This window comes from Lemur catta, chromosome 26 (assembly GCF_020740605.2).
Source record: "Lemur catta isolate mLemCat1 chromosome 26, mLemCat1.pri, whole genome shotgun sequence".
Lineage (NCBI taxonomy): Eukaryota > Metazoa > Chordata > Mammalia > Primates > Lemuridae > Lemur > Lemur catta.
In genome coordinates this window covers 5,001,924-5,074,012 of record NC_059153.1, presented here as the reverse complement: position 1 = coordinate 5,074,012, position 72,089 = coordinate 5,001,924, and the positions used below count along the sequence as shown (strand labels likewise).

The window sequence follows — 72,089 nt, the reverse complement described above, 5'->3', positions numbered from 1 at the left end:
TCTAGGAGGGCTGCTCCAGCTGGGCCCCAGCGCTGGGTGATGTGCACTGTCACTGGTGGAATCCCTGGATTCCCACCTCTGCTGCCAGGCTCTGCCTTGGTTCTTGAACTGGGGTTCAGGAACTTCGTCCCTAAGTCCTGGATTTGTCCCCCCTCCAACCTCTCCCTAACGCTATTTGACACGTGAGCCCCACTCTCTCCAGGATTCTGCCCCTCACTTTCATGCTTGCTCACATCAGTGCCTTCCCCATCACTCTGGTTGCTCAGCCTCTTCCTCATTCACCCTTTTCCTTTCTTCTTACGTTATTTCTTAACACTCAGCTTGTGAACTCTTTTCTCATCGGGCTTGACAAATCTTGTTCTCCTGGTTGAAGTTATTTAAACTGCATTATAACCTGTATTATTGATTAAAACATTTATTTTTCCCATCTGTATTAAGGTCTAATTGACAAGTAAGAATTGCATATATTTACAGTGTACAACCTGATGTTTTGATACATGTACACATAGACGATTAAATCAAGCTAATCGATCTTTAAAATAGTGGTTACCCTCTGAGTGACAATTTTTTAACAGGCATTTTACATGTGATTTACTCTTGCCTTGCAACACTCTACAAAACAGGTATCATTTCCCCCTGTTTAGTGATGAGAAACGTGAGACTCAGCAAACGTAGACATTGGTCTCTCTGATTTCAAGACTACTCTCTGGCCATTACAGTTAGTAGCTTCCATAGAGTAGAGAGATTCTGAAAATAGGATTCTCAGGACATATCCTAGAACTTCTGATTCTAGAGGTTGCAGGGGCCACCCCAAATGATTCCAACAGTGACCCAGGTTTGAGAACTAATGTGCTGCACATGTTGCCACTACCCTTCTGTAACCTCTACTCGGGTGCACGTCACCCTTGACTTGAAAGCGGAATCATTTTTAAAGCCACAATGTGTTCTTACAGATCCACAAGGTGTATTTGCTCAGGGATGTTCCACGTACTAGTCTGCTTATCTGAAAGCTATATTACCCATTCTAGATTCTGGGTTACGTGCTATCCTCATTCTTTCTCCTGCTCTGTCTTCTTGCCCAGACCTCAAATTTGAATAGCTGTTGGTTAACACCAGTAGTTCAGTTGAAATCTTGAAATGGGAATTTTTCTGTATAGGCCTAGCAGACCTACATAAGGACCAAAACCATGCCCATGAGATCATAATCACATGGTCTTCTGAGTTGCGATTGTATTGAGAAGAAATAAGAACAAGGTACCAGCCTGCTATTCTACAATAATTAGCACAAAAAATAAGTATATGTAATTGTGTTATTCACATGAAGAGATCAAATTTTAACCTAAGTATTCTAAATAAATCTTTCTGCTAGAAAATAACCATCAGTATTTTTCATGACTTGAGGATATACTTTATTGTATCACTGTCTTCCAACTAAAAGCAAGAGGGAAGAATCAATTCTTTTCTCTCAGAACTTCTAGGTGCTTTGCAGCTTAAAGTCCAGAATTTTTAAAAATGCAAACTGAGAAACATAGAATAGTTATATATTTTTTGCTACTTGTACTGTTTATATCAAATGTATGTCAAAACAGTCAGAAATTCCAAAGTTTTAGAGTAGTGAGTAAATCTTCAGACTGATGGATTAAAAATATAAGAAAAAAGCATCTAGATCACTATTTTACCAAATATGGTGGTGACCATAATTTTTTCCACATTTATACAAGGATGGAAATGAGTTATGGAGATTTCCAGTAATCTTCTGAATCAATTAAGGGTTTACCAGAAGATACGGGGAGAAAACTCAGGATGTATGACTGAAGTCTGTTTATTGGACTCAGCAATGCCTCATGATGCCCACATTAATGATCTTACAATGTTTTCCCATTGTTACAAAATCCTCTTGGTCAACACTATAAATTGTGTTTTTCCTGTAAGTCGATAAAATAATTTAAAAATTGATCTTTAACATCCAATGCAAAGCAGATCACAGGAGGCATGTTGCTTCTGCCTGGGTGTCTCATCTGTGGTCGAGATCAAAGAAAATGGATCTGGGCTTTGCTTGATCAAGACTTCACACTAAAGGTCTGAGTTGAATATGGTTGATTTTGGAATAAGTCCAAGGAAGGAAGAAGGGTCTACTTCTGAGGTGGCAGCACAAGCAGGCGTTGTGCCAAGGAAGAGTTTTAAAAGCCAGGAAATTAATCAGGATAGTTGTAAATGGAGAGAGTCCAACACATCACTAAATCAGAGGACCAGACAAATGGGAAAATTGTACCCAGCTTTAGAAACTGCCCATTACAGATGAGATCGAGACCGAAAGAGCTGGTGTTTTGCTGGTTTATTCATCCACTCCGTTTCCATAAATCAAGACATATCTATTCTCTTTAAGTTGTTGGGTTCCTTAAGTAGAGAAGCCATGTTTTCTAAATTCTGACCTATTGTCTGGTAGTATGCCTTTTGTGAGCTTCAAAAATAGGCTAAGAGGAAGATCTCAAGATTTAGTATAAATGCCACTTTTTTCAAGGGTAATTTGGCAGGTAAGCTAGTGTTGAATTTCTGATAGTTATTCATTCACATGTTCAACTAATGTATTTTCTAATCTAGACAAGGCAGGACAGTGCTAGGAGCTAGAGACTGAGCTTTCTATTTGCCTTTTCCATAGGGAACAGCAGAATTCCATGCATCTCGCTTCTAACTTTCAAGTTAAGTCTTCTCATTGTTTGTAAAAAGTTGTGATTTTTAAACAGTCTCTGCCAAGAGCTTTAGAATATTTACTTAGGGCTGAGTGTGAATCACAGGGAATCTTTTTGTGGCCAAAACCTCACAAACCTCACTCTAAAGATCTAACTAGGTTAGTAGGTCATCGAAAATTTTTTCCATACTTCAAGCTAAACATTTTGGGGGAAAAGAAATCCCACAACCAAATATCAGCAGGATTGGTTTTTCTGTAGTTTCTAAAGACTAGCTGGGAAAAAGTGACATGTCTGTGAGTTATATATTAGAACTTAAAAAGAAGCCACGGCCACCATTTTGCCCATCTCTCTGTAGGTGTGCTACCAATGGTAGTGTGAATACCCACACTATCTTTATAAATTGAAATAAAATTTCTGAAGAAGAGAAATGTGGGGTAGATGGAGGGCAAAACTGATGCATGATCAGATATGTGATTATTTTCAAACATAATTTCCAATTGTAGAAAATTTTTTGGAGGAAAGTCAAATAATTACAGTACTCCCGTAAGTAGTGAAATGTTCTGATGTCAATGTGCAAAAGGACTGACTTTGTACCTTAGTTTAATAAAAATACACATAGAAGAAACCTCATTTTATGTGTACTTGTCTGAAAATTTGTAAAGCAAACTTTGTAATCTATCTGGGAAAACATGCAAGCTGGGCTGTGTTCACATCTGTGTTTGTAGTGCTTTTGATGTGTTATTGTGTATTCTTTTCATGCATGTTTTAACTAGAGTAGAGTCTGAGTGGGTAGTAGGCAAATACCCTTTGTTAAGACTTGTTCTAATTATTTGCTTCAAAATACAGTTACCTGTGGGACTAGATTCAACTATTTGTTATTTCTGAATAGAAGTATTAGGTCAACAACAAGGATCCTTAAAAGAAATCACAAGACAAAATATACCCATTTATAATAGATTGTTCTGGTTATTTACAGAACATAACCTTGGCTTAAGAAATTCGACTAACAAATATGACCTAGAAATGTTAAAATTAGAATAGTATGGGAAAATATGCTTTTATTAAAAATGATTTAAATAAAATATATTTCAAAATGTATAATAAGACAAGTCTCCATTTTTATCTTTTCTTCTATAGTATCCTTTCAATGTTTCTCTCCTACCTCTTCCTATTTAACCCAGAATTATTTAAAACACTACAGTTTGCTTACCACTCCCTTTCCAGTCTTAAATTCAGAAAATTTCTAGCATTGTAAAGAATTTACTTCTTTTCCTTGTACTTTGGCCTTTTACTGCTTCACAGGATAAGTATGAGCAAGAAATCTTTTCATTTCAAATGTCACCAAAGTTTACAGCAGTGGGGGAAACATAACCAAAATCAAAATTTTCCACTTAATAATTTATGAATCTGAAAAGCTCCCATCCCAGTAGCTGTACACATATAATTATTGGTTATTTTATGTTGAATTCAAGTATATGTAAGTTAATTGGATGAGTCTACAAAGAGATACTATATATTTAAATGTATATTTACGTGTAATTTTTACTATTACCATATCATTGTAAAGGAAGTACAGGTTTCTTATTTTATACAAAAACAAATTTATACCTGTTACAAAACTAGTTTCCATTTGGCATTAAACTGAAAAAAATATGTTCACCTTATTTCCAAGGGTTTTTAAAGTGGATACTTTTATTAATAATTAAACTTAAGTCAGATTTATGGCTCAGAATACTCAATATGCTAATAGAACATCTGCAGAAAATCTGTCTTCTTATTTATTGTGCCAAGAAAACATAAGATAATCACAAGGGGAAACATTTCCTATAAATTTATTTTTATGAGCCAGATCTTTGATATTAAAAGGAAATTATATCAATTGCAGTAATGTTTGAATCAATGAACTGCCCAAAATATTTCTCATGAGATTATTTTAATATAAAAATCTGATAAATAATATTTTAAACTATCAAATGCAGTTTTATAAAGTATTTTTTAAACCTTATCGGCAAAATTAGCATGTTATTTTGGACAAGAAATATTCCAAAACATCTGCATTTGTTTTAGTGTTGCCAAATGACAGTTTTATTGGTTCAGTTGACCCAGTGACTTCAAATCAAATGCTTCCTAAGAGGCTGAGTAGGGGGTTGAGCAGGGAAGAAAAGGAAGGGTACTCCCCAACACTTTCATCGTAATACAAAAGCATATTCGTTGCCAATTCAGCTTACTTTTTGAAAATTAAATTCCTTCTGAATTAAGTGTAAGAACTGACCTCATTAATAATTTACATATAAAGTGCTATGTTTTACATTATTTTCTAAATTAAAATTTTCTGGTGTCTAATTTATAAACAAGAAGGAAGACGCATCCTTTTTCAAAAAAAAACAAACAAGAAAGAGTCATGACGTAATGAAAGAAAAAAGCATGGAAGTAGAGGCAAGAGGCCTGGGTTTCATTGCCATGTAGGCACTGATTTGCTTGAGGAAATGGAATAACAGCTCCTCGCTGGCCTTTACTTATCTGTGAAGCAGATACACAGTAATAGTTACCAGCTGTTTCTAGGTTTAATGAGTCTGGGTGGGGTATTTCCGTGTTACATAAACACACTCCTGTGAGGCCTGGCCAAGCCTGTATATTGCCAAAAGGGACTGGCTCCGTCACCCAAGAGCATCGGCCGAGCCAGACACCACGCAGCACGGTGCCGGGCAGCTCAGGTGAGAGTGTGCAGAGTGAGGCTGGGCACCTCGGGAGACAGGCCTCTTCCATTCCCTGCAGGCCCAGGGGCAGAGAGCGCAGAAATGGGCAAGACACAGAGAGAAAAGGGAGGGGCACACAACTAGCACATTTTGAGCACCTGCTATAAAATGCAGATAGCAATAGTACCTCAGAGAGAAATTATGAGAATTTAATGACTTGATTTTTACTTGTAAAAACCTTAGCAAAATTCCTGAAATGAGAAGTGCTAAAAAATTATTGGGTTTTGAGGGGTGTCTTGGGAGCAAGACCAACTGGGTTCAAAATTCCTGTTCCAACATATTAGCTATGTAACGAACTTCCCTCTGGCTCAGACTCCTTAATTATAAAACAGAGGTAAAGATCCTACCTGCCCAGAGAATGATGCAAGGATTAAAGGTGTCGATACCCACACAGTACAAAGAACAGCCCCTGGCACCAGCGAGCCATTCAGGAAGTGTCAGAAGTACAATGAGTGCATCACATTCTGCCACACACTGTGCACGGTGCTTTCACCTCGTCTCCTTCTCTGTGGCCCGTCAATGTTCTCTGGGGAAAAATGTGTATGTGTGTGTATATATATATATACATATATATATAATTAATTATGTATACAAAGGCTATATAGTAATTTGAATTCTCCTATACAGTAATTTGAATTCGCTTGGAGGCAAGCTATCACAAAGATGGCATAATGTTTTCAACCCAAATAATATGATGCAAAATAATTTTTAATGGACAGTATTAAATAATATGCTGTTACTGAGCTTGGAATATCCTAAAGGAGAAACGTCCAGTGAATTCACTTCTTTCCTGCACATATTTACTGACTATTCACACGTGCTAGGTATGGGTTGAAACTCTGTATGTATCATACTAAAGGAATCTCTTTCTAAAAGGACGTTTTTATTATTTTACAAAGGTTAAGATCAGACTAAAATTTCTCCCCAATTCACTATGTTCATAACTTCTATTCCCAGGAGGCTTTTCTCTGGGTATGATTTTTCATTTGTCTTAAAAGTCCTTTCTCATCGTCTCTCAAAGGAGTTCTGCATCTCCTTTCAAAGAAGCCATCCCGCTTCGTTCTCTCCTCACTTTGGTCCCTGAGTACTTAGTGTCCATGATTGGTACAGTTTTAGAAAAAGCAGTTTCAAAGGCAAACCTAAAACTTAACAGCTCATCCTAATCTTACAGGCTCAGTCAGCTGTCCCCAACCTTTTTGACACGGAGACCAGTTTCATGGAGGACAATTTTTTCAGGGACCAGGTTGGGGGCGGAAAGTGGGGTGGAGCTCAGTTTGTGATGCCAGCGATGGGGAGCCACGAAGCGGAAGCTTCCCTCGCCCACCGGCTCGCCTACCTGCCTACCACTCACCTTATGCTGTGCGGCTGCCCCCTGGGGTTGGGGTTGGAGACTGCAGGGGGCCAGTGATATTAACAGGGATTCAGGATACATTCTTAGCATTTTAGGGTCAGAAGTTCTAGCTCCATTGTATTTCATCCAAGCATGAGCAGGTAAGCAATTATGTCTAGCAATTTACACTACTAAAAGTATAAGAAAGTGATTTAAAAAACCAGAATTCCAATTTATTATTTTTAACTGGATGTATCTTTTCAGTAGACAGACAGATTTCATTTGCCACTGAAGGTAACTGCTTTCTATTTTCCTTGTAATATGAATACTAATAAAAGTTCCAGTGGTAAGAAAAGAATCAAGACCAATAGATATGTTGATTCTTGGGAGATATTTCACCAGACATTGATAGAAGCTGAGAGTTATCAAAGCTCCAGTATAAAGTGGAAAACTTAGGTCTGTCATGTTCACTGTATTAAATTTGGCCACTTCCTTCTGGCATGAGATTACCACATGTATGTGACAATTCATTACATCACAGCTTATTTTACACTGATTACATTTTAGCCTTCCTTTAGTCCCTCCAAAAACTATGAGAACCTTTAAAATCAATAAATAGCAAGGAAGACCCAGCTGTGATTGAATATCAAAAAATAAAACAATAGTCAACAGCCTGGAAACCCAAGCAAAATAAATAAATAAATAGAGCTGTTTACCTAGGGTGGGGATGGAGTTGCCCCCACAGTAGGTTATGACCTCATTTCAGACTCTAATAGAACTATACACATGACCTTCACAGCGCTCGTCCCAATTGTAACTAATCACCCAGTATCATTTCTCCTGGTAAACCGCGATCTCCATGAAGGCGTGGAGCACGTCTGTCGTACGCCCTGTTGTGTGTATCTCCAGTGACTGACCCATGATGGACCTTTAGACCTTAAATAGGAAATAGAGGAATGAACGGCAAGGCGGAAGGAAGAAAAGATCAAAGGCAAGACAAGAGGAAATCTTAGAAACTGATTGAGATGGTTTGGTGTGGGAGTGGCTGAGTTGGGCGAACCTGCCTGCACAAGTTCACGAAGGAAATGATCACCCACTACTAGTTTGATAGGAATGAAAGTAGAGGAAGGGCACGAGTTAAACATTTTCCATTTTGAGGGATTAGGAGGCCCAATGTCAAACTGAGCCTAAGGGTAGCTAAAAAGTGGAGCCATTAGGAGGTTGGGCAATTAAAAGGTTAATAAATCAAGGATCCAAAAACAATACTTTAAACCTGGGCGAGAGGGAAACTTGCCTCAAGTCCCGTCCTATTGAGGGGCTGCTCGCTGTCCCTTGCCCAGTCTTGTTGCTCCCCAGAGGGCAGGGAGCTGACTCAGAGTAGTAAATATGCCCCCTTCTAGATCACACTTTTTATCTCTAGGTCTCTAATATTCCAGGCACAGATCCCTTTCCAGGTCTGTCCTACTAAGGGGGACCACACCACCATAATATGCTCCCTGGATCGAAGGGCGACGAGAAGGGACTGTCTGAGGGGCGGTGGACAGTTTGGACATGCGGTCTGGAGTATCTGCACCCTTGTGTCCAGGGGTCTTTCTTGGGGTGCAGGAGCAGGGACAGAAACACAAGGAGTGACAATGGGCTGGGGACCCCCTGAAACACCAACTCGTGACATGCAACTCTGGCAAGTCCCGGAACTCTAATCTTAAACCAGGCTTCCAGGTCATTTTGAAGGTAAATATACCTTTATACACTTAAATTATATCTTTATTTCCCATGTATATTTCTTTTCTCTCCCATTAGTAAAAGAGGATGCAAGATTTCTAGGGTAGCTGGTGTCCAACTGGTTTCTGCCCTAAAAATCTTTCACTTTGTTTTATTAAAGAGAGAAAAGGAATACAAAAGGGAAACAAAGAATATTATTTTAGGTCTGGAATTCATTATAACTCTTTATATTTACTTGAAGTCATTGAAGCTCAGAAAAGTTAAGTTGAATTGCCTGAAATCTCACAGAGAGAGGAAGAACCAGGCCATGAAACCACATTAGATTTAGAATTCTGAGACTTCCTTTCCCCCATGTCCTGGGAAACAGTCTGCACTTCATCCAGTTGATCTGGTTCTTTCTTCTTTACTTCTTATCCTCTGTTCTGTTTAACACTGTCTCTACCCAATGATTCAAAATTACCAGTCTGAAACCACGTATATCTCATACAGAAATAAGTACATATAATCTAATATAGTAACTGTATATATTTAATATGTAGTTATAGTTCTGATGTACAAAATCTTTTTTTACTTTCCTTATGCAATATAAGCATATTTTATATCTCTTTATTATATTTAAAATGATCACTTCTAATGGCATAGCAGTATAAGCTAATACCCCATAATTTATTTAACCCATTTTTCTATTATTTAATATATTAAGGTTATTTCTATGTTTTCTATTATAGACGGTGGTATGACCACCATTTTATGAATATACCATTTTTTTCATTCTGCTGAATCATTTTCTTAGGATAAATATCAAAAAATGGTATTACTGAGCTAATGTGTATAGATATTTGTATTATTTCAGATTATTGCCAAGTCTTTTGTTTTTAACAAAATAATTAGAACAGCTAAATATGAGCCTTAAACTATTCAAATAGCATTATCAGTTAGAAATAAAAATATGGAAAAAATACACCAATCAGAGACATTTAATGCCTTTTTTACTGTTCCAGATCATAAGTGTATCATGCCACTCTTCAGACTCGAATAAAATTAACTCAGTATTTCTTGGCATCTGTTTTTAAGAATGACTCAGACTTCTACTTCCATCCATAGCCTCTGCCCTCGGGCCAGTGCTGAATCCCTGAGGCTTGTGTCATTTAGAACTAAAGACTTCGACCTTCAGGCTATGTCGTATTTTACCAGCAAAAGATTTTTTTTTAATTTCAGAATATTATGGGGGTACAAATGTTTTGCTTACATGCATGGCTTTTGCACTGCTGGAGTCAAAGTTATAAGTGTGCCCATCACCCAGATAGTGTACATTGTACCCATTAGGTGTGATTTCACGCATCCCCTTCTCCCCCCTCCCACCTGCCTGATTTCCTTTGAGTTTTACTTCCCTGTGTGCACAGGAGCGCTCATTGGTTAGTTCCAATTTAATAGTCAGCACATGTGGCATTAGTTTATCCATTCTTTAGATATTTCATTTAGGAGAATGGTCTCCAGTTCCATCCAGATGCTTGCAAAATGTATTAATTCTTTTTTATGGTTGAGTAGAACTCCATGGTATACATATACCACATTTTATTAATCCACTCATGAATTGATGGGGACTTGAGTCAGTTCCACATCTTTGCAATTATGAATGTGCTGCAATAAACATTCTAGTGCAGGTGTCTTTTTGATAAAATGACTTTTTTTCCTTTGAGTAAATACGTAGTAGAGGGATTGCTGGATCAAATGGTAGTTCTACTTTCAGTTCTTTGAGGAATCTACATACTATTTTCCATAGAGGTTGTACTAATTCGCAGTCCCACCAGCAGTGTGTAAGTGTTCCTTTCTTTCTGCATCCACACCAGCATCTATTGTTTGGGACTTTTTGATAAAAGCCATTCTCACTGGGGTTAGGTGATATCTCATTGTGGTTTTGATTTTCATTTCTCTGATGATTAGTGACGTCGAGCATTTTTTCATATGTTTATTGGCTATTAGTCTTCTTTTGAAAAGCTTCTGTTCATGTCTTTTGCCCACTTTTTAATGGGGACGTTTGATGTATTTCTTGCTGGTGTGCTTGAGTCCTTTGTAGATTTTAGTTATTAGCCATTTATTGGATGTATAGCTTGCGAATATTTTCTCCCATTCTGTAAGTTGCCTATTTGCTCTGTTGATTGTTTCCTTGGCTGTGCAGAAGCCTTTTAATTTAATAAAGTCCCATTTATTTATTTTTGCTGTTTTTGTGAATAAACTCTTAACTAACAAATAATCTTGTGGTCACCGTACATTACAAAACCTGATCTCAACTTAGAATTAGGATGCCCAATGATACGTAATTATAAAAACTCTGAACTTCAGTTAAAGCAAATCTTTTGTGCTTTCCCCAGGTCAGTTCTGCTTCAGTGTGGAAACCTAGGGTATTTTCTCTGCCTAGGATTTCTACTCTTCCTTCCCACGCTTAACCTCAACTTCTGCTCCAGAATCAATATGCAGAGAGGGACAAAAGGTAAGGGAGTCAAGTAAGTTCTTAAGTGGCCAGCTTTATGTACTCCAGGCCTGGCAGGTGTTCAGAGGTGACTTTTTCTTATATGGGCTCCCGGCCAGCCTCTGAGGATCTCTTATCTGCAGTTACCCAAATGGAACTGGGCATCTCTAGGCATATTCTGTAGAGTCAGCCCCTTAGAGTAGAGAGCGACCTCTTAATTCTATTTATGGAGGCTTACTCGAGCCTGCCAGAAGCCGTCTTTCCCAGGACTGAAGACAACCCCAGGCCAGTTTTTGTTCACACAGGGCCCTCACCTGGTTACCAGGAAACACTGAAGCATCCTTGGCCCTGACAAATTTGTGGAGAGCCAGCCAGCTTCTGTAACCTCTTTCCTCTGGTTCAGCAGCAGCACATCCTGAGGTTTGCTTAGGCAAAGACTGAACACCAGACCACTTGAATTTCAGGGGTCAGCACCTCCCCTCTCAGGCCATGTCGGCAGGGGTGGGTGTACTCAGGACATGCCAATGTATATTTTAAAATGTCTCTTCCCAAATCCTCTCCAATCTCCACACACGCTCACCTTTTTATTATCTTGACATAAATAAGAATTTTAAGAGTTGTCCAACTGGTTTTTAATAATCTCCTTTGAAAATTGGCATCTTGTTCTGGCACACATCTTTGGAAAATCACAGCTTTGAATCTTGGCACCTCAGTTAAGACTTCTGATTTAATTGTCTGTTAAATGTATTTCATAATCCCTCATGTGCTATTGAAATTTCTGTATCATTTAACAGATGAAAATAGAATAGGTTCCCCATATATCTTGTCAATTAAATTTTCTGTTGTGGTTTCTTTAATTTTTCTTTTCATTTAGCTCTCTAATTTCAACTAGATATGTTTTTCTTTTGGCATGAGATGTGCATTAATTTTTAGTGTAGTTACATAATTATCTAAATATTATGTTCATCACTCTGAATATTTACCCTTTCATTTTGAAAAATTTATTTTCATATATTATTTTCTTATAGCATCAGATCCATTTTTGGCCTAGTCTTTCTTTCATGAACCAACACTTACTATTGTTGTATAATGTCATGTTTTACTATATAGTAAGGCGAACTTCTTGTTACCTTTTTTTATTGCAAAATATTTAAGGGGGTACAAATGTTTTAGGTCACATGGATCACTTTTGTAATGCTTGTCCTAGCTAAAGCTGTCCGCATGACCCAAATAGTGTTCATAGTAACCGTTAGGTAGGTTTCCACCTAGGATATGAGAATAGCTGCTCCTGCTCTCTTTTGATTTACATTTATGTGGAATATTTTTTTCTTTCCTTTCGTATTGAGTCTGTGTGTGTCCTTGTGATTTAGATGTGTTTCCTGGAGACAGAATACTTGACTTGTATTTTTTCTTCCATTCAGCCAGTTTATTCTTTTGAGAGGAACATTCAGTCTGTTAACATTGATTGATAGCATTGATATGTGGGGTGTTGGTCTGTTCATCCTGTTGGTGGTCCTTTATTGCTTTGTTTTACCTTTTTTTCTATTGTTTTGTAGAAGTTGTGAGTTTTGGAGGTGTTAGGTGAATTTACACTGGTGGGGATCTCTTGTGCTGATTTGTGTACAGTGCTGTTCTGAGTATTTCGTGCAGGGCAGGTCTGGTCATGGCAAATTCCCTCAGTGTTTGCTTGTCTGGAAAAGACTTAATTTCTTCGTCAATTGTGAAGCTTAGTTTTTCAGGATACAAAATTCTAGGCAGGTGGTTGTTTTGTTTATGTCAATTGAAGATGGGGCCCTAATCCCTTCTTGCTTGTAAGGTTTACACTGAGAAGTCTACAGTTAGTCTGATGGGTTTTCCTTTGTAGGTTATTTGATGCTTTCATCTTGCTGCTTGCAGAATTTTCTTCCTTACTTTGATTTTGGCTAAGTTGACTACTGTGTGTCTTGGAGCTGTCCTATTTGCTATGAATCTTCCTGGTGTTCAATGTCCATCTTGTGGCTGTATGTCCAAATTTCTGGGAATCCCAAGGAAGTTTTCCTCAGTAATTTCCTGAAATAGGTTATCCATGCTTTTAGTTCTTTCTTCTTCTCCCTCATGGATACCTATAATTCAAATATTAGTTTGGTTCACATAGTCCTATATCTCTCTCAGTGATTTCTCAGACTTTTTAATACTCTCATCTGTCTCTTTGAGTGACTGGGTTATCTCAAGAGCATTGTCTTCAACCTCTGAGAGTCTTTCTTCTCCTTGGTTTAGCTTCTTGTAAAAGCGTTCTGCTGCATTTTGATACTCCCTAAATGTCTCTTTCATTTCTTTAAGTTCTGTTATATTCTTTTTTATGCTGTCTAGCTCTCTAGTGACTTTTCATTTTTTCATTGATTTCCTGAATTTTTTTTTTTTTTTTTGGTTTCTTTTTGGTGGTTTTCAACTTTCTCTTCAATTCTGTTCATTTTATTTGCCATCCATATTTTGAATTTCACTTCTGTCATTTTGGCAATTTCCTTGTGGATGGAGTCCACTACTGTAGCTCCACTGTGTCCCTCCAAGGTGTCAAACTATTTTGTTTTTTCATGTTGCCAGGGTTCTTTTTCTGGTTTCTTCTAATCTGGTTCCCCTTCTCTCAGCTCTGGGTTAATAGGATTGTAGGGCACCTCTTCTCCTTTGCTGGGGACTCTATCTAACTAAGTCCAGGAGTAACAGCTGCTCAGGGCTAGGGGATCCTGAGTGAAGTGTTGGAACTCAGGGAGGTTTTGCTGGCCCAGCAGTAGTGGTGGGGACTCTGTAGTGGGGTGTTGGGGTCCAGGCAGAATTATTGAGTCTCAGGGGTAGCGTCACAGGCCCAGTGGGGTCCCTGGAACTACTGACTGTGGCATAATGAAGCTTCAGAGCTGGTTCTGGGGATTTCAGGGGCAGAGCCACCGTTATGGGGGCTGTTCCACCAGCATGGGGACTGCTGATGCCCTGTCACACAGTTCCAATGGCTTAGGGGCCACATAGGTGGTCTGGCACTGCTGCTCAGCCCAGGTTCTCCCCCCATACCTGGAACGCACTGATGTAGTCATCCCAGGCTTCCCACGTGGTGCCTGTGGTGTCTGGGGCCCCTGCTCTGGTCAGTTCCAGAGAGGAGGCGTGCTGAGCCCCTAGGAACAGCGAATTACACAGGGGAGCGTCTGTTCCCTCCCCAGCTTGGTGGGGGGCTGCAAAGGCTATCGCTGGGTCCCATGTAGACCTGGCTTGGTGCACCAGAACAGTCGGGATGGGCTTGATTGCAGAAACCGGGGATTGGCAGGCACCTGCCCTCCAGTACACTGTCGCTGCACAGGCCCTGAGCAGCCCCCCAACCAGCCCAGAGGTCTGCAGTGGAGGAGGGAGACCCCTCACAGATCAAACTGCCCGTAACTTTTGTTTCACTCCTAAAAAACAGTGTCCCCTTGGGTTGCTACTATCCTGCTGTCTTCCCTTCTTCAAAGCAGTGTGAATTGTACTGGGATCCCCAGCTTCGTCTCTGAGATGGTGTGTGGTGCTTGTAAGAATCCGCCAGGCCTTGTCTGATTGAGTTGGTAGATGCTGTGATGCGCTATAGAGTTGTTCTCCCTGTCAGTGGTTGATGCTTGCAGGAGAAAGCCAACTGCAGAGATACTCTTTTGTGCCTGTGATAAGCTCTAGTCCCTCACATGGAGCACCTGAATGCCCCAGGCTTTGGGAGGGGCCTCGTAGCTCCTAGGGGGTTGCTTGATCTCCCACACAGCAGAGGTGGGTGGAGGGGTGAGACTGGGCACGGTTGGGGTGTGCCAGTCTGGAAGGCTTTGCAAATCCTTGGCAGGGCTCAGAGGTTGTCTTTCTGGCTTTTAGGGGAAGCCACTGGGACGAGGGTCAAGGCCAACTCTCTGAGCTGGAAAGCCTGGTTGTGAGGGAGGGGCAGCACTTCTCAGACTTGCTGTGGGGAGTGAGCTCTACCCCTCTTGCGTTGCCCCTGCCCTCGGGTCCTGAACATGCTGCACTTGGTTGCTATGGTGCTGCAGGCTAGAATCTTCTCCTCCCTCCGGAGGACCTGCCCTAGTCAGACTGAGCAGCTTTCCTGGGAGGGGACAGGCACTTCCCCAGTTCCCCACATCTCAGACCCCCACAGTCTTCTGTCGGTTCTGCCCATGTGGGCTCCCCCACTTCCCAAGTCCAGCTCCTAAACCTCCTGCTTAAGCCTCACCTGAAGACTTTGTACATACTAATATCATTTCTGAGCAATTCTATTTTTCTCATTTTTTACTGACTCAAATAGTACCTCAAATTTTTATATAATCATTCAAAAATAGGGGAGTCTGTTTGTAATATGAGCATATGCAAGGTGAAATAAACTTAAGATGGGATTTTGTAGGGGAAGCTGATGCCTGAACAATAAAATGCTGATTCTAAAAATTAGGAAAGAACTAATAAATTATAGAGGGTCTTTAACTTGGGACTTCATGAGGATGCTAAAACTATTGCTTAGAGTACATGAAACCCAATCTTACAATGAGAAATGCGAAGTTTACATACTGATAATACCAGTATATGTCCAGTGAAGCCTAGGGCATTCAACAGCCTCTGATTTCATTCTCCACGTCTTCCTCAGGGATGTTGAAATAGCCCTTACCTACTGTGGGTAGGCCAGCCGGCTGACTTCAGTTTTCCACTTTGAGTCACATCCCATTTGGTCAACTGCAGTATGGCCGTTACTGTTTCTTGGCTCTCACTACTAAGTGGAAGTAGTTCTTGGTCTCCTTGAATGTTAGTCCTGTTTACTTCAGAAATGGATTTTTAAGACCAGAGTTCTGTCCTATCCTGAGCACAGGGTATCTGCATGCCTCGTGTTGGGATTAGATTCTGACTCTGAAAGCTTTGATCTCTGTGCTTTGTGGCTGGCAAAAATGTTACAGCCCATTTGTAGAAAGAGTACCTTCTGCACATCATGGGCTTGGAAGTCAGATAGATTTCTAAGTCTCAATTTTCTGCAAAGAAGAGATGACAAACAAAAGAACACCCCCTTAGTTTAAAGGTGACTTCCCTGAACCATCTCACTAACTGCACACAGATAGTCTAAGTCAGGTTTGTTTTAAAATGTCTTTGAATTGTGTTCCTTGTCTTCAGAATATTGATATCATAGGTCACTGTTGGAGTCCTGGGGTGTCTTCCTGCTCCACCACAGGCTCTACCACAGCAGAGAGCGATTGAGCTCATCATTACGTTCTCAGCTGCCAGCATTGGCCTAGCTCCTGAAATACTTGTTGAATGGAAGAATACCTTGTGAGGCTGGTGTAGAAGGAAAAGAAATAAAGTACATAAAGCACTATATAAACACTATGAAGCATGCATAGTCGGCCCCCTGCATTCACAGGTTCCACGCCCTGGGACTCAACCAACTGCGCAATGGAAATAAATATTGGAGGGAAAAAAAACAACAATAAAAATAATATGGTATAACAATTATTTTACATAGCATACATTGTATTAGGTATTTATAAGTAATCCAGAGACGATTTAAAGTATAAGGGAATATGTGTGTGGGTTATATGCAAATACTGAGCCATTTTATGTGAGGCACTGGAGCATCCATGGATTTTGGTATCTAGAGGGGATTCTTGGAACTATCCCCCATGGATACCAGGGTCGAGTGTGTGTGTGTATTGGTATACAGAGTACTGTGAGAGAATCTGACATCTTATGCGCCAGCCACAGTAGATATTCAGTAAATAACTGTTGAATAAATTTGTGGGAAGAAAAAAAATAGCTCAGTGGCTCTTGGAATTGGTTCCCTCTTCCACAAAGAGATACTGTACCATGAATCCCTTTCCTGCCTTTGAGCAGGACTTTAAACTCTACGATTCTAGTAAAAGCAGGTGTATTTTCACAATCAAGACGAGCTTTTACAAGGGTTGTATTCTACACTGAAGAAAGAGGAAGGAAGACACTCCTCAACTTACTAGATGGGAAACTGGTTTCTTCACGCAGGAATGCAGACTGGCTTGGCGTTTCCGGAGGTGACATGTGTGACACTCTTCTCCAGGTTTGGCTGGAGACACCCTGTGGGTGAGTCAGGGGACAGGTAAGAGGAAGTGGGGCAATCTCAGTCCCTTCACTTAGGGAAAAGTTAATGAAGAAATCAGGCTGTAAAAGCCAGCTTTTGGGAGAGGATATTCAACGTAAAAACTTGTCATGATTGTTACCACAAAAAAAAAAAAAAGAAGAAGAAGAAAAGAAAAGAAGGAGGCGGGAAAAAGGAGTGGAAAAGGCGGGGGAGTGTCAGGCGGGAAAGGAACTCGAGAAGGAAAACCTGAAGAGGAAGGAGGAAAGAGGACGCCCCGCAACTTGTTTCCCCTCCTCTTTCTGTCACCTTCCCCAGAAGCCCGGAAAGTTCGCAGGCGCAGCGTTTGGGACGGGTGACGGGCCCTTAGCCTGCCGACCCGCCTCCCGCTTCCCCTCGCCTGACGATGGGGCCGCGGGCGACACCCTGGGGGGCGGTGGCCCTGGCGGTCCCCGACCCCGCACGGCTCGCGCAGCGCCCCTCCCCGGGCCAGCCCCCCGGAAAAGAAGGCCCGACCGAGCCCCCAGACGGGCCGGCCGCTCCCGGAGCGGAGGCGGCAGTGCGGGCCCGGATTCACCGAGGGGGCGGGGAGCAGAAGCGCGCGGGCCGGGGACTCCGTGCGCCCCGGGCCGCCCTGGGACCCTCCGGACCCCGCGCGCTCCCGAGCCGACAACGAGTCGCCCCGAACGGGAGGGCTGTCAGCGGCGGGGGAGACCAGGAAACGGCGTTTTCTCACTTGGCCGCGTGAGTGTCGGGGAGCTCGGACCAGGCGGATCAGGGGGCCCGGAAAGTGGAGGCGGGATGGGGAGCCGGCCCGCGATGGCAGTGTGTCACCTGCCCGGATCCCAGTGGGACGCGGCGGCTCCGCTGCGCGGCGCTTTCCCGCTGCGGGGCCCCCCCTGGCCCGACCGCCGGCCCCCCTGGCCCCGTGCGCTGCGGGACAGCCCGGGGCGCTCTGGCCGCCGGTAGCCCCTGCCCCGTGTGACTCAGTTCCGTACTTGGTTTTTCCTCCGGAGAACTTTTGGGTGGAGATCACTGTGTGTGTGAAAGCTGCCCTGGGAAGTGAGGAGGACGAGGAGGAGGAGAAAGCGAAATTTGTTGGAGAAGAGCGACTCCTTGTTTTTCCGAAGTCCCATCCGTTAAGCCATCACTTCTCAGAAGACTGAAGTTGTGGGACATGGTGACGGCTGGGAGGAGAGGAGGATTTCTTTCCAGCTGGAGACCCCCCGCGGTCTGCCGGGTCTCTGCCTCCCGCGTGCGCGTGTGCGCGGGGTGCGGGGCTCTGCGCGTGGAGTGTCGGCGCGGACCCGAGTGAATGGCCCCCGGGGGCTGCGCGGAGCCGCCTCCGTCTGCGCAGGCCTGCGCCGGGCCTGCCAAGGCGCTCGCTATGGGGGCGCTGGCAGGCCTGTGGGTCCTCAGCCTCCTCACCTACGGGTACCTGTCCTGGGGCCAGGGCTTGGAGGAGGAGGAAGGGGCCTTACTGGGTCAAACTGGAGAGAGACTAGAGCCCAGCACAACTGCCACCTCCCAGCCCCATCTAATTTTCATCCTAGCGGATGACCAGGGATTTAGAGACGTGGGTTACCACGGATCTGAGATAAAAACGCCCACTCTCGACAAGCTTGCCGCCGAGGGAGTTAAATTGGAGAACTACTATGTCCAGCCGATTTGCACACCTTCCAGGAGTCAGTTTATTACTGGAAAGTAAGTGTTTCTGCTTCTTACATTTATTCCTTGGAGAAATCTTAAGCATTTAATTAAGATCCAGCCCCTAATTTAAGACAGTAACAGAAAGTTTGGGGAACAACTGAATGAATGAATGAATGATGTATGGTACTGGGTTATGGTGATTATTAAAATGGATGCCCTGGTAATGATCTTGATAATGTAGTCACTCACTAGTCTAGTCTGGTTTTCCTTACTCTTAGAGCCAGCTGTGAGTTTTAAAATGAGATCAGAACTTGTAAACTACTCACTCACCAACCAGAGATCTATTCCAAATCTATTCTGAGTTTTGAGCATGCTTGGATTGTGCTTCAGGTGTCGCAATAGAATTCACACTCACTATCAGTGGTAAGAAAGACCAAAACTTTTCTGTGACTATTGGTTTGTCCTTAAATATAGAACTGAATTATCAAAACCATGGGTCGTGGTAGAGAGAAACGGGGCCAAGGAAATGGATGGAAGGTAATGTAAAATATGACCAGTGTACCGTGACTCTGATTGGTCTTTGATAGGTAATTTTCTCTTATGAGATCACTAGGAAGGCCGTATTTAATTACCAGAGTAGTGCTCATGATACAAGGAAATTCAATGGCAAACACTCAACAGGAGTCAGATTTCATCTGAAGTTTTCTGCTACCTTTTACATGTCTGGAAATTTTCTTATTAACGAACGAAAATCAGATTATTTGGATGCTTAAGTAAAGTGGTTTCAATATTGTTGTTGCTTTTCTAAATAGCTAAATCTTCTACTTAAGATGTTCAAGCATTTTCATACTTTTACTCTATCCCATCAGAATATAGACTGTCTGGACGTTTGATTTGGATGTCCAGATTTAGCCTGTGGGATGGACATCAACTCGGAGGGCCAGGTGTCAAGCGGGACAGAGATAGAAGAGAAGCCTTAGTAGTTTCAGTCTATGTATCCTGTGATTTCAGTTGCAGGGTTCAGAACTCTTACTTCAGTGAAGTTGTTCTTGGAGTCAGATCCTATAAGAGTCGCCAGTATCCACTGGAAAAATAAAGACTATTTTGTAGGAATCTCTGTCTTGCAGAGACTTTTGCTTACAGCATGATTTCCACTGCTTAGCAAACTGTCAGAACTTAGCATCACTGCCAGAGAAGAAAAAAAAAATCCCATCCTTCCTTCTCTTTTGAGAGAGAGAAAAGAAATCTCACTGTACTGAGAGCCATTTCAAAGGTTAATTGTGGCATCAGAAAGTCAAGAACATTTGATTTTTATAAAGGAAAAGAGCGTTGGCTGGAAAATACCACGTCCATCTGGCGGCCTGGAGGTCAAATTCTTCATGTGTAATCCCACTTACCCCTATATTTGGTGGGCTGACTGATACTCAATATTAAATATTGAATGTGTGATAAAGCATCACTGGATCTCTTCAACTAACTTATAGAATTTAGATTTACACAGATAGCCAACAGTAGTTGAAAATATGTAACTGAATTGTATGAATTTATTTTTCACAATAAAGTGTATGTTCAAGACTTTTCACCTAACAAAAAAAAATTGTTCTTAGACATTATCTTGCACTGATAAAATATCTAGGTTTTATCTTTGAGCCTTTATGTTTACTTAGTGGGATGAAACAGAAACGAAACTAGAAGTAATTCTTAATTTTTCTCTTTGGTCAAAGGTTGACTCCTCTGTACTTTCAATGCAATCAAACATCTAATGAGATTTCTTTACCTATTAAAATTTCTATTCAGTGCAACAAGTTGTACAACAGTTTTTATACACAAGGAGTTCACATAGCTACTATGGTTTGACTTAAATTTCTATTTGAATTAAACAGTTGATGACATTTTCACTTGCAGTTTTCCTTTTAGACAAATTGCTGGAACTTTCCTTTAAATGAACACAGATGTAAGAGAGAAAGTGGTTATGGAAGCCCAGTTCTGGGCTCAATATTAATGTAGAGCCCAGAGGATATGGTCATTTGTGCTCTCCACAAACATGTCTATGCTTTCTAGATCCTCTAAATTGAAAAAGAAAGCAATAAAATGCTAAACGCACTGAATTATTTTAAGGGAAAAATAGGTTACGTGAAACCTTAGGGGATTCAAATATTCATATCTTTACGTGATGAAGAAAGAGTCAACTCAGAATGATTGAAGCTGAAGTTACTTTTGATGATATGAACGAAACAACCCTCCCTTTATATTTTTCTGGAGTCAAAATGAAAAACCCTATTTCCTCCTACTACACAAATCTATGACAAATTCCAGATTCCTTTAATAATTTACACCACACCAGTCTGGCAATATTGAATATCAGCCAGCCCGTTAATAAACATTCATTGTGTGCAGACTACTGTGTTGGAGCTGTGAGGAACAAATAGCCCTAATTTCTGGGTATTCATTCTCAAGTTTCAGTGTGCAAAAGAAACACCCAGAAATGCTAGCTACAAAGCAGATTCCTGGGCCCAACCAGTGACTCAGCTTCAGTAGGTCTGGGGTTGAGCCCAGAAGTCAATAGTGATTTAATGAGCATGTCAGATTATTCTGGTGATACCACTATTAATAATAAATTAAGAGTGCTAGTGTTCAGTGTGAGCATCTGCTGAGCAGTCATTGTGTTCGGGAATAATACATTTTATATGCATAGCCCTTTCAACAACTCTATGAGGTAGTTGCTATATATGGATGTGGCAACAGAGTCCAAGAGGGTAGTCATGTGGGGGTTCTTAAACTGGGCCCCTGAGATACAGCACTCAGTGTTCAGAATTGCTGGATGAGATAAAAGGTTAACTGGGAAGGTGGCTGCCTGCGTTTGATTTATTTCAAAGTAATTTTCTCACTTTTTCCCTTTTACAGTTTTGTAGATAAGGACATGGAGAAATGACATCATTTTTTTTCCTCGAGAGAATATAATGAAGGCTTCACAAAGAAAATTATAAGTTTTGCAAAATTTAGACATGCGTTTTATGTAGACTTCAGGGCAGAGTAGGAAAGATTGGCAATCTGAACTGAATGTGAACTGATATGAATCTTTGGCACAAATAATTTTGTGTTTTTACTGTTTTGTTATTTATTTATCCCACTTGAAATGCGATGGTGATCACTATTAACAAATGCAAAGGTAACTAACTCAAATCATGTGCATTTATAATAGGACATTTGGTAAATTCATTTTGCTTAAAACAGCCCTCTGCCCAACTGCTGCCACTCGCCAGGGGTTATCACTCTCCCAGTTTCTGACACTTGAAATTAATTTTGCCTGTTTTTGAACTTTATACAAATGGAATTACAGAAAAGATACTCTTTTATGTCTGGCTCTTCTTTCTTTTAACATTGTATTTGTAAAATTTTCCATGTCGTTGCCTATAGTTAGAATTCATTCATTCTCATTACTGAATAGTTTTCCTTTGTATAAATATACTACAATGTATTAATATTTACCCACTCTACTGTTGATGGACGTTTGAGTTGTTTCCAGTGTTAGGCTGTTATGACTAGTGCTGCCATAAAATACTTGCATATGTTTTTGCTGAACATATATGTGTGTGTGTGTGTGTGTGTGTGTGTGTGTGTATGCATTTCTCTTGGTTATCTATCAAGTAGAATCGCTAAGTTATAGGGATGTGTATGTTCAGTTTTTGTGGACACCACCCAGTAGTTTCCCAAAGTGCTTTTGTCACTTTACACTCTCACTTGAAATTGTTTGGAAAATCCCATTTGCTTTACATCTTTGCCAACATTTGGTATCGTCCTTTTTCATTGTTAGTCATTCTGGCTTTTATGCACCTGGCACACCATTGTGGTTTAAAGGTATACTTCCCTGTTGACTGATGAAGTTGAGCATCTTTTTTATACTTTTATGAATCATTTGGATATCCCCTTTTAAGTAGTATTCAAGTCTTTGCCTGTTTTCTCTTTAGGTGATGCTTTTTCCTTATTGACTTGTGGCAGTTATTTATATATTCTATTCTTTTGTCAGATATTTGTATCACAGATATCCTCTTCCACTCTGTGCCTTGCTTTTTCAGTCTTTTAATAGGTGTTTTTGATGAAGAGAAGGTTTTAATTTTATTGTAATCCAATTTATAATCTTTTTCTTTTTATGTCCTATTTAAGATATCCTTGCCTACTCCAAGATCATGACAATGGTCTTATTTTTCCCTTAAAATGTTGTTTTTTTTAAAATTTAAATCCATAATTTGTCTGAAATTAATTTTAGTCTGGTATAAATGAGAGTTCAAGATTTTTGTTCCAACGTCTGTATCCATTTGTCTCACACTATTTATTTTAAAAAAACATACTTTTTCCATTGTACTGCAGGGGAATTGTACTTTTCATAAGTCAGGGGAATGCACGTTTGGTCTGTTTGTGGACTCTGTTGCATTCCGTTGTTTTCTTTGTGCCAATACTGTACCCTCTTAACTATTATAGCTTTATAATAAATATTGATATCTAGAATGTAAGTCCTTCTTTATGTTCTCAAAATTATTTTGGCTATTTTTTTCCTGATTCATTCACTTTAATAGGAAAGAAGAGAGTGTGGAGGTATAGACACTGAAAACAAATAGGTTGGAAGATACAGTTTGGGGAACATAAGGTAGTTCTCTTCTGAATTATTCTACTTTCTAAGTAAAAAAATTAAATAATTAGGTGAGAATGAAGATCTGGATGTGTAAAGAGAAAGCTAGATACAAAATATTCTAGCAAAAGGAGAAAGTAAATTGGGTAGGAAAATGCAGTCAAAATAGGGAGCAGTAATGAGAACCCACTTGAGATTTGTGGTCATAAATTTTAACAGAGACTAGTCATTGTTTGTTCGTTTTTTTCCTACCATGCTCAGGCAGAAGCAGCACAGTTGAAGAGGTGGATTTAACTAGATTTGGGGATTTGTCAAATGAATAGAGTGGTGGGTGATGGACTCTGAACTTGGCAAGGAAAAGGGGAAGACTGTGGGGAGGTGTGCTCTCTGAGAGTTCCGGGTCAATGGATTGGATGGGATTGAAGTGAGAACCCTCCAGTAAACTGGGAAAGCCGAAAAGATAGAAAATAGTGGTCGAGGAAAGAGGAAATCTATGCTTAGGATCAAAATTTTGTAAGTAATGCAGTTTTTGAAAATGATAGGCGAATCAGTGCTGAGGTAAGATGGAGGAAAACATCTTTAGAAGTGAGGAAGGCAAAGTAGTAGAGGAGCTGCGTGTCGGATGGATCATTCCTGTAGATACCCATCGAGAAGTCATTGAGAAGAAGAGAAACAGTGGGAAAGGACAGTGAGACAGTGCCGGGATCTTTATGAATGATGGCACAGGGGAAGGGCTTGGAATTGCTTAAAGGACTGACTCTAGCAGCAAGGATAGTGAGTCTATGGTCTGTTGCCTTGCTTTTCAAAGCATTCGAGCTTTTTAAAGGGAGGCAGGAGCCAAAATTGTCTAGGAGTTCCAATGAATAACAAAGAGGGGCCCTATCCCTGCTCCACATTCTGTGATAATGGGGGTATGGCTGGAAGACCAGCCCCAAATGGAGAGTATGGCAGGGACAGCCTGCAATCAGGGCGAGAAGGTAGAGAGAATGTCCAGGAAAGAAATGAGATCAAAGGGGATTTTGCTAAATTACAGACTTCCAATAACAGAGGGCTTATTGAAAAGGGTTTGGGGAGTCAGGATGGGGGAAGTATTGCATCAGGGTAGAGGATGTACACAGACATACAGAGATCAGAATTTGAGTGAAAGCAGAGATGTTGGGAAGATCAGAGTTATGGTGAAGACTTAACAGGGCTGAAAGGCATGGGGTGATTTTTTTTTCCAGGATAAGCTTTTAGAGAGTGGTAAGTGTTTGGTTTTAATTATAGCGTCTTTCTGGAGATTGATTGAGCTAAGTTCTGCAGCCACATAATACAGACATGCAGTCAGGGAGGTCCTCTGTGGACTGCCATGGATTGCTGAGGCAGGGGAACATGTCTCCCAGGAGTTCATAAAATACTGCTTTTAGATATTAAATTCTCAATTTACTATTGTCCTAGTGTTGGAAACCCTGAAAAAGTAACAGAATTCTTTCAGCCACTCTTATAGGAGAATGAGTCGAGGAAGCTTAGGGGACTAGGGTCTGGGAGGCAGGTGTGTCCACACTCAGGCACTTCCCCTCTGCTTACTGTCAGCGTCAAAGTCACACACGCTTCCTCTTCCATCCACTGTGTTTATTCAAGACCTGGTTTTAAGTAGCATTTTACACCCAGAGAGCACTCAATAAATATCAGTCACTAAGAGTTCGCTCATTATCTTCATAAATATTTAGTTCATACTTAAACATTTAGAAAAATTTAAACGTTTATAGTTAAAAGTGCAGGAGAGACAGGAGTTTCTTTCAAGCCTTACTTTGACATTGGAAAAGGACTGTGACAAGCAGAGAGGGTGGCTTTCCAACCTCACATATCCCTTTCAAGAAGACTGGTTCAAGGGTCAAGTCTGTGCAACAAATAGCTGCCTATTCGTATGTGACCATGTGGGTTTTCTGATCGTAGAATCATGGCCAAGCAAGTTATTGGCACGTGCTTATGATCAAAGTCCCTAATTTTAAATGTATCTTTAAACACACACACACACACACACACACAACATACACTTTGAAGTGAATCCCTATTCAGGTAATTCTGCTGAGTTTCCTGAATAACTGTTCTGAAAGGTAGAAATTTATCCAGGTGCGGAGGGCTGAGAACAATTTGTGTCATCCAAATGACCTTTTCCAAAGATCAAAGATGGGAAGGCCAAAAACCTTGGAGCCCCAGCTTTCAATATGAGCTCAGTATGAAAGCCTCTTTTATTTCAAAGTTTGGTTTCATTCAGTTTTTTTCCTATAGCAATATGCTAGCATTAATTTTGATTTAATCGATGTAAGTATTTTATTTGCTATAGTTGGGGTTTGCTGCAGTGTTCTTTCACCATTCTAGATAGTAAATATTCCCAGCAGTGTTACTTCATTGAGTCATTTCTCTTGTGTGCTCTATTGCAAAAAATAAAAAAGACTTTCTGCCTCTAATGTTTTGCTCCCTCTCTCTTCTGATTCACTCCGCACATTTGCTTCACTAAAACATGACTCTCATTACATCACCACCCTCAGCAAACACCCTCCCTGGCTCCCCACTGACTACTAAAGAATAGGAAAAGAAGTTAATTTTCACTGAGGCCCTTCTGGTGCCAGTTGCTTTTCAGACATCCTGTCATTTGATCTTCACGTTCACCCTGAAGGTAAAATATTTTTATTAGTTTGAGAAGTATGTATAAAATATTTAACACATGTCCTCACTTTGTGGATGGTATATGACAGTTTCAGAGAAATTACGTAAGTTGGTCATGGTCACACATCTTCTTAAGTGGCAGAGAATATATTTAAACCTAAACTTGTGTAACTTCAACAAAACCCTTACTGTTCCCATCACCCCGTCCTGCCTCTTAGGAAAATTGTAAGCACCTTAGTTCAGTTGTTCACATTTTTCAGCTTTGCCTTTCTCTCTCTACTTTTAAATTCTCTCCTCCCCCAAAATGGAAGAGTCAGTTTCTTCAGCACATCTCAACTTCTTCTCTTCTTTTGTTCACTCTGTATCCACTCCTTGGAATTCACACCCTGTTTGTCTTTCCCGAAATCCCAGCCACTCATTAACACGCAGCTAATATACCACCTTCCTCACAGAGCTTTCCGTGATTCCTTAGCCAGAAATAATTCATCTCAACGATGACCTTTCATAATTCTTTCTGCAACTGTCTTGTTAGGCATGATTTTCCACTTGTTCACAGCCATTACTGAACCTCTTACCTCCCTCGCCAATCCCCTGAGCAGTGAGACTCTGATTTATAATCTTCATAAATCTCACAGCACCCAATGCGGTGCTTTGTACTAATAGGCACTACATAAATGTGTGAAGAATGAATGAATGAATAGATGAATAAGCGATTATTTATTTCCCTCTGGCAAGCAATGTGATAGAGCAGATACAGTGGAGAATTTCTAGTGAGGAAATCTGAATTGCAGTGCTGAGTCCACGAATTACTGACTGTAACCTTGAATAAGTCTTTTAATCTTTCTGAGACACATCATTTTCGCATTATCAATGTAGAAGCAATGATATTATTTACTTACCAATCTCAAAAGTTATTCCACTGACCAATTGAGGTAACATATGTGAAAACACTTTGAGAACATATACATATTGTATAATTTTTAAGTAAAAATTGTTTTAAATTTAAAGCGATGTTTCCATAATTGTTAATCATATACAAACCTTAAAAGAACTGGCTTTTGTTCTTTTTAAAAGTTTTCTGTGAGTATCTTATCTCTTCTGATTTCAGGCTGTAGATTAAAAAAAAAAAGTTAAAAGTAAACCCCATATGTTTTAGTTTTAATCTATTTTATCCAGCAAGATTTTCCACATGATATTGTTAGTTCAGCGATGTCCAGGAAGGTGATTAGGGGTATATTTTTTTAAGTGTCTATACTGCAGATTGTTTTAATTGTTGGTTGTCATGTTTGGCAGAATCTGACAGAACCCTGCTGAGCCGGCGAGAGCAGATGCATATTTAAACAGTTACGTCAAAAATTTAACATTAAGCGAGCAGAATTGAAAATAGGGTAATGGAATAATCTAAACACATTTCATTGAATATCATTAGTACATCTTATTCAGCTTTGAATGCCACCTCACCCAGGGACGACCACTTAGTAGGTGTGTGACGTTTTGAATGAACCCATAGCTGTAGGCTTCGCGGGGACTGGGACTTGACGTGCTCTACGGTCACTATTTCAGTAACCTCCTCAATGATGATGTTGCCTGTGGTCTCTGAATCCACACCCGCCACAGGACTTGAGTGAAATTCCTACAACACAGTCCAAACCATGCCACTTTCCTGCCTCACATTTTTAGAAGCTGCCACCCCCTGTAGACTAAAGCCGGATCCTTAAGCATTCGACATGTCTAAATAAAACACTCACAAGTGCCCGGCTGTCCTTTACCTTCTCCTATCTTGTGTCCCGTTCTTCAGAACTGCTCTTTCCAGATTTCTCCTCTACTCAGACTGCTGATATCCTCTCATCAGCTCATTCCTTTACCTCGACATTCCATTGAAATGACAGAAGCAGTAATAAGTTAACCCTTTCGTTGCCAATGACTTCACCGACCTGCTAGGGTTGACAGCCTTCCTTCTTCCTGTCGGCATTGAAGTACACGCACCAATTGAAAACTCAGCTCCTTTTTCCCTCCTCAAGCACTTGATTTCTACAATTTTTTACACTTTCCTTCCTTCATTATTTATTTTTCTATCTGTACTAAATCATTTCTATCATCACCTAAATGAGTTTAAATTCCTTCTATCTAAATCCAAAGCAAAACAAAGTGAACTGCTTACTTGACCCGATTTCTCTGCTCTTGTAGATGGCAAAAATTCATGAGTTATCTGTACTTGGTGACTCCATTGCAATTATTAACCTATATTGTATTAACACATATACTTTATCTTTGATAGTATGCCTGTACTATAATAATTAATCTCTACTGTAAATACTTTAAGCTGTAATTTAATAAATCTATAATTTCTTAGAAATTTATAAAAATATTGTGCCATGATCTTGATCTGAAGAACTCAAAAAATGTTAAATTGTTTTATCAGACTTTTAAAAAATTATCCTTGAGGTTGAAAGTTACGAGGTTAAAGACTATATTACATCCTTTGAACATACCACGTTCTTGCACAGGGTAAGACCATAGAGAATGTATGTGAACCAAGTGATTCAGACTCATCAAATTGAGGCTTAATTTGTTTTAGATACTTTTTAAGACACTTGAAAATGTAAACTCAAACACTTGAAATCAGTTTTTTAATTTGATCATGGTTTGGTTGTCTTTGAAACTCTGTGTACAAAGAGAGTAATCATATATTTTTCTAGCTAAAGGATTTAGTTGAATATAGGGAATAGAGATTTAACATTTGTCTAGCACTTAAGGAATACGTTTTATATGTATTACTCTCTAATTGACATTCTTTAATCTCTCCCTCTCTCTAAATATATATATGTGGATATCTACACCTATATTTCTTTCATATGTTCTGTAAGTCTCATAACTCTGGAGTAATTATTATTATCTGCATTTTACATATGAAGAAGTCAAGCTCATAGAAGTAAGGTGTTCTTGGTCAAGGTCCCATGCAAGTTACAAAGCTGGAATTCTGACTCTAACACTGTGATTTTTGCACTGTCTTACTCAGACAGTTGACAGGATGGGTTAGGTATAGATGCACAGCTCATCTTTAGAGTAGAAATTAATAAATATGTTATTCGAGTAAAGCAACAGCAGGCTAAAGAGACAGTTATTCTGAAAAACAGAAACTCATTTTCAAACTGACTTTGCCATACAATTTTGGGAAATTGGAATAAGTTCTTGTTTTTCATTTGTGTTACATATAAATAATGACAATATTAATTTACCTTTCAGATTGTCTAAGAATACTTAAACTATAATCAAATTATACTTTCTCATATTGAGAGATGAAATGAAGAGCTTAGATATCCAACAACTATTGGTCCCATTAGATATTTACAATATAATTCCAATTCTATTTTTGTTACTATTTTGAAGTAACAATTATCTACTTCCTATATAACATTTTGCTTAAATTTGACTTTGGAAAGTTTTAATAATTTTCCACATACATTGTTGAACTTCACCTCTTAAATATTAACAATTAGACATTTAGAACTGTATGTTGTATATAATAGTGTCATTTTTTTCTCCCCACTGTTTATTTAACACCTACTATATTCATGTGACTATTTAATGTAAGTACTATTTTAATAGCAAGTCAGTTGACACATGTGTTTTTCCTTATACACTCTGCAATTAAAAGCTTGTTTTAGTTCTCATAGAGCTGCCTCTTGGAGGAGACAGCTTCTCTATTAACGTGTGTCGCTCTCCCATTTAATGAATGATAAAAGATTCTTATTTTAGGCAAAGTGATTGGTTCAATAGCAAAAAGCAACTGAATTTCTGAGAACTAAATCATGAAATTAAAGTACTAGAGGGTGTAAACATTTTGGAGTATTACTCTTTTAGAAACTTTTCTACCACAATACCAACTTGAAGAAAATGGATGTTTTTCCAAGGTGTTGTTTAACTAGTAAGCTATGAATCTGATCTAATTTTCATCAGTTTCAGGGTGCACGCATATATGGTGTATCATAACTTTCTAAAGTGTTACAGTATAGCCATCTGAATTATCGAGGAAATTCATTGTCATCATTTACCTTTAAAGGAAAATTGGGTCAATTGGATCAATAGTCTGAGATTTCCTAAAATGATTCAATGATTTGTTTCCAAGACTAGAACTTTTCAGATCTTTTTTCTTTTCTGATGTGCCTCTGAATGATTCCAGATGTCAAAATGACAAAAAAAAACAAAAACAAAAACTAAGTTAAAATAGATTTTTTTGAGATCAATTTTAATATGCTATGTTATGTCATTTATTCCCCTCCACAAACCTATAAGGTAAATGAGTGTTGTTATTTCTTGACTTCATGAAGGAGACTCCCAAGGTTAAATGCATACCCTTAGAAATCCTGTAAGGGAGAAGAAAACTATGCGTTGACTAATTCGTAAGCCTTGATGAAACTCCATTACCAGTTAACGGTTCTTTCAGTAATGACCTTGATTTCACTGGTCTTTTTCTTACTTTCCTGAAATTCATTCATCATTTGTTCATCCATTCATTCAATATTGAGCACCTACTCATTGCCACTTACTTTTCTAAGTACTGGGAAACCTGTCAGTTGACAAAAACTACCAAAAAATTCCTGTTTTCATGGTGTTTATATTCTAGTGCAAGGAGACTTTAAGTAAGAGATGGTATGCTAGAGGGTGACATGCTGCTCTGTGGTGGAAGAGAAGCTAGGAAAGGGGATGGGGAGTCGCAGGGACAGAGAGGGCAATATTGCAGAGTCAAGGAAGGGCTCCCTGAGAAAGGAGGCGAGGTGGGAGCCTTGCGTGTAGCTCCTCCCTAGAGGAGTAAATGCATAGCCCTGTAATAGGACCCCCATCACCCCCGGGGTGTTCAGGGACACCAGGAGGCCAGCACAGCCAGGCTGGATTAGAGAGAGGGCAGGAGGGGGAAAGGGGAAGTGCGGTCAGAGAAGTTTAAGAAGTCAGACCCTGCAGGGTGATGCAGCCCAAGGTCGGACACTGCCTTTCACTCTGAGTGAATGGGAGCCCTGGCGGGCTTGGAGCAGAGGGAGAACCTGCTCTGACTCAGGTGTTAACAGAACTGCTGTGGTGGCTGTGTTGAGGCAGATCACAGAGTTCAGGTTTGCAGCAGGAAGATCTGTGAAAGGCCTGCGTGAGAGATACCGGGGTGCAGAGAGATAACGGGGTGCGGAGAAGGGTGAAGGGAAGTGGTGGATCCTGAGTATATTCTGCAGGTAGAGCAGGCAAGATTTTTTTGATGAACTACAAATGGGATGGGAAGAAAAGGAGTCAAGAACAACTTCAAGGTCATTCATTCAGTTATTAGCAAAAAATATATACTTGCTGAAGTATGTAGTTCCAACTGATCAGCAGTTACAGGAATGTCTTTGGCAATCACATCTCACACTTCAAAGCCTACCTGTTATTTATTGGTGGCCTCTGCTTCTTTGTCTGACTCCCTTAGGTCTGTCGGTCTGAGAGATTGCAGTTACAGATACATTGTTTTCACTTAGCGTGGTAGGGTGGCCACATGGTCTGCCTTTGTGTCTGGCCCAGGCACTTACTAATGTTTCAGAAGAAAGACAAAGCAGCACAGGTGAGCATGGAGGGAGGGTGCAAGGACGCATGTCTGGCCCAAGGCTGTCCCAGAGTGGCATTACCTGGGCAAATTTGCCATTGTCCGTCACATTCCCACCCCAGGCTCACAGGCAGAAATGCTACCTACACATCACAGAACATCCAGTCGCTCAGGTGGTTGATGACAAAAGGAAACTGCAAAAGAAGAGCCAATGTATGAAGTCAGCATCCCTCTCTATTTCCATCAAAATGAAAATGCTGCTTCATACTATTGATTGTATTAAATACCAAGTGTTCACACCCACAGAGAGAAAGACACACTTGCATGTTTCTTTGTTTCTCTTGGATTAATGTCAAGGCAAAAGAGTTGGAGCGGTAGTTGCTGATTGGCTCTGCACTGGAATTTTTAGAATTATGCATTTAAAGGATTTACTTCTAGCAAGATTTTTTTAAAACTTAAGGTGTACATGTTTTGTTTCTCTTTTTTAAATGGCTAGAGTAGATTATTTGCTTTCATTTTTAGGAAACAGTCATTTTTAAAAATTTTTCCATAGTGGTGATCTCTCTTCTCTTTGTTCTCCAAAAGCAAAGCACTCACTAAAAATTTATGAACCAACCTGCATGAGTTGTATTGCTCCTGGCTTGTGCTGTTGTTTTTTGAGCCAAAGAATTAACAGCTATGCAGACACTGAGAAAAGTTTTGAGAGGAATGTTTTTTTTAATGCATTCACCTTAGTTACCACACATAGTATTGAAATAAAAATGTCTGTCTGGGCACAATGGCTTATGCCTGTAATCCCAGCACTTTGGGAGACCAAGGCAGGAGGATCACTTGAGGCCAGGAGTTCAAGACCTAGGCAACGTAGTGAGGGTCTGTCTCTACAAAAGTAAAGAAAATTAGCCAGGCATGGTGGCACACACCCATAGTCCTAGCTACTTGGAGACTGGGGTGGGAGGATCACACAAGCCCAGGAGTTCGAGGCTGCAGTAAACTGTGATCATGCCACTGCACTCCAGCCTGGGCAACGGAGCGAGACTCTGTCTCAAATAAATGAGTGAATGAATGAATGAATGAATGTATGTCCAACTTCTGTCTGATATAACATGTTAGCCTAGACAGTCCCATTCTTGGATTTTAAGGACAAGCACTATAAAAAAAATCTCTTACAAAAGAAAATATTGAACTATTTGTTTCTTAAGGAACACAATCTAAGGAACCTTTTCAATGTCACATCCCTCCTCTTTAAATCTTAAAGTGTGAAACTTCAGGCAAGCCGTGTTGTCTTGTCACATAGGTGTCATTCACTTCCCAAGTGCTGGACAGGTCAGGTGCAGCAGGGTTTTTGTGTCACATGTCCCTTCTGTCTGTGCAGAAGTTGCACTGTAGTCTCCTTCTCCCATTACTTACTTTTCACCTAGAGAAGCTGGCCAGTTGCCGAGTTGGTCTGCCATAGGTAAATTGGTTTATTTCCTGTTGGACCTGAAACTCCCTCCATGATTTACAAGCTCTTTTTCACTGTGGAACTTTTCATTTTAATGAATTCCTTAATAGAAAATGCCAGTATATAAAACAAAAGAGAATAGAACTGCTGGTGTAGGTTCCAGTGGGCTCAGGGCACTTCTGCCCAATCTGCAGGGCTCCTGGGTCAGTCTTGGAAATACTCTGGCCCATTTAATCTACTCTGGGGAAAATTTTCCAACATATCAAGGAAATGAGTTACTGACTTTATGCTATAAATAAGTAAGATATTAATAATGTAATCATTTTCAAGAAATATGGGCATCGAGTTACAAAATGTAAAAATAATGATTCAGTAGCACCAACAAAAAGCTACCCATCTCTTAAACACATCTTTCACAAGAAAATTCTTTGATTACATTTTTGTCTTAATATGACTTTCATTTTGATGCATATATCAGAATCAATTATAGCTATTAGAGATGAGGTAGAACAATAATAATTATGTGATTATTATAGTGCTACAGTGGAGATGGGCTCAAAATACTTTAACATCCAAACCAGGATACATGGAGATACATGGAAACTAACAATAAAACAGCAGTATCTTTAAAGTAAAGATTTTTCAGATAATATCAGACTCTCATGGTTTCCTCCTGCCATCAATATCATTTCAACAGCCCAGTAGTGAGAAAAGAATAATACTAGGAAGCTATTATTTAATAACTGAGTTGTAGGTAAGCATATATATTACAGAACAGGTTCAGGGGACTAAACATAAAATTTGTTCTCCATCAATGTATATTTTATGAAATGCCAACTACAACTCATTATCAATGCCTCATTTTTTATTTCATCATCATCTCATTATTCTATCAGTGTCTCATTATTTCTCTAACTCTACAATAGGGAAATCAGTAGGACGCTGTTTGAGAAATAAGTAACTGGAAAAAACCATAATGATACAGTAAGAATGGAAAAGAGAATAATAATTCAAGAGACAATCAGTGATAGAAGGGGCGTTCTTAACACTCCAATGAACACAGGCTTGAAATAAAGAGAGGAGAAACTATTAATAGAAGACTTCCAGAAAAAGTTCTGTTTGGATGGCTGGTAGACTGTAGTAACATTAACCAAAATGCAAGACGGTGAATATTCTGACTTTAAACGGTACCATTTGGCTCCATATTTTCATTCCATTTTTCAGAAACCAAATACCATTTGATAATATGCAACCATATAAAAAACATTCTGCTGAAACAGTTCATCTTATGTTTATTGCAGTTGCCCAAATGGTGTAAAAAATCATGCTTAATATACATAAAGTGAAACAGAAACTCTCTCTGAAATTTTTGGTTAAACGCTAAACATGATCATTGTAATCTCTACAAGTAAAAATGATAGAACCAAGTTCTCCTAATAAGGGTTGTAAATTCAGAAAGGATGAGACGTGGAAACACTGAGGTGCTCTTTCTCTTACCCCAGTCTCTCACAACAAGTAAAAATTCTGTCTCCCTTGAGACTGTGCAATTGTTTACAGGTTTATATATGTCCCTAAAGTTCAAATAGCTGAGTCTCCAAGAGCTTTATTACTCTGACTCATGTTTGGCCGGATGACTCAATACTAGGGAATTAATTCACTAAGTCAGAACCAGTCTGAGCATTTGAAACATTAAATGGAAGATTTTTGGGAGGAAATGTCATGCATATTTAGAGGTAAAGCTGTTAATGGGAAAGAACCCTGGACTGAGGGTAAACAGAAATGATTTCCCTCCACGGTGTTGTGTGGGCTTGCGAGGTTCTGCGTGAGCCCTTCAGAAAAACATCTGCAGCAACATGAGGCAGATGACTGACTGAATTTCACAACATTTGCCTGAAAAGACATGTTCTCTTCAGACAGTTCTAGTTATTATTAAAATTTTATAGCACTTTCAAATTTCTATTTTAAGAGGAAAGACATCATTTTTATGCCCCCACTCCCAAAACACAAGTGGGTTTGATTCTGGAGAGATTATTAACGAGGCTGAAGGAGTAGAAATGGAAAAAGTGGGTGTAAACTATGTGAGGGGTTTAACCTTGCGACAGAGGAAGAGAGAAATATTGTGGCAGTTCAAAAAGTAACAGGTTCACAGACAGACACATGGATGGGGGAGGATTGAAGGCAGAGCTGAAAATGCAGGGGAATTAGTGGAAAGTAAAGGAATAAAGAAACGGGAGAGGTAAATTTGTACCACAATCACCCTCTTAGCCTATTTGAAATTTTATTTAGCCTCCAAGATCCACGTCAATGCCACATACTTCTCCAAATCCCCTATGCCTTAAGGTTTCTTACATGAACATCTGTATGTATGTAACAGCTGATGACAAAACATGCAGGTTAATATCCATAGAGGAAAAAAATAGCCAATCCAAGATGTAGGGGCCTGATCTTTACAAAGCTAAGGGTTTAAAGACTTTCTTTCATTATCATAAGCGTCAGGTTTAGCAAACATAGTGCTAATGGAAAAATAATTAATAAATTTCTTAATTTTTCTACAAATAGGTAAACATTGGCCCGCCTCTGTCTCTAGTCGTAAAATTGGCCACACTTTTTGTGCTGCTGGTAATGCACATAAATGTTTAACACTGATTCCATGTTTCTATACCTTTCTCCTCGATGAGATGGCATTTTCATAATGCACTTTACGTACTGCAACGCTCAGTAAGGAGGCAGGTTCCTCATCTCCTATTTTACCAGACTGCCTCACTCACTTCAGGCTGCATCAGGAGAACTGGGTTCAGCTTGTTTTTCCACGGTTTGTTTGCAAGGAAAGAGTAAAAGGAAACAGGGGCTGCAGGCAGTGGCAACAGCTGGAAGGCATCTCTAATTAGATTCCAGGCGGACTTGGGCCACATTTACAACTTTCCATATGCTGGCTTGCAGTTCCTTTTAAAAAGGTTCCCAAAACAAAATGCAAATTTAAAAAGATTTGCTGCACTTGTGTATGCCACTCAGTATGAAATTGTTTTTCTCCATCACCTTAGCATGGGACATAGAATAGTAACCACCGAGTCCGTTACGTAGAAGATGTTATTGAGAAGGATGTCTCAGAAGGTCTGTGTGCTTGTCCAACTTATTTATTCATAAAAGTTTTTAGACTGCCATTACATCGTAAAATTAAAAGATGTTTTTAAGCCTTGTAGATGAAATTCTATCTCACTTTGAAGTTTTAGAGTCTTTTTTGCAAGTTATTGTTACCTTTTTTTTTTTTTAAGAAGCACAAAAGAAGCAAATCACTGTGTTCAATATACAAACCAATCAGTCTCCATTATGGGTTTGTGTTCAACAGTAGAAAGAGGGCTTGGGGTTGTTGGGTTTTGTTTTTCAATAGTCTATCCTGGAAAGACTGATTTAAGATTTTCCTACTCAATGGAATGAAAGACTGCATTTGTTGCAGAAGAACAACTTTAAAGACCCATTGCCATTGTCAAAGAAATTGTTACTCTACTTATTTTTACATTTTATTTTCCAATAAATAAATGTATTGCTTATTATCTTTGCAGTCTTAAAGGATTTATTACCGTTTTTTTTTTTTAGGAGAAGTCTCTGAAAATAACTTTTTCAAAAGAAGGAGAAACCCCTAATGCTTAAGGAGCTAATTAATAAGACATTGGTAATACCTTTTGGAGAGCTAAATATAAAAGAACTGTCAGCACCCAAAGCGTCAGAAATCACCCTGACGCCTTTATCGCTGTTAACTTACTATGTGATGAATCCTCCTCAAGGCCTTGGTCCCCAAACCTAGCCTTGCCTGAAAACATCTCATATTATGAACTGCCCACCATTATTAAAGACATTGGTTATTCTAGAGTGAAATGCCTCCTCTAATTTATGACAGCATACGTAATGCTGCAGGTTCATCTTGCTGCCACAATCGTAGCAGCCTGTGAAATGGTTCATTGCCGCCAGTCTCTTCCTGCCCCGGTTAGGCCACTGGAATTTTCTCTCTGAATCGCACATCCCAGGGTTCTGCTGCCTGCCTGAGAGGCCGAAAGCTGTTGGCACTGTGGAGCCCGCGGAGTCACAAAGCCTGGTCTGTCTTGGCACGAAAGTCCAGGGACTCGAATCAAATTTTACTTCCTTTGCTTATTCCTGAAGACAAGTTCCTCCTTAAAACATGCATTTTATTTACACTTAACCAGTGCTCATTGCTAAATTCTCCATTGCACTTTGGGCTTGTAACAGGATAGGCCTTGTCTTATAAATTTAAATTTATGGTAAACAGCTAGTAAATATTTATTAAGTGACTGCATGGCCCCACTGATTTCTAGTATATTTACATTATTTCTTCAAGTTTTTGCTTTTAAAGTCTCAGATCCTCTTCTTCTTTCTGTTAAATGATTAACAATTAACTCTTTATGTTCTAAGGGAAAAATGTGTTAAATACACCTTATAGGGAGGGGAGGGTCCTTCATCATTATGAATAAGTTGGATCCTAATCTATTTTATTCTAAGCATAGTTTTTCATAAAGTAGGCTTTACCTCACTTGCTTTCAAAATCACTACAAACTCAGTTCTCCCCAATATTATTCCCTTATTGTTAGACAAAGAAATTAAATACTTATTTTTTTTTCAGCTTGGGCATATAGCTCAATAGATGTTCAACTTCTCTAATGCTGGTTTGAAAAATTATTATATTTCAATATATGTCTATTTTTTAACTTGTCCAATCTACTACTCATTCAGTCTTTATTAATAGATGGGCCTTAATGAATACTTGGTTATAGTTTAAACTTTACCCTGTTCCAGGAAATTAGAGAACAGCCTAAGTCAAGCCCATTAGAAATATAAAGATAAGAAGAAGAGAAAGAAAAGAGGAATTATCATCAGTCTGTAAGCCAAACAGCTACAGTTTGAGGATAGCTGGCCAGCAAACATAAATACAGGCTGCACATTTTCCAGATATTTTATATCCATTTGGGCTTGATATTAATATCTGCTATGAAAAAACAGTTATATCTATTTTTCATAAATTTTAAATCAAATATTTTTAAATCATAAAATTTCGTCCTTAATAAAACCTATTAATTTTACTTATAAATGGAAAGAATTTATATTTGGCATATTGCATTAATATATTAGCATTCTGATTAAAGTCAAGGTACAATAAGCAGAGGTTGAATTATCTACTTTGTCTTCTCATAAGTAAGATGATACAATGTTATTTTAGAACAATTAGGGAATGCATCTTCCTTCTGTAGCAGCTTTGGACAGGGCCCATTTGTTGGAATTATGTGATACATAAACAATCTCCACAAGGTAATTTTCATTAAAAAAAAAAGAGAGAGAGAAGAATATTCCAAAGCCCTCTCTGCTGTAAATGCAGTCACAATTATTTTCACACATGTAATCAGGGAAGTTCCCCTTCACAACCAGGTTTAAATTCCAGTTAGGCTTCTTATGTACTCTGTGTGATTCGTACACATACCCACATACCATAAACTATCATTTTCATGCCTCACAAATACTTTAATTCATTCCTCAGCATTTGTTTCATGAGCTTCTGTCTTTGTGAAGTGTTTTTGTGTTTTATCATGATGAGATGACCCTTGTAATAAGAGCTCGATGTGAAATAAATATTAGTAAAATGCTGTAGTTTTCATAAACTATATAATGGTTTTATAAAGTTACAGTTTATAGTTAACAAATACATTTTGTGACACAAAAAGATGATTTTGTAACAATGGCTAATAACCTGACTTGTAAATAAACAGGATAGAGTAGACTAGATAGACTAGAATAATTCAACCACCATTTGCATTCTTCCTGATAGAAATGGGTTTACTTGAAATTTTTTCACCTAAAGAAAGTGTACATCAATGACGGTAAATAGGTTGCATGTAAATCTCAGGTCGTTTCACTTCAATTCCTGATATTTGGGCTTTCATAATCTATAAAAATGAAACTTTTGTACTTAGTGTCTATACTAATAAAAATAGGATACAATGTCAGGAGGTGAATGAAAAACAAAAAAGCAGCTTAAGGCAGAGGAGAGTCAGCAGAACCGCTATTCCGTCTGGGGAACTGGGGGAAGCTGGTGGTGTAGACGCAGCCTTGGAGACCCAACGGGAATGAAGAACAAGCTGGGCCGGGACTGGCCAGGCCGAGGGGGCCCCCACAGTGAGGACTTTGAAACTTAGCCCACATGTCATGGGACACACCTGGAAGGTTTTCAGCACAGGTGTGACATAATCAAAAGGTGGCCCCCAAACAGTCATCTGTCAGAATGTATGGTCTCGTGAACCTGCACAAATGCACGGCCTGACTCCCCGTGCGTCCAAGTCCGGGCTCCTGCTTCTGCCCCGGGTCCAGCCCAAGCGCTGGGATGCAGGAAACACCCCACACCTCACTGCGGGCTCCCGGAGCCTCGGTCGCTTATTTGTCCAGCGCTGGGCAGCCAGGCCACCGTAAGGCTTTGTCGCTGCTCCCAGCCCACCAGGGGGACAATTTGGCGGAGGGAGAGCAACAGCAGAAAGAGACAGCCTTGGGCCCGTCACTGAGACACGTGCACGCTGCCGTCAGAGGTTGATGAGATAGTTCATTTTGACTGTGAGACAGGATCAAAATCTATTAAAAAAAAAAACATAGACTTGCTAAATTGTATTCTTTGCTTCCATTAAAATTCCAAAATTGTCATTTTGCAACGTTTAAAAAACGTTTTTCTTATTTTAGATACTCAGAACTTTATAAACTCTTCCTATTTCAACTAAATATTTTCATGTTTTGCCTCAAGCAAAAGTGAACGTACTTTCTTTAAAACTTGAGAATTGTCTTCAACATTTCTTGGCTATTTCTAGTATGGAAGGATTTCAGGCATCTTTAAAAACTATACGTGAGCTCAGGCATGCTTAACATGAGACCATGTTAACCATCTTTAGGATCGCATTGTCTGATTAAAGACCTCGTCTAAATGAATATATATCCTTTATCTTTAGTTCAAAAACACTGACCATTGGGACAGCAGTGGTGATCAAAATGTGTGTCCTTTGAAACTTTATTTCCTTAACACATTTCATTTTAAATCAGGGCTCTTTGTTCTGAGCTGTTACATCCTCTGTGACTAGTTAGCCTGCTGTGTGACAGAGCACTGCAGGCTTCAGTACATGGGAAGAATAATTTTGATCACAAGTAGAACCAAATAACAGTGTTTAAGTAGGTTTCAAAAATGTTTTCAAAGGTTCTGTTTCCATACTACAAGTAACTCAGAAATATTACCTTCATAAAATATTAGCCCGTAGCTCCTATTGCTGGAATATACTAAAGGGCAACATTTTCCAAAAATTACATTAAAAGGTATAATCACAACATTATTGTTCCCACAAGGTAGACTTTGTTAAAAACATTTTTGAAAAAGCAGCATGATGTAGAAGAAATAACACCTGATTTAGAATCAGAAAACCTCATTTTGGAGTTGAAAGTTATGATTTAAAACATTTTCTTTTGTTATGTGATCTTAATTAGATCACCTTACCTCCCTAAGCCTCCATTTCCTGAGCTATAAATGAGGATTAGAACAGTTATGAAGGTTAAACAAAGCAACGTGCGGACCGGAAAGCGCTCTACAGATGTTAGTCATCGTCATTTGCATGGTACTTACTGAGTTCTACCCATATGAATTTGGTGCTTGAAAATACCAGGCCAACTGCATCCTGGTAGTTTCTTTTATAATAAAAACCATGGCACAGCCAGTGCAGGAAGGCATGGAACCTGGGCTTCTGGATATTTCTGTTGAATTTTTTCTGAATTTCCTGTTTGATTATGTAGTCATTTAGATTACCATGAGTCTGTAGATTTAGGACTTAAAGGACATTGTTTAATTGGGTTAATAGTCAAATTAAAACCAATCTTCCCATTTATTTTAATAAGTACTACTGAGAATCTGGAGTGAGGAGAAGGTAAGACTATCTGCAACAACTGCTTGAGGTCTTTCTCAAATTAGATTTATGTATGCCATTGTAGCTGGCGACACTCTGAGAAGTGGCTTTAGTCCATTCCTGACGAGTGGCTCTGTTTTTCAGTTTGTGCTCCACACCTCCATTATCTCCTGCCGATGTTAAAACTACCTTGATCTTCTTCCCTCGTATTTCTCCAATAATTATTTTCATCCATCTGGCATAGGCTTGGAAACAGATGCCGTATGCTCACAAATGCTCAAGAAAATAGTCAAGAAACTGAGAGGGGAAAAAAAGAACATAGTTCTGTTTATGGGAGGAAAGGGCACCAAAATAACCTGAGACAGATGAGTGCGCAGAGAACATCAAAGGGAAAGGCTTTACTGTGTTAGAATAAATTTTTAAAAAATCATCTCTAAGAGGTTCCAGACATCTGGCTGCTTGGGTAAGGTGTTGAGTGTCCAGGAACATTTTAGAAACAACCCAGTTTGCAAAAGGCATGGCTCTGTTTTCAGCAAGTGGGATGTTAGTGTATGACTGCTCAGTGCAAGCTAGGTCCATCCACCTTGCTGCTCTGAGATGAACTCCCACCCACTGGTGATATGTGTACATCAAAAACTGCCTGTAATAACTGTAGAAATCTTTATCCTTGGGGCAGTTCATGTGGCGAGAGTTAAGGGAGATAGATGTAAACTCTTAAAGTACATTTCTGTGTTTAACCTTAAAAGAAATAAAGGAAGAAATTTAAGTTTTTTGAAACACAGAGCTTCTAGGTACTTTGTTGGAGGCAGAATTTGAAACAAGCATTTCGTTTTTTTTAACAAGTATTTTAAAATATCCTCATAAAAGATGAAAACTTAAATAATAATTATGGGTCTATAGTGCATAAACCTGAATTTTTTAAAAATTTTGTACTCTTTGACAATTACATGTTTTTGAACCGGAGAAAGCTGCTGTGGAAACATTATTTATTTTCAGGAAAGAACTTGTGTGAATTCAAAGAATCTTTTATTTCTATACGCTGGGAAGAAGAAAGGCAAAGGGGAGGGAGATCGTTGTGAAGAGGCTCCCACACACTCAGACACCTAATGGATGCAGTCAGATGTCTTATGAGATGTCAGCAGTGTAGGAAACCACAGGAAGTCTCTTCAGAAAACCTAAAATGGATTTTGCTGGTAATATATTATTTTAACTATTTGTTTGCTGAGAAAGGCATCAGGAACCCAGAACAGTGAAACTGTAAAGAACCATGCTCATCATATAGTCCCATAACTTGTCCTAGAATGCTTCCAGTGTATTTAGAAATATTGCCATTTTTGAGTCTCGGATTTCTTGAAACAGTTTTATTCCAGCATATGTCATGCATCCTTGACATCAGTGACTTTACCATTGCTTATGCTACCTTTGAACCTTTTTTTCCAGAGCACTTTCTCTTCACTTCCATTAAGTTATTTAAGCTTCAGCACTTTTAAAATCCCTTTATTGTGCTGCCATTGATCATTTTACCCCAAATTTATTTACCTATCCACCTAATATTGGTTTTACAGACACTGAAATGGAAAATCTTTTTATCCCTTTAAACATTTTCTCCCTTAATTATTCACTATGCATTTTCCCTAGATAGATCTGGTCCCACATTTTTGTGGTCAATATTTGGGCCAAAGGGTATGGGCCCTATTTGAAATTCAGATTGTTACTGAGAATTTTTGTTGCACTAAGTTTATATTATAAACGTAGAACTTATTAAAAAGTTTACATTTGCCTCAAGACTTTAAAGAAAATAGAATGTATTAATAGGATATATTTTGTTTGCATCATCCTTAAAAAGCAGGATGAACTTCAGTCTGTGAAGGACTGATGAAATACGATTAGTAGGAAATGGAAGTCCAAGAAAAGTGAGACGTGTCCACTCTCCACAAATTCTAAGCGGGAATCAATGCCAGGTCCTTGGAGCCGCCTGCCACGAGGTTGTACCATGCTCTCCCCCCAGAGTTCTAACTACTGAATCAGGATACAGTGCTGTGCAGACTTCTAGCAAAGAGAGCACATGTTTAGCAGCTCACTGACCTCTGCCAAGATCTTTCTGCTTCTTAAATTTCTTAAACACTGTTCTCCAGTCTCTTCTTTGTGAAATGGGATATTACTTTCCAAAGGTTCTTCAAAGAATGGGGAATATTGTTGGTTCATTGCTAGACACATAGTAGACACTCAATAAATTGTAGCTATTGTTGCTGAATCTATTAATATTTAGGTCTTGGCTTTGAATACAGATTTCAACCATGACACCAGGACTCCCGCTGGTGTCCAGGCTATTTTCTGGTGTTGGTATCACACTTTCTAAAAACGTCTGTCATTTGCTGTGTCATCCAGCTGAGTGCTGACTGGCCGATCTGTCTTGATCGTGTCCTAGTTCTATCTCAGTTCTTATGTGAACAGTATCTCAACTGTAACGGGGTAAACCTAAGAGATGTGTCTGTCTTACAGAGGGCTGGCCTTCTCCAACCTATAGTTCTCTTGGTCCTTCTAACCAAGGGGGTCACTAGTCCTGTCCCTATTTTTCAGCCCTCTATTGCCCTCTAGTGACTGATTTCAGCACTACTTCACCCAGGGGTTTATCCTTGTATGGAACCAGTTGGTTACCTGCCCCTAACAGATTGTAAAAACAGCTGAATTGAGAAGAATCCAGAGTGGATTAAATTTCATGCCATATTTTAAACATTAATATGCGTGTGACAATATGTAAAAGCAATCATTGAAGCTTCATGAAAGACAAGGATATCAGAATACTTAAGATGTATAGTATCTCAATGTCAAAAAGAAAAGTCTGGGTGTTAGAAATAAGACCAATTAATAGATTAATTACGGTGCCCTGATTAAAAAAAATTCTACTTGATTAGACAATTGAATTTTATTATGTTGCTGAAGAAATTGGTGATCATTAGACATGGCCGTAGATTCTTTGAGATGAAATCATGCCCCAAATTATCATTGAAATTTCTTCCAGAAGCCAGGCTCAGTGGCATGCTCCTGTTGTTCCAGCTGCTCAGGAGGCAGAGGTGGGAGGATTGCTTGAGCCCAGGAGTTCAGTACTATATTGTGCAATGATCACGCCTATGAATAGCCACTGCAGTCCAGCCTGGACAACATAGCATGACCCCATATCTTAAAAAAAAAAGTGAATTTCCAGCATGTTGACATTAGGGGAAGTTATACTATATCTCAGTTTCAACAGGCTTATAGAAAAGACAATCCTTATAATTAAAAAAAGACTGGTAAATAAACAGTTGAATGTGCCATTTAAAGTGAATTAAGTAATAAATCAAAATTAACCTGAGGGCAGGTGTTCAGTAACAATTTATAAGGCTTTGTTCTGAATTAGTTCTGTTCCCTCAAACTCTTTAACACACGATTCAGATGAAGACACACATTTACCAAAATTAACAGGGGAGGAATAGCTGACATTGAATGACAAAAAAAATCAAGTATTTTCTAAATCTTTAAATGGCAGGAAGAACGAGGGAAAACATCAAGAAATGGGAAATTCTCTATGGAGATTCACAAAATAAATCTCTCTTCTACCAGATACAAGAAGACACCTGGCCTAAGGACAGTTTCTATGAGAAGAAAGTCACGTGGGGTGTTAGTGCCTGTGAGCTCCCCGTGTGCCAGCAGTGTGATGTTCTGCCAAGTAAGCTAATGTGGCTCCTAATAACGTGTCAGCTTCAGGTCCAGGAAGATAGTAGTCCCACTGAACTTCGCACTGTTCAGACCACATCTGGAGTATTACGTTCAAGGCAAAGTGCCAGGTGGTAAGAGGGACATTGACAAACTGACAGGCGTGCCAAAGAGGAGACCTGGCAGCCACAGGGCATGAGGACTGGCTGGAACAGCGGAGACAGCTCAGAAACACGGTAACTGTCTTCACACATTTGAAGAACTGTAACCTAGAAGAGATTCTACGTTTATGAAGATTCCAGACAAGTAGAGCCTGGATTAATCCAAATAAAGTAAGAACTTCTATTGGTAAACTCTTCAGACATACAGCGAGCTGTCTGGTGAGCCATTGAACTTCCCCCCCCACGGGAAGCACTCCTGGACAGCTGTAGGACTAAGTAGCAAGTATGGCTCTTTACGGCTTTACTGTTCTGGGTTTTTAATGCTTTTCTCATAAATCTTTAGCTTTTATGATTTTGATTCCTTTCCCGCTTTTACATTTCTTTCTTCAAACATAAAAAAAAAATCGCTTTATTTTCTTTTATTCCCAATCCCTCCTCCTATTTCTTAGTCTTGTACAAAGTTGGCATTCTTTGGTGCCATAAACAGAATTACAGGATATGGCCACACCAGTATACCAGTGCTTCAACTGTATGCAAATTTATTTAAGAATAGGATGCTGTCTCAGAACAGACACCAGAGAAAATAGTCCCCATTTCTGTGCCTCCTTATGGTATAATCAAGAAAGCAAAAGCCTCTTAATGTGCAAGCCTTGATAATCAGTAGCTATAAAAACAGAGAACATAGTCACTTGAACGTGGCTAAGGAGCTGATGTGCAATATTTTGATATTCATATTACAGAGCAAAATAGAATTTAGATGCCTCCAGAATTTACAGGCCTTTTGAAACAAAATCAATCTCTCTCTCCCCCCCTTGCCTCCCCGCCACCCTCTCATTTTCCCTCCTTTCCTTTTTCCCTCTTTTTCTCTCTTTCAAGATTTATCTCACAGCTGTTGGATAATGTTTCCCAGCGAAAATATTATCCAACATGATTCAGTGTCTCTTCCTGTTTCTCTTAAGCAATTGGTTTCCTTATCACCAAACCAAACCCACCTCCAGTTCCAGGGCTGGCCTGCTGCCTGCTCCATCTGCCAGGCCAGTCTGAGCTTTCCCTTCACCAGCTGCCCTGGGGCCCCGATGAGGGTGTGGGTGGAGGCAGGTATTGGGGAGCAGAAAAGGAATGGGGAGGGGTAGAATAGAAATTTCCTTTCTTCTCTGATGGATTTCCTTCAGGGCACTTCTGGACAGCTGAAATCACTTCAAAGGGAGGGAAACGGAGAAGCTGTTCTTTCAGAAGCAGGTTTCTCCTTTCAGACAGCCCAATATTATTAGTCCTGTGTAATCACTTTTCGGTACATTTTATTAGAACTTCATTTTATTTCCTGAGAAGCCATCCAGTTTGCATCTGTGTAGCATGCATGTCTGTGGACCCCGAGAGCCATGGCATCTGCACTGTCTGCCTCCATTTCCAGGTTAAAAGCAGGGAAACACTAGAGGAAAGAAAGCACCCCAACACCTCTTTTTTGTTCCCCAAAGAACTTCTTTTCAAATCAAGTGGGGAAAAGGCTGTAAGCCATAGCAATGATCTTCTACTTTGCAGGGTTGCTGGGAGGCGTATGGATCTAATAAAATACTTTCAGAGTGGAGTACAGATTTCAAAAGTGTGTTGATGGTGATGAGATCATCAGTTTCACCTCTTTATGCCTTTCTCTCTGCATGTTTAAAATGACGCTAATGTATCTATGCCATGGGGTGATTATGAGGGGAAATAAGAAGAGGGGGTAAGGTAAAGCCCTTTGCACAGGGACTGGCATGGAGCTACCAACACCATTTCTGTCTGTTTTTAAGTTGGCCATTAAGGGAATCATCAGTACACACCTGTGGACGAAAGACCATTGAAAATTACTCTTAGTTCTGTGTGTGCAGATCTTGAACCACTTTCAGGAATGGCAGGTTCCCGTGTCTGCCACCTCAGGTCATGTCCCTCAGCCTCTTTTTCCCTCCTTTAATGAAAGTCATGCATAGAGGAAAGAGATGGTCTCTGATAGTCACCAGATATTCCATTCTAGCCAGAAAACAGTGCTAGAGAAGAGGTAGCCCATTGCTTAAAGGTGGGCTTTAAGAAACTCTTTGCACATCTATTGCAGTGAAGAGAGAGAAAATTCTAAGGACACAGCCAAATAGCATTTAAAAGGCTGAAGTGGATGTGGATGGCTACAGCCAACTCCTCCCTGGTGCAGTGCTGCACTATTTTCTTTGAGCTCCTGCAGTAATATAATCATTAGGTTTTCCAATATGTGCTTTGGAATTTGGTTCTAAAGTATGGTCACCTAGACATACACATATAGATAAAATCAGTGAAGCATAACAAATAAGTAATTCAAGACTATAAGCATAACATTAACAGTATGTCTGGAAAAAAAATCCTAGAATACAGCATTTATTAGGGCATTACAAAGGTATAAGTGGTTTGGTTTTAAAATAAACAAAACTGCCTAGATATTATAAAATATGACATTAATATAGCCTCAGGGTTCCAGGGGATGCTCAGATCTTTGTTAACTCTAAGCAAGTTTCTAAAGAAAAGAACAATAATTTTAAAGTCTTGTCTAGTTCAAATTTCTGGTGGTATCAGTAAACCACTTGGGTTTGCTGATCTACAGTTATGATAGAATGTAAGTTTCAAAAAGTAATTCCCTACTCAGGCTCATATAAAAAGTGGATTGAAGCCATAAGTAACTCACAAGATTACTACTTCATAATATATAATAATAAACAAAATACTATATAAGTTAATACATTTTGATTAGATGGAAAATTAAAAGCTTAGTTTTAAAATGCTATAATTAAAGAAATACTCCATCCAGATAAATTTAATAATATGTTTTACAGTGACAAAAGAAAGTATAAAATTTCTCAAGCTAAACAAACAAAAAGAAAAGGTATAATTTATTAAGTAATTTATAAAGTACAGTCCATATACGTTTTTAATTTAATTGTTCAGGCAGTTTATTTTCTACAAAATAAAGAAAAAATCTGTTTTTCAATTTTAAATCCATATTGGAGTACTAAAATATCACAATTTGAAATATTTGAATATATGTCAGTATTGTACAAAATATCTTATTGACAAAAATTAAAATTTAATGGTTTTCACCTAGTTCATGGAATTGATGAGAAGTAATATTCATAAATTATTTTTAGTCAATCATCAAATATTGGATACCACTCTATTTTGCTGATGCCTCATCTCCAATGTATGAAGGCTTAAATATATTAACTTTTAAATTATAGACATAACTATGAACTATTATTGCAATATCCTTAACATTTTCGTAAACAAAAAGGTAAATAAATTCAAGAAGAGAAAATAAGAAACTAGAAACCACTCTACAGGAAAACAGAACAGCTTTAATTCAAATAACCAAAATAACTTTAATACTGCAATTGTTTTCTCGTGGAACATGTACTGAGCTCAACTGCAATAAACTGTGCGAAAATAAATCATATGATTTATGCAAAATATTATGGATGCATTATTGGTGCTATTGTTGAGGTCAAGGAGAAATGTAATTTATGTAAATTGAAGTAGAACTTGGAGAGATTGCCATATCAAATATATAAATCATATCTACTGACGTGTGTGTATATGTACTGTATATGTATAAAACCACCTTTCTTGATTTCTTTTTTACTCTGAAATTTTCAGTGGAGACAGTGTACAAAATTTGAGACGCTGGTCTACCGTAAGAGATGACGCTATTAAATTATCTTTAATATCGTAACATTGTTTTATTTTAGGTGCAATGTTTTATGCTCCTAAAAATGCTGCATGATATGCGAACTCCCTCAGAGAAACCTCCCTCCCCACCCTACTTGGTGCACTGTCCTCAGTCACTCTCTAGTATCCCCTCTTTCACTTTTGTTCCAGAGCAGTTATCACAACCTGAATCTTCCCAGTTGGGAAGGTGTGTGATCATTTAGGATCCGCCTCCCTCTGTTTCGTCTATGCTAGTGCCTGGCCCAGAGTAGTGTTCTCTTAATATTTGTCAGAAGAAAGCATAGGGCAATCCCAGTAAAATATGTTTGAGATATTTACAGAGGAATTTCTGCTCCATTGAGGAACCCAAACTGCTTCATGTCATGTGATGGAATATCACGGAATGGCCCTAGTCCCCGTGTCACGATACACGTGAGAGCGGCCGGGGTTCCCACACGGGCTTTGCAGATACTGCAGGCGTCAGAGCCATGTGTCAGGCCTACCTGAGCAGCTTTGAGCCCACAGCGATGAACTTTGGCAGGGAGGTCACTGGCCTCCAGATAGACTCTGATATCGATTGAGTTTGAGCATATGTGTTGGGATCCATCAGAGAAATTAATAGTCTACCTTTATGAGTGAATGTTTTGTCATTCTTAGTAAAAGGATGCTTTGCTCGCCTAGTTGTTACTGGTTTTTATTATAATAACTAGGTAAATTTCTGACTCATTAGGAAAGATATTTTCTTCACATATATTCATTAGCTGCACCAAAGAGGCAACAATTATTCTGGGTTATGATGGAGCCAGTATATGTCATGGGTACTATTTAGTAATTTTGAAAGAAATATGTGGTAAACTTTCTTTTTTTATCACTTTTTCATTTTAAGAAAAACCTCTGAGATTCTGGCAGCACCATGCATCGCGTATGTGCCAGATTAAAATGAAAATCTGAAAAGATCACTCGTATCCACTGTTTGCCGAAATTGAAGAACATTCCCAGTTATTGTTGATTGCATTCTACCCTGTGCTCGAGGGAAAGGGGAAAGTGCATGACAGAGAGGACGTTTGGGACGGGCCTTTAAATGTGGAAGTGATTCCACTACAAAGATTCATTCTGCCTAAAGTCACCGGAGTGATGTCTGTGGTTTATTCAGAACGGTGAGGAAGTGGGTCCTGTAACCTGGGTTTGTGAAAGGTTGAAGCCATAATTTCCAGGGCCTAGTCTTCCTAGATGTCTATACTTTGTGTACTTTGCAGGTAACTCTTTTTATTTTTTAGCAGGATTCTATCACTGGGCTAAATATTGATCTGGAAGTTGTTGGGTAAATTAATTTGAGCAGAAAAACATGGGAAGTGAGAAGAAGGGGTGGAGACATAAATTAGAGGCTATTGAGTAGTTTGTGTCTTCCAGTCCTCCCATGATCTGACCTCTCTTTGCCTTTGCAGACTCTATCGCACTCTCCTCGTCATTTACGTTCCAGTTAAACTTGACTGTTCTTTTGTTCTTGGGCTCTTCAAATTCAACTCACTGACCTAACAAGATTCCTTGAGACTGGAATCCAGTCTTCCTCCCTCAATGTCCCAATCCTCTAACACTTCCAGGAGGTCGAGTTGTTGATACATTCTCTAACCTGCTGCCACCCCCGTCCCTGCACTCCGCTTCCTGGGAAAATGGCCTTTCTTACATGTCTTCCGTCTCTAAACCTCTCATTTCTAGTCCGTAATAATAATGGCATCTACCTCAGACCAGTGCTAAAGTATATAATGAACGAAAAGGTTCTTAAGCATTCTTGTTTTTGAATTGGTGCAGTTTTAACTTGGCAATATTAATTTAGAAAATCCTAAATTAATATTGTCTTACTGGCAGTAATTTATACACATGAATTATTGCTTCATCTGCATCATAATTTATTTGAAAGTAGCTGTTTTATATTTATTTTCATTTCTACCACAGAGTTTAGTGTGGTGCCTTACACATTATGTATTTAATTCGTGTTTTTAATTTGAATTAAGTGACATTTTATAATTTTTAACAGCACATCTATCTTGAATTATGATTATTTGGGGGCTTCTTGGGAACACAATAATAGTGGGTACAAGCTATGCGAGAGCATGAGGCTGATGAAATTATTCGTAGAGTGATGGGTTAATACTCACTGAGCTGGCTCAGCTCCTAGGTGAACAAAATTCCCCATGGCCAGCCTGTTTAATCAGCTTTGTGATGTCTGGAGCCCTGAGTCTTTGGTGAAAAGTTTCATTCCTGATAGATTAAACAAATTTTGTAGTTTCAGGTGAATAACTCTGAGAGCCTCTTGCCCCTTCTCAGTCAACATTAAACAGGACGTATCATCCAAGATAATAAGAAACAGAGCGCATAGAAGAGAAAAGAATCTTAACTAAGTCCTTTGCCAACACACGCCTCACTCCAAATTCTCCTAACAGCCCTGCTCTTTGTACTCTTCCTTCTGCCACTGAAATTAGGAATGCCCGGCACAGGTTACGGAAAGTACTAGTTGCAAAGTCCTATGTCAACAAGATTCTTTTCTCTGACGACTTATCAATTCTTTGTGTCCTACAGTTTCTTTTAATTTTAACCAATGCTGATGCAAAGTTAGAAGCTTATAATTTTTATTTCTATGTTCTGGTTTCCCGGTGGTTACAGAGTTATAGTCCTTTAAAAATGCGTGTGTGTGTGTGTGTGTGTGTGTGTGTGTGTGTATTTCAGATCATTTTAAATGATACACTGCTCTCTCTTTGATGAATATAAATCAACTCCATATGATACCTGTACGGTCCAGCCATCCACCGTCATGCAGTAAACCCAGTTTTAACACTTCAGTGTGTCATTATTAGTGCCATTGCACTTTATTTAATACCTTCTAAAGTTTGTCAGTGGACCCGATTAAAATTAACAAGAACATGGATGTGATATTTGTGGTTTCCTGGGCCACATCGCTATTTAAAAATTCTGAAACTGCATTCTTACTCCAAAATGTGATGATGTACGTGAAATCTAGGTTGACCTTCTCGTAGTGGGTACTCAAAACAGACAATGCTCTGAAGTCCTGCCCGCTCACCGACTTTCATTTGATCTAGACTTCATGGTACATATGTACCACACTTCTTCAGCCAGCCTCCAAAGAGACATACAGCCCTCTGCGTTCTTTGTGATGTATCTTTTTATTAATAACTAAGTTTTCATTTTAGGAGAATTCAATCAGTCTTTCAGCTTTTAATTGCTAATAAAAGTTATCAATTTATAGAATGTTAGAACTGAAAGACCCTGGAGGCTCCCTAATTCCAGACTCCTTATTTTAGAGAAGAAATGTTGTTAGTTTTTTTAAAGAAGTTTCCCGATGTTGACTAGTATGTTTGTTGAGGTGCTTCACCAGCAGGTATTCAGGCTTGTTCTGCAAATGCATGAATAGTCCACAGCGTATCAGGATGTTGCGAAGTGATCCTGGATAATTTGTGTGTTTACTGCTGTGTTTTATGAATGTGTTTGAAGTCTGCTCATCTGCACCTAATAGCTACCAGATGCTTCTCTAGAGAATGTTTTATGATATTTGAACATTTGTGCAAACACAAATATTCTGTGGAAACCTTTTCATCCTCACAGAAACCATCTTGTTTCACGAGCTAGAGAATAATTATGATCACTGGCAGAACAGCGGTTTTAAGTTTTCTAACTCTCAGAAACGTGCTGTTGGCTATAAGGTTCTACTCCAGCAAATATACAAAGGAATATCAATCTGCACTTCCTTTTATTCAAATTCTAAGGGGAATGGAGCACCACATACAAAACACAGAAAGAAGTGCTTCCTTTCTATAGAAGCAGCTTGTTTCTAGATGCTGTAAGAAATACTTAACAAAACTTGACCATATTCACTTTACAGAGCATGATTCCTGTTAGATATGGAACTATGTTGACACCCATCACTTCCTTGCCTTTCTCCGGCTGCAATCTTACCATCTACCCATCTTCCAGCCTTGTCATGCTGGGTCATGAACCTCTGACTTTCTTCTCCACAAGATTTCCAGTGCCTTCTGAGGCACTACTAGCTTTTCTGAAAACATGGGGTTATGTTGCATAGCAACGGGTTTCTGCCACCTCTCTGGCTCCACACGTCACACACTGCCCTTCCCAAAGTGCACACCCATCCTTCGTGTCCCTCCTGCCCCTTACAGATGGGGAGAGGTGAGCTGAGAAAAGACAAGTGAAGGAGCTAAATGATAGGGCACGACCCAAAAGCCAGATGGTCTGACCACAGATCCAGGGCTCTTTTGTTTGCTTTAACCACATCAACAATAACGATTTGTGTAGTGGGTTATAATATACACAGACATTTCCTTTACACTAAGTCATGTAATTTTTCTAAATAACAAAGTAAGGTAAGAATTATTATTCCACTTACACAGCAGATGTGGACACATAAAGAAGTCACTTATCTGAGGCTGCGCCTGTAACTTTGCTGTCACTTGGGTCTACCCTTACTTTGAGATTTCATTTATGTGGAATTGACTTCAACTCCTAGTAGGTCAGTCGTCTTCGGGGGATTTCTGTTCATGGTCTCATGGTTGCCTCTTTCTAGGCTGAGCTCTTGATCTCAGCTGAAACTCATATTCTAGTCTAGGACTGTGTGTCTCAGCTTCAATGCAACTGAGATATGAAAAATTGTCCTTATTTATTTATAGTTAACTTTTAAAGCTAACTACTCTAGAAATTAAAGGAAGAAAATAGAAAATTTTCACCACCAACATGACTTACGCCAGAATCAGCATACCATTTTGGCTTTAAAAAATAATTTTTCATCCTCCTACAGAGTTAGTAATGTGGTTGAGATTGGAATTTTTAATCCAACTGTCATATTATTTTTACTATAAAATACTGTTTAATAAAATCATTGGTAATTTAGGTTTGATAATGGGATAGTTTAGAAATTTAAAGGAAGAATGTTTGGCATAACGGCATTGATTGATATATCTATTCAGAAGATTTAGCCATGGAATAATTTAGAGAAATTTCAGAAATTTCAAAAGGGCTTCAAGACCCTTTTGTGCTCTTACAAATCACTGAAGACCCCCAAAAGCATTTGCTTATATGTCTTACGTCTATTGGTTTTTACCATAATAGAAATCAAAACTGAGAATTTTCAAAAGTGTTCATTTAAAAATAACATCAAACTGATTACATATTAACTTAAGGCATTTTGTGAATGTAAATATATTCTACAAAATAATATATGAGTGTTCGCCACTGCTATCTCTGGAAAAAAAAAATAATATATGAGTGATGAGAAGAGTAGCATTATTTGTTATTTTTGCTAATCCGTTTAGCATCTACCCTAACAGAAGATAACTGGATTTCTCACTATTTGTTGTTTCTGTTGAAGTGTGTGAAGAAAATTCAGCCTCATCAAGATATGTAGTTCGAAAAGGGAGATGTGTTTTAAGTAGTGCTTTCAGATGATTGTGGATATTTTGCTTTGGTATTGCACCAAAAGTTAATAACTGTTGGTTTCTTAGAGATTCTTACTTATTACCATTATGTAAGACCAGACAACAACCAATAGGTTGGAGAATGTAAGTCTGCCAAAATTCTGATAACCCTGTTGAATTCTGCAATTTTTTTTCATATTGTATTTCTATGTTCTAGGCACTGTTTTAAGCACTTTGGATATATTAGCTCATTTAATTTGCATGGTAACTCGGTAAGAAAGGTGCAGTTATTAACCCCATTTTATGCAAATGGGAAAACTGAAAATAGAAATTCTTTGAAATGGATTTGCCATTTTAGTTTTCAGCTACATTGTTTCACAGGATAATAATTTAAAATAAAATAAACCTAATGAAAAGGATGTGTAATAGAATTTCAGAGTTTATTGGTAAGCATTAGAGTGTTCAGTATGATATTGATATCATATGATATTGAACACTAATAACATATTGGTGAATTATAAAGGGAAATAATGGAATTCTCCTTTAGTAGGTCAAATCACTGTTTTCATAGCATTTCTCTAATTATATTGTCATGAACTATTTTTAACTTGTATTTCTAACATTTTTTCTTAATATGACATATAAGAACCATATTAATATAGTTTCTGAATATAATTTTTAGCTAATCATTGCACTTTGACATGCACTTTCACCTATATTATTATAAAATACCATTAAACTATTTTGAGAATCTGTGTTGGATCTCAGTAGAAAGACAGTTAAAACAACATTGTACTTTTCAGGATTGCAAAAGTACAAGAACTTGGGGGTAACAGTTTGGGATGTTATTTTGAGAGGAGAGGACAGGCTGTGGATCCAACCCTGACCACCGGAAACAAACATTTTGCAGAAAATAAAAAAGAGAGTTGCCATATAGCCTACGAGATAAAACCTGCGAGCTTTCTGTTAGTGCCCTTTCTGGACTGTAAGCAGTGAACTCTCACCTGAGGGAAATAATCCACCTGTGCAGTGATCGCTTCTTACTTTACTGGTAATTTAGGGATATCTTTCTGGGGAAAATATGATCTCTATTATCATAGAAAGAGCGCTGACCATCTGCTTTTCATATTCGGTTAACAGATTGAGGAAACTATTTTACCTGCAGCAAGAGGAACAAAGGGTAACTGTGAACAGACGTCTGACAGTGAGGAAGGGTGGGGGGAATTGCATCCCTAGGATGTGTTTCCAGGCAACAGGTTTTAGCTATTCAAGATCTTCAGTGGGTATTATTTATTTTCCCTTTTATTTCCAGTTTTACAAAGAATTATCACTATGAAATGTTTCAAATATACTAAAAAGTCTTGAGAATGACATAGCAAATACTCTGGATATTTTTCTACATAAAGCAGGAATATGAAAAGAATTATCATATAAACCTAAGGCAGCTATAACCATGCTATTGTGCACATAATAATGTAGGAAAGCTGATCTATAATAAATATTGGGGCAAAAGGTCCATTTTAATTTGCTAATTGTCTTCCTTTCATTCAAAGCTACTTATAAAGTTCAACCCTTCAGAATACAAAATATTAATTCCATATCCTTATCTGCTGGTACTAATTGCTTAATAATACTGTCCTTTTAATAATAAATAATAAACAATACTGTCCTTTTAATACAGATGTTGAGCTATTCAAAATAGCTTAGTATCTATATTCAAGATGGAGTCAATAGTCATCACTGTTAGAATTTAGAAAAGACACTAATAAAAGGTCGAAGTTACAGATGGACTAGAAGTTTATAAATTTACCCTTTAGAGAAAAAAAAATCTAATGCCTGTTTATTGTTGCTTATATTCTATTTCTAATGATACCTGCATGAAATCGCATGACTCTAGCCTTGAGAATCTGGTCATAGCAATTAATGCAGACTTTACTCAATAATTCAGTTTATCTTAAGTTGAAATTGCTTTATAACAGAATTATAGACATCATTTAAAAATAATGAACTGGAAGTGTAATAAACCCAGCTATCTTGAAGAATAAGCAAGGAGGAGAAGGAAGGAAGGAGGAATAAAGGAGCCAGAGAGAAGACACTCTAAGGAGGAAGAAACTTACTTTTGAATGGAAACTATTTCACATGTGATTTGCAGCCCTGTTTCCAAACAGACCAGGAAATTGTAATCCATGTAGAAAAAGCTTTGGCGTCATAAATATTAACATGTTGTGGATAAGGAAGACAATTGCAAGGACAGATTCTGATGACCAGGAAAGATTATCCAAAGGCAGGAATTTTAAAAGTTATTTGACAAGTTTTCCTCATTTGCTTGTTTAATGCAAGAGAGCATTTTCTCTGGCTTTGAGGGGGAAATTGCAGAATTCATTTAGTTCATTTCGTCCCCTTTCTTCTGGTCTGAAGGTAATTTCTTGAGTACCTGTCCCCACTGGGAAGGACATTCCCTGATGAGATGAATGAGTGTTTCCTTTATTTGGCATTTAGATATAATCTCTTTTCACTTCAAATTAATCCGTTGCCTTGATACAATTAGTCCCATATTTCTCTGAGTAGAATAAGCTAGTTTTCTGAGACCTATACATCTAAATTTCATTTATATATAAACTTATATAACAGAAACTAAAAGCTTCCCTTCTCCCACAGTGATTACTGTAATCTTCCTGGAAATAATCATGTTCAACAGTTTGGTGTCTATCTTTACATTTTTTCTTTCTCCTTCTCTCCCTCTCTCTCTCTGAACACACACATAATCTAACGCATTCATTCAACAAGTATTTGGTGATGTCCTGTTATGAGCCAGGTTTTGTTGTAAGCGATGTGGATATGGCAATGAACGAAGTCCCTGCCTGCGTGGAACTGACACGTTTGTATCACAAAGATGTAATAATACAGTAGACATTCTGCCATAACTAGATGTCTGCGGCTCAGCAAAACATCGCGAACACTTCCCCACATCAGCACTCAGCCCACTTTGTGCTCTTCTGTCCTTCATCTAGACATTTTGAAATAGTCTATGCTCAGCATCTGTACTTTTTCACTTTCCATTCGGGTCTCAACTCACTAAAATCTGGGTTTCTTCCCACAACATTCTACTAAAATGTAGTTTATAAGGCCATCTCTGCCCCTCTCCTGTCTGTCTTTAGAGGGTGTCATGCAACCCCATGAATTCGCCCACCACCTGACAGCTAATGAGTCTCAAATCTTTATTTATTTAGTTACTTAATTAAATGGACGGCATTTTTATTGTAACATTGTTTTCCACTATTTTTCATTTAGAAATTCATATCATTTCAACTTTAACACACGGCGAAAAACATTATCATGATCTAATGTGGGTAGCATACCATTCTTTTTCTAAAATAAATTTTATTGTGCATATATTAGGTATATAATGTGATGCTGTGGGATTTACATAGATAGTAAAATGGTTACTATAGTGAAGCAAATTAACATACCCACCATCTCACGTAGTTACCTTTGTGTATGTGTGCGTGTGTGAGTGGTAAGAGCAGTTAAAATCTACTCATCAAATCTTTATTTTACTTCATCCTATACATCTCCAAGCAGATATCCCACAGGTACCCCTAACTAAATGCAGGACAATACTTACCATTTCCCCATGTATTCCTCTTCCTCTTCCTCTTCCTCTTCCTCTTCCTGGATGTCTTAACTCAATGCAGAGAACCTCCTTTCACCCAGCCACCCAGACCAGACGCTTTGGACTCATTTCTCCCGCGCTGCCCACATATGGTCTGTGACCCTATGAAACGTTCCTCTTTGTGCCCTCTGATCTTCCCCTTATCTTCATTGTCACTGATTGCAGTTTTGACTATCATCATTTATCTCTTAGATTAGGGCAAGTCTCTCTGCCTATACCTTGTTCCACTCAAATCCATTCTTCACATTACAACCAGAGATGTTTTTCTAATGCAAAGCTTTTATTGTGTCGCTCTCTTTTCAAAAGTACTCTGTGACTTCCTGTGACCTTTACATGAGTATGAAACCCTTAGTGCAGCTCTGTGCTGTAATGCAACACTCTGACCTTGGGCACCTGCTTGCCTCTATAGGCTAATTCCCATCAAGGTATCTCTGAATATCTGTTCTCATATTTTAGACTATTGATCCACAGAGGCCCAAATTCTCTCTCACTTTTTGCATTTGAACATGCTGCTTCTCTTACTGAAACGCTCTCTTTGTCTTGCTTTCAACTCTTCACCTGGATGGCTCCTCCTCCTGCAAGAATCATCTCAGATTCATGTTTCCTCATGAATGTGCTTTTGTCAGTGTTACTTCAGGGCTGGCAGTACCTGCCTTTGTTCTGTGTTCACCCAGATACTCCGATGAATACACTAAAACTCAGATCAAACACAGCCCCTTCGGAGAGGTTTGCTGACCCTGCTATGAGCACTTATAAAACGCTGCAGTTCTCGACTGTAGCACTCGCTCCTGTCATCACAGTCCTCTACTGGGTTCTCTCTCTAACTAGACTGAGTTCCTTGAGAGCAGGGACCATCTATCTCATTTATCTTGCACAAAGTAGGTGAATGAATGTCAAATGAGTAATTCATTCATCCATCTGTTCCCTGAGATGAAAAACCAGGCATAGACTCGTGACAGCCCTCCCCCACCTCCACCCCTATCCAGAAGATATAATTAACTAAAAGATGAAATTAAGGCCTATACATAGAATTACAGTCTTTGAAACAAAAGAGTCTTTTGGAAGGAATTGATAACAAATACCTTTCAGAATATGGAAAATCAGTTATTTTTTGAGCATAAATATCTGAATAATATTTGATTCATAAACAGCATTCTCTTGTACCTATTCTCTTCCCTTCAAAATATCAATTTCCACTCCACTGTTGGCCTATTTTGTACTCTCTAACCATCCTGGACTTCAGAGTCTGCATGCAACTATTCATATTTTATCTCACAAGGTTATATTAAAAATGTAATTAGATTAAAACAATAATGTATTAGAGATTTTCAAAGGAGAATTTATAAACTATAATATCAAGCACCCAGTAATACAAATTAATACAAAAATTACAAAACTCTTCACATATTCTAATGGGAAACCAAAAGTTCTATTTATAATAGCATTTTTCTTTTAAGTTGAGAAAGTGAAAATGGATGGCTATTGATTTTAACATTTAGCATCAACTCTAGGTTTATTATTGTTCATGTGGCATTTTCTTCACATGGTAACCAGATAGTGACAAAAAATCCACTAAATTTCAAATTTATTTAATTTTTTAGCCAAAGTCATACAGGCATTCAAAACATATTCTGTGAAACATCTATTTTTAAACTAATTTTACATTATGCAAAGAAAGAAGTTAAATATGTATTGATGTGTTATGGAATCCTTTGTATCAAATACCTGTAAATAATAATATAAACATGGTTTTGTAAATCTTTTCTGATGTTATATGCAGTCCTTTATTGGAACACTGAGCTATTATAGTCTTTGACCCATGGATTCTTATAGTTAGCAGGAAACTTCGAGGTCATCGAATACTTCTTTCCCAATTTGAGAGTCTCTTTTATAGATTCCTTGGCAAATGACCATCTAGCCTGTTTTACTGTTTTTTGTTTTATTTTGTTCTGTTTTTTTAATTTGTTTGTTTGTGTTTTAGAATTTTCTTTTTTGCAATGAGTTGAAATCAGCCTCCTTGTTATATTACCCATTAATCTTAATTCTGTACTTTGGAATAAAACAGAGATGGATTGAACCATCCACCATTCACCAAATTATAAAAGCTACAGATCCAGAAATCATTCCTAATTTTTTCCTTTTCTTCTCCCTCCTATCCTTCTCTCACTGATTTAGTCCTATCAGTTCTAAAGAGTATACAGTTGATCCATCCACTTCTTTCCATTTTTACTGCCACTAGATGGTAGTCCAGGCCACCATCATCTTTGACCTAGACTACTGCAACAGCCTTCTAAACAATCTCTATATTTCAGTTCTCATCTCTCTACAATCCATTTTTATACCAGTGGTCTCCAAACTGAAGTACATACACCCTAAGCCAACACAAGATGATTCATTAGGATGCCATAAGAAATATCAGATACTCTATTTATTTTATTTTTATCTCATTTAATTTTTTGTGTACCTTTTATAACTTTTAGATTAATACAAAATGCATGTGTGTAATTTATAAATAAATAAATATACATATATTGGGGGTCCATGCTTAAATATTGAATAATAATTTTCAGATATGTTCTAATTAACAGAGTGAGATTACTACTTGTCAGAATTTGCACACTGCTTTTATAGAATGTAAGATCTTATTAGCATTTTAGATATCATTTTTTCTTTTGCTTTTCTTAAATTTGTAGTCTGATATATCCAACTTCTCAGATCCAGTTACAGTCTTTTATAGCTAACACATTAAAAAAATTGATTTTTTAAAAGTAAAATATCTTCTATTTGTCCCAATTAGATTTTCTTATATCTTTTTAAATGTTTGAAACTATTTCATACTTACAGAAAATTGCAAGTGCAACGCAAATAATATATTTTTCCTGAGTCATTTGAGAGTTAATTGCCGACATGATGCCTCATCATCCATGATACTTTTGTGTATATTCCCTATAAACAAGGATATTCTTCTACATTAGCCACAAAACAACCATCAAAATCAAGAAACTGACATTGCTATTCCCATTTAATCCTGAGTTTTCATTTAAATTTTACCTGCTTTCCAAGTATGTGCTTTATTGTAACCATTCCAATTCAGAATCACATACTGCATTGGATGGTCATGCCTCCTCAGTCTCTTTCAAACTGGAAGAGCTCATCAGTTTTTTGTTTGTAGAAGGCCCCTCAATTTGGGTTTGCCTGATGTTTATTTAGGATTGAGTTCAGGTCATGCACCTTTGGTTGGAACATCACAGAAACGATGCTGTGTTCTTCTCACCGCATGCTATCTGGTGCAGTGTCATTCTACGTGATTTTGATTTGTCCCATTACTGGTGCTGTTAACTTTGATCACTTGATTAGGATGGTGCCCACTGGGCTCCTCCCTGCATAGTTACTCTCTTCTCTGTATGATTCGTAAGTGTTTATGGGGAGATACGTTTAGACTATGTCAATATCCCATTCCATATCACACTTTTATTATTTCTTTACATCAGTATGGACTCAGGGTTTCCTATTTTGGGGGGGGATATAAATTGTGATTATCACTATATTTATCTTGGTGCTCAAATTGTCCCAGATTTGGCCACTGAGAGCCCCTTCAGTCAGACTTCTGCATCCTTTTGATATATTCCCTTCCATCTTTGAGGCCTTCCTTACTTTCTGTCTACATTTAATCTTCTTTCCTTCAGCCACATTTCAGGTCATTTAGACTACTTTTAGTCTTAATTCTGCTACTTATAATATTAACTATTTGCCCCAGAAAATAAGCATCTCTTCTATTTCTGTATTCAAGTCATGGATAATTATTGATCAATGAGTTGAGGCCAAAGTTGAGGCCAAAGAAAGGACCCTATTGTGCTGCTCCAGAAACTACCTTCCAGGTCAGGGGTCCTCAAACACTTAGTTTTGCAGTATATTTTGAATATACTACTTGGCAGTTGCTGCTGCCAACTTATGTCACTATCAAGCCAAAGACTCCAACAAGCACTTCTCTAGATTCCAACCATGTTCTTTTTGAATAAAATAATTTATTAGCATTCTTGATGGGGAGAAAAGATGAACAGAACCAATAGCTCTGTCTTCCACATGGCGCTGTCTCCATCCCCATCTGATCCCAAGGTTAACAGAATGTGTACATTCAAGTCACCCTGACTGCCAGTAGGACCTTTACTTACAGCCACTTGGTGTTATCAAAGTTATGGGTGAGGGGGTGGAAACTTAGTTCCTGCCACACATTATACATGCAGTAATATGGCTCAACTGAGCAAATTAATAAATAGTTAAGATTAATGCAAATAAATTAAACCAAACTTTAAGTGAGCCTAGCTGTTCATCTAGCAATGAGTATATCATGGAAGAGTCTACAAAGCCAAAAATCTAGATCCCACAGTAGAACCTCAGAACTTACAGCTTTAAAACTGGGCAAGCCCCTATGTTATTTGAGGAGTTTTTCTTTCTCTTTCTTTTTTTTTTTTTCTAGTTAAATGGAACACCCCTTCCTGTTCTACAGAGTTGTAGAGACCAGAAAAGAGCATGTAAATGAAAATTTTCTATATTATATTATCATTCTTATCCCTAATTAAGAATGCTGTCATACAGTTGATTTTCCATTATTTTATAAGAAACAGATCATGGACAGCTTTTTCAAATGCTAAATTATTTCTAAGCTATTTACCTAAATGCTGATCTTTTAAAAAATAAGAGAGAGAAAATGAAGCTAACTTGGCAGTATTTTCTTTTTGACTCTATCTAATTTGTTCTTTTTTTTTTTTTTTTTTTTTTTTTTGGAGACAGAGTCTCGCTCTGTTGCCCGGGCTAGAGTGAGTGCCGTGGCATCAGCCTGGCTCACAGCAACCTCAGACTCCTGGGCTTAAGCGATCCTCCTGCCTCAGCCTCCCGAGTAGCTGGGACTACAGGCATGAGCCACCATGCCCGGCTAATTTTTTGTATATATATTTTTAGTTGGCCAGATAATTTCTTTCTATCTTTTTAGTAGAGACGGGGTCTCACTCTTGCTCAGGCTGGTCTCGAACTCCTGACCTTGAGCGATCCACCCGCCTCGGCCTCCCAGAGCTAGGATTACAGGCGTGAGCCACCGCGCCCGGCCTAATTTGTTCTTTTTGAAATGCTCACAAATCATCTCCTTAAAAAAATCATTCTCAGATTTCTCTGAGATCAACATAAGTCTCACTATCCGGTTTACAAATCCTTCCTTACTTTAATTGGAAAGTTAGAACAGATTCTCTTCTCAAGCCTTCTGGCATCTCTCCTCTGCTCCTTGATTTTTCAAAAAGTACTAATATTAACTCTTTAAAAGAACAGAGAGAGCATCAGACTTAGCCCCTGTTATTCAAGAATCAGTCTCACAGCCTGGTGGAGCAGGCTGAGATGTTGGGGAGAATACAACTTCTCTACGTCTCGAATTTCCCATCTATAAAATGAATATAAAGAATTTGACTTCTCACTGTTGTAGTGAGAATTAAATACAATAATGCATATGAAAGAAAGTCTATAAATTACAGAACTTTGTGCAAACGTTAGTGACACATAATTCAGCAACAATAGTAAACAATAGTAACAATAGTATAAGGTAACATTTATTAAAGGTACCCTCCTTACTAGATCTGTGCTCTCTTCCAATGCTCATGGCAACCCAAAATGTAGTATTATCCCTATTTTACAGGTGAGGAAACTCAGGATCACAGGGATTAAGTACTACCCAAAGTCACAGGGGTCATAAGCAGTGGAGCAGATTCAAACCCAGGTCTGTCTGATTCCAAAGCTTGTACCCATAACCTGTGTCCCAAATTTTTCCCTAAACTCCTTCCTTTTTGGCCCCAGAAGCTGAAACTCATTTAAGCAGGAGCTGCCCTAAATCTCTCTCCCATTGTAAGCTGCTGCCAAACTTTTTTGTTTCTGGTTCTAAATTTTCCAATATGAAAACCATTCTATTTCTGGAGAAGACAGAAACCGCATAGTTGATGAATAGCTCTGAACTCTCTTATTTATCTGCAGGCACACCACCATCTTCTGAAAGCGGCAAAACTCTTCTTTCCTTCTCTCTGTTTTTTTTTTTTTTCTGCAAACATTTCCTGAATTTTATGTTTTTTACAAGCCTCTATTATTTTTGCCTTTGCCACTAGGCGAGAAATGACAGATTTAATTAGAAAGGCTGAAATTGGTTAGCTTTTCAATGAATTGAATAGACATTCTGGTCAAATACATTTTCTGCATAATTAGTTACTTAGCCTGCCCCTATGAATCGTTCCCCAAATTTTTACCTATACAGATGTATCCCTTTTTAATTTCCTCCAAGTTTACATTCATGAGTATAGCCAATTTGTCATGTACTTGCACAAAATTAGTTGTTTCACAAGTGAATGTTTTGGATCCCGGACTGAATCAAAAGTTATCAAGGACAATAACACTGTTGTCTGGATTTGGTGCTTAGGTTTATGAAATCCTTACTTCTTTTGGAGTTCATTACATTTTAAATTACCACAACTGTGATTATTGTGAAACTTTGACAGCCAAATAACCAGGAGAGCAGACAGGGTCCATAGGGCTATGCTACTCTGCGACAGTGACCAGATATCACTTCAGCCCCCACAAAACCATCAGTGTGCGACTGCAGTTAACACTTCAAAGAACTCATAGTTTCATTACACTGTCATTAGAACATTCAAAAATATATAGAACTATTCACCCAAGTTATGGATAATAGGTTGGCCTTTCAGTTTAAATCACTATGGAAAACGTTTTGTTTTTGACCTCAGTATTCCTCTTCTTAATTTGATTCCAAGAATACCTTCATATTTACCTTGCAATTTTCTGCAACATTCATTTTCTTAGAATTTCTATATTTTCTATTTAAAAAGTCTTTTTGAACTTATATAATAACTATAAAATCAGTTACTTTTAAAATGTCATGAACAAACAGGCATATCTTGTCTCAACTGAAAATTCATACACTTTTGTGATAATAACTGCTTCTGAGAAAAAAGCCCTTGGCAAAATACCTTTGAAAAAAGAAAAATGCCAGAAATTAACATTGACTTAATTTTAACAAATAGGAAGAGTTACCATATTTTCTTAGACTATATTATGAGCGACTATAATTTTTTAAAAAGGAGACACTGTGGGAAACATACATAATAACTCATTTCCTGCTATTTTTGGAAAAATGTAATCCTTAGCACTAACTAAAACATTTACTCTAAAATGGCTTTTCAACAATAATGTATTGTGTAGTCAGAAACCTTCTCTTTCTCTTTTCAGAGATCTAACAGGTTAGGAACTTAGTATGAAATATTGTTTGACAAACAGATTTTTTCTATAGTTTTTGTATTTCTTTTTAGTACTTCAGAGTTAGCTTAAAATAAATGATCTCAGGAAATGATTTAGGAGCTAATGTGAGGCCCCTAGGTTAAAAACAATGATATTAATAATAATACCCTGGTTCTAGATATCCTTTCTCTTATTGTGTTAGTTTTTTGTTATATGATTAGGAGATTTAGTAAAGTTTATTCAAATTAATTCTGTTATAGGAACGTTAAAAAGGCTTTGAGAAAAGTGGTGAAATCTTAGTTTCAAAAGTACTGATTTACAGCCAGAAAAAATCAAACAACCCTATCAAAAAGTGGGCAAAGGACATGAACAGAAACTTTTCAAAAGAAAACAGAACAATGGCCAACAAACATATGAAAAAATGCTTAACATCTCTAATCATCAGGGAAATGCAAATCAAAACCATAATGAGATACCACTTATCTCCAGTGAGAATGGCCTTTATCAAAAAGTCCCAAAACAATAAATGTTGGTGTGGATGCAGAGAGATAGGAACACTCACACACTGCTGGTGAGACTGCAAACTAGTGCAACCTCTGTGGAAAGCAATATGGAGATACCTTAAACAGATTCAAGTAGACCTACCATTCGATCCAGCAATCCCATTACTGGGCATCTACCCAGAAGAACAAAGACGTTCTATAAAAAAGACATCTGTACTCGAATGTTTATAGCAGCACAATTCACAATTGTAAAGATGTGGAAACAACCCAAGTGCCCATCAATACATGAGTGGATTAATAAAATGTGGTATATGTATACCATGGAGTACTACTCAGCTATAAGAAACAATAGTGATCTAGCACCTCTTGTATTTTCCTGGGTAGAGGTGGAACCCATTCTACTAAGTGAAGTATCCCAAGAATGGAAAAATAAGCACCACATGTACTCACCATCAAAATGGTTTCACTGATCAACACCTAAGTGCACATACAGGAATAACATTAATTGGGTGTCTGGCAGATGGCAGGGAGGGGATAGGTGTATACATACATAATGAGTGTGATGTGCACCATCTGGGGATGGACGCGCCTGAAGCTCTGACTCGGTGGGGAACGGAGGCCAAGGGCAATATATGTAACCTAAACTATTGTATGCCTATAATATGCTGAAATAAAAAAATTTTTTTTAAGTACTGATTTAGGTTCACATGTATTTCAGATATTAAATATGAAGCTAACGAGGGTAAGACTTTTGAGTTAAGAGTAGAAAGGTTGAATCGGTCCTATTACTTGGGGTACAGTTTGTCTTCATAGACAATAATTAAACATTATTTAATTTAGGAATCACTGTTTTATGTAGAATATCTTCTTTATCCTGCCCTGACAAAATTTTTACTCTTTCTTCAAGATATCAGATACACACCGGACTTCAGCATTCTATCATAAGACCTACCCAACCCAACTGTTTACCTCTGGACAATGCAACCCTACCTCAGAAGCTGAAGGAGGTTGGATACTCAACGCATATGGTTGGAAAATGGCACCTGGGCTTTTATAGAAAAGAATGCATGCCCACCAAGAGAGGATTTGATACCTTCTTTGGCTCTCTTTTGGGAAGTGGGGATTACTATACACACTACAAATGCGACAGTCCTGGGATGTGTGGCTACGACCTGTACGAAAATGACAATGCTGCCTGGGACTACGACAATGGCATGTACTCCACACAGATGTACACTGAGAGAGTGCAGCAGATCTTAGCTTCCCACAACCCCACAAAGCCCATATTTCTATACATTGCCTACCAGGCTGTCCACTCCCCGCTGCAGGCGCCGGGCAGGTACTTTGAACCCTACCGCTCCATCGTCAACATACACCGGCGCCGGTACGCGGCCATGCTCTCCTGCCTGGACGAAGCCATCAGCAACGTGACGCTGGCGCTGAAGACGTACGGCTTCTACAACAACAGCATCATCATTTACTCCTCGGATAACGGCGGGCAGCCCGCGGCAGGAGGGAGCAACTGGCCTCTGCGGGGCAGCAAGGGCAGCTACTGGGAAGGCGGCATCCGGGCCGTGGGCTTCGTGCACAGCCCGCTGCTGAGGAACAAGGGCGCCGTGTGCAGGGAGCTCGTGCACATCACGGACTGGTACCCCCACGCTGCTCGCCCTGGCCGAGGGGCGCATTGACGAGGACGCTCAGCTGGACGGCTACGACATCTGGGAGACCCTCAGCGAGGGCCTGCGTTCGCCCCGGGTCGACATTCTGCACAACATCGACCCCATCTACACCAAGGCCAGGAACGGCTCGTGGGCGGCGGGCTACGGCATCTGGGACACGGCGGTGCAGTCGGCCATCCGCGTGCGCCACTGGAAGCTGCTCACGGGCAACCCGGGCTACGGGGACTGGGTGCCGCCGCAGGCTTTCAGCAACCTGGGGCCCAGCCGCTGGCACAACGAGCGGGTCCCCCTGTCCGCCGGCAAGAGCGTGTGGCTCTTCAACATCACGGCCGACCCGTACGAGAGGGTGGACCTGTCGCACAGGTACCCCGGCGTCGTGAAGAGGCTCCTGCGGAGGATCTCGCGCTTCAACAGGACCGCGGTGCCCGTGCGCTACCCGCCCGGGGACCCCCGCAGCAACCCTCGGCTCCGCGGCGGCGCCTGGGGGCCCTGGTACCAAGAGGAAAGCAAGGAAAAGAAGCCGGGCAAAACGAAGGCTGAGAAAAAGCAAAAGAAAAAGAAGATGAAGAAGAAGAAACAGCCGAAGGCAGGCTCGTTTCCAAGCTGCCACTCGGGCGTTCCCCGGGGATGAGCGCAGACGCTCCCTGTTCGCTTGAGCTCAGTTCAGGTCTCATCCTTCACCTGTCGGCCAGGTGAGCCCGCAGATTCGGCTCCAGAGTCTCTGCCCGACGTGTCAGGCTCGTTTCCGTGCGGTGCCACTCCCATGCCACCCGGCCGCTCCAGAGACCGTGCCACCCCAGAGACCGTGCCACTCCCGTGCCACCCGGCCGCCGCGTGGAGACGCTCTGCCCGGCGCCGACGGTGCTGCCCTGGCGTTGCGGGCCCGGAGGGAACGGAGATGCGCGAAAGGTCCCGAGTGCCGCGCTGGGCTTCCGGCCGCCGACCGGGCTCTGCGCTTTGGATCACCGAGGGGACGGAGGCCTGCATGCTAGTCTGACGGAAGCTGCAGGGTAGCACGGTGAAAAACCACCTTTGATTGAAGTACAAAGGTGATGTCACCTCAGAGGCCTTGAAGAATATATTTTCTTAGTGAATTTTTGCATCCCTGTCCTATGACACTTGGGATTCTTAATTCTATGTCGTGTATCATTTCCTTTCCTGTGAAAATAAGTTGTTTTTTTTTTCACATGTGAACAGCTTGCATCTCATTTTATCATGCATGAGGGAATGTCACACAAGAATGTTTGAGCACACTGCCAACAATGAATGTAACTGTCGTCTGAATACTTTAATAGAATAACAATTCAGTATAAAGTACGTAATTTATTTTTACAGAAAATATTAAATATTTTGTTTGCATAAAAAGGTATGCAAATGATTTTAATTTTTATTTTATTTTCTGCATACCATTAGAAGAGTTGTTTTACATTTCTTCGAGATTACCAAGCACTGTAATACTACAAATTACTGTAATACTGTGTGAATTCATAGACTATAAAAAGAAAATTATTCCAAAAACATTATTATCATCATTGTTCAACCATTATTTTGAATGTAATAAGATGAATATATTCCTTACAGATTACTTGGAAATTCAGTGTTTGTGCAGAGTTGAGACAACTTTATTGTTTCTATCATAAACTATTTATGTACCTTAATTATTAAAATGATTTATTTTATGGCACAAGCATATTTAGCGTGGCTTTTCTGATCTAACTTCTAGATAAAATCGTATCATTCATCTTATCAAACAAAAAACTTTACTAATAGGCAATTGAAGGTATGGTTTGCTAACAGCCATAATAATATGGTTTTACAAATAAGAGATGTTTCCACCTGGCTACTGCATGGAGGAAGATGTTCACTTGTTAATAAATAACATTTCTAACAACCTTATTCTTACACAAAGTGGACACGGTGGGGACATACAGAGAAATGGATGCTGCCTGGAGTGGTTATTATAAAAAACTAGTTTGGAATTCCCATATGCAGACATCATGAGAAGAATTAAAGGAGAATTATCTGTAATGAAGTTTATCAGTGAGCATAGATTGATGTGGTTCTTCTACCTGGAGTTGTCTCTGAAGTGCCCTCTCTGAATGCAAGGGCCCCCTAAGCCTCACATATACACTTGGAAAGTCACAGATGGCTAGAACTGTGATGTGTGAAGTCACAACTGCGGTAAGAAAATGTGTGTGGTGATATGACAACACAACATTACATGCGTCTATATCAACACAAGGACTGCCCCCCACAGTTTCTGGAAATCTGTAAAATAAAAGAATCTGTAAACTAGTCTTGAAATTACTAAAGTGAACAAAATGATCTAAAAGATTTTAATATTTTATTTCTAGAATTTATAGCTCTATTTTATTTTATAGTATAAAGTTGTATTTCCTGAAGTTTGTGTTTTGCAACTGTGTCTTTTAAATGAGTCTTAAAAATCAAAAGAATATTGTCTGCATTTTCCTTTCTTGGTGGCACATAAAATATTAATAATGTAACTTACAATATATGGTATCTCATAAATTATAAACAATATAATCATTACACTAAAAAAGAGTTCCGAGGAAAATAAGCTTGGGAAATACTGGGTTAAACAAATTAAAGGGGTCACTTTAACGTAGACTCTCTTAGAGTTTTTAAAATCTTAGTTTGCATTGTAACTCTCTTACAGGAGAAAAATTTTATACTGTATTTTCTAATTTATTTCACCATAAAAGTCTTCTCTTTAGCACACTTCACAGGACTGGGGATTTGAAGAGTTATTAAATATACAGATATTGTAAACATAGGGCAAACACAGAATCTTCTAGAAGTTCCCAGAAAGACAAAAAAGTTGCAAAGAGACAAATTAGGATTATGAAAACTAACTCATGCTGGAGCCCAGCAGGTATTACCTATTATGATATGATTTTAAGTTCTCTGAAAAACCATAGCTTTCTCAATGAAAATGAATTAGCCCACGGGTGTTTTTGTTTTTGTTTGTTTAATCAGAAATGGCTTTGCAGATGCTGATCGCTGTTTGAAAGAGAGTACCTGCCATCTGCTCATGGCTCTAGGTAGACTATGGCTTAAGAGAAGTCTCAGTGTCTTAACCTTAAGAAACTAAAATCTAATGTAAGTCATGTATAAATCACACACACACAAAAATGTTTCCAAAATGCTGTTAGAATATCACTAGGAATTTCAAGATGATCAGGAAGGAAAACATTGTGCACTGAGTTTTATGCCCTCATCACTGAAGCTATGTGACTATTGGGCATTTATTCTCAGGTGTCGGTTCTCCTGCACCATGATCCTGGGGGCGCATTTCCAGGCTGGCTGTGGCTCTTTCAAGTGTAAACTGCACCTCTTGTAGACCTCTGACTTATTCTTAGAACCGCAAAAGAAACTCCCACTAGCTTTGTCAGAAAATACTTTGTTAATATAGCTATGTGTCCGGGATGGGAAAGGATATAAAAAATATTTTCTTCCAATAAAAATGAACAAGAACAAAAACATTTGTGGTATCTTTCAATCAGTGAAAACAACCACCTTGGGTCTGTCAACTGTCAAGTCTAACTAAAGGACTTGTTCCATCTATATTACATTCTCTTTCCTCACTTTTCTAAAAATTGAGCGAATATTACAGTTTCCTTGACTAGACCCCTTTAAAAAATCTTAAGAATAGAGGGGAAACTGTGTCATGGGTACTTGAATAATTATACAGTTACTTTTTTGTACTTTCACTCAGCATTAATCTGTAAGAACCTTCTATATTAGTGTGTATACCTGGCATTTTTTTTGTATTACTGAGTATTCCATTATATAGATAAACCACAATTTTTTTTTTATCTTTTCACATATTGATGGGGATTTGGGCTGTTTCCATGTTTAAGCTAATATGACTAAAAATGCTATGTACTTTCATGTAGTCTTATTTGATTTTTCAAGGCAACTGAATTTGGCATCAAGATTAGCTTCCTAAGCATTTGATTCACGGCATTTTTGAACACACGAACTGTGACTTTGTCAGTAGCAGTCAGGATGCGTGTCGTTGGCAGCAGAATGCTGCTTTGCCAGAAGCAGCCAAATTCATGAGTCCTAATAAGCTAATAGCCACATTGTTTCCTGGAGGGAAATTACGTCATGAAATTCCCTCATTCATTCATTCATTCATTCATTCACCAAATGCTTACTGAATCTTACTATCCAAATGTTCCAGCCCCTTGAGATACATCAGTGACCAAAATGGATAAAAATTCTTACCCTTGAGCAGGTTACCTTCTAGCCAAGTGAGGCAGACAATCAATAATAAACATGGCTAATAAGTTATAGACTGTATCACGTAGTGTGAAAAAGGGTAGATCAGGATAAGCTAGCATCTGCATGGCCAGCACATAAGACAACGCCAGACTCATACTTAGCACTCAATATATTTTTTGAATAAAAAAGTAGTCATATGTATCCATATGTTCAGCTACATTTGCTTGGGTTTCTGCTTTCCATTTCTTATGGGATGATTTCACTGCTGAAAACTAGAACTGATCATCCCTAATTCCTTTAACAGAAATGTTATGAAATGCAGAAGTTGCTAGCACTATAAAAAAAACACTAGCTATTCTATTAGTTATCTAATTTCATTTCTAAATTTCACCTAATCATTCCTATTGAAAACAACATTATAATTTTAATTTATTTCAGGTTATTAATATATTCCTCGTTTTTCCTCTAAACACCTTTGGATCATTTTTTTTCTGCCACGAATCATTCTGTTTTCTTTACAATTAGTAGATAACTCTTGTTTTTCATCAGTGTGAAAATGTTCTAACTTCCTTATAACTTTCCATTAATGCTAATTTACTCCATAATTTATTTGCCCTTTAAAGCATCTTTCTCTTTTGACATTTATCTTTAAAATCTCTTTGTAAGCAGCTATTTATTGAGCTGAGGCATTTCATTAGCTTATTTGGATGCTGTACATGCTCATGAAATACAGCAAAGTAAATCCTTGAAAATTTTCCCTGTACTAGCTTGTCTTTTACACTAAGAAGTACTATATATACTATTTGCATGGAAAATATACA

The 72,089-nt window shown here is 38.8% G+C and overlaps 1 protein-coding gene across 1 annotated transcript; it reads left to right on the top strand.

Moving 5' to 3' along the window:
• The first annotated feature begins 18,014 nt into the window (after positions 1-18,014).
• Positions 18,015-68,705, top strand: ARSJ (arylsulfatase family member J). The gene is given in 3 exon segments (XM_045537325.1): positions 18,015-18,730; positions 66,249-66,993; positions 66,995-68,705. Coding segments are annotated over 3 exon segments (1,791 nt in total). The 5' UTR covers positions 18,015-18,341; the 3' UTR covers positions 67,652-68,705.
• The last annotated feature ends 3,384 nt before the right edge of the window (positions 68,706-72,089 follow it).